We start from the raw sequence: 68,894 nt of genomic DNA on the forward strand, positions 1-68,894 counted from the left end.
TAGACAAAGTGCTAAGTGAGTCCTTGTCTTCAGAATAAAGGCAGGAAAAGCCAAGTGGGTTGGGTGACACCTCATGAGATATTGCTGCTGAGGGAAAGGGCAGACACTGTCTGGGGACACTGATGGAATTGTGAGATGGGATGGAGGAAAGGTCACTGCCAACTCCAACTGGTCTTGCAGGGGGAGAAAACAAGCAGTTTTCCCTCAAGTTTAAGAAATTAAGCTCATGCATTTTTACAAGAGTCAAAAATTTACAGTAGAGGGCTTCCCTGGTGGCGCAGTGGTTGAGAGTCCGCCTGCTGATGCAGGGGACGCGGGTTCGTGCCCCGGTCCGGGAAGATCCCACATGCCACAGAGCGGCTCGGCCCGTGGGCCATGGCCGCTGGGCCTGCGCGTCCGGAGCCTGTGCTCCGCAACGGGAGAGGAAGGCCACAACAGTCAGAGGCCTACGTACCACAAAAAAAAAAAAAAAAAATTACAGTAGCCAAAGATAACCTAAATTCCAACAGTAGGAGATTGATTGAATAAACATTGTAATGCCCATATAGTAGAATGCAGCCTTTAAAAATGATGCTTTATTTGACATGGAAAGATGCTCACAATGTAGTTTTGAGAGAGAAATGCAGAGTACAATCTTTGTCCAACAAATGTGCATACATGTATCTATATCTATGAAAATCTGGAAAGGTGTACACAGAATATTAATAGTTGGCATCAGTAGGGGTAGGACTACAGTTGAAGCTTATCTTCTGATTTCTTTGCAATAAACCTGCTAGGTAGTATGTAGGTGAACTAGAGCCAGCCTCTTGGGTTCAAGTCCCAGCTCTGCTACTGCTTGGCTCGGTGACATTGGGTAAGTCCCTTAACACCTTCATGCATCAATAAGTGGGGGTAATAGTTCTTAACTTATAGGGTGGTTATGAATTTTACATTACCTACTATTACGTGCAAACCTGTTAGCACCACACCTATAGTAAACACTCAAAAAATGTAGTTATTCTTCTTGTGTAATTAAAAAGTCCAAAAGAAAATATGACTATTAAGTATATTGGAAATAGGTGTTTTTCTTGGCCAAATAACTGTGGTAGTTATCAATAAACGAACTATTTTTAAGATAAGCTATTTCCCTCTAACACTGGGAAACATCTGAGAAAAGACCGAGAAGGTTCCTATTCTCCCGAAGTTTGCACACTAGCCGGAAAGACACATGATAAACAGGTGCTGTGTGGATAGGATGATCAGGAAGGCAGTGACATTTGAAGGCTGAAAGCCAAAGGAAGGGCTGAAGAGGAGGAAGCCAGGAGAACCGTGAGTGCAAGGCCTTTCGGTGGGGAGGAAGTCTCTAAACCAAAAGACGACCTATGTGGTTGGAGCGAGGGATAGTGGGTTGTTGGCAGAGATGAGAAGCGAGCCCTTAGCTCTCACGCCAAGGCGGAGTGAATACAGGCCTGGGGAGTCAGGAGGCCGTCCACTTGTAGTGTGATTTCGGGCAAGTCACTGCCCCTGTTTGAGTAGCCACTGTCTTCTCTGCAAAATCGGGATGATAAAACTTTGTAAGGTTGCAAGTATCAAAAGACATGTTAGTGGAAGCGCTTCGCAAACGACCGTTTATAGCATTATTACAAATTCCGCGGAACCAGTGGAGAGTTACCGACACCAGCCACCAACTAGCAAGCGGCGCTGGCGCGTGCGCGTTAGGCGGCCAGAACCCGGGCAGGGGATGAGTTCAGGCCCCGCCCGGAACCGCTCTGCCTCTTTTCGCCTCCCGGTCCCTCCCTTTTCCGCGGGCACCCAACCGTGCGTGTCCTGCGTGCTGACGTCAGGCGCGTGCCCCTGTCCGGCAGCTGAGGAGACCCCGCGCACTGCTGCCAACGCCCCGGCGGAGGAGCTGAGGTGAGTGCGGGGCCCGAGGCTCCCCGCGGGAGCGGCCTCCCCACAGTTCGGTCCCCGCCGCGCTGCCCCCGGCCTTTCCCCGTCCGGGGGGGGGACACCCCATCTCTGGGATCTCTGGAAGCCTGGGATCGTGGGGCGCGCGCGGTGGGGGTGGGGTGCCGGGCTCGCGCGGCGCCGTCCGGGCTCGCACGGGTCCGGGTTCTGTCGGGGGACGGAGCGGAGGGGTCGCGGAGGGCAAGGCTGGGGGGACACAGGTCAGGCAAGAGGTGTGCGGCCGGGACGCCGGGGCAGGGCCGAGGGCGCGGCCGGGGCCGGGCTGTCACCTGGCAGCGGCGGAAGGAAAGGGTCACACCCATCCCGACCACCCTGCTCCCCTCCCCCCGGCGCCGCGGACCCCTAGGGCGGGCGGCGGTCCGGGGGCGCCTTGGGCCGCGGAGCGGCTGGCGGGCGCCTGGGGTTCGCGGGGTGGCGGTGACCCGGACTCCCTGGCCGGGTCTGCCCCCCGCGCCCCGGCTTCGACTTCCTGCTTCGCCGGGCGCCGCCGCGGACATTTTGCGGCGAGCGGGGGGAGGGGAGCGGACTGCGAGCGCGGCGGGGAAGTGGCGGCCGGGCGGCGCGCGGCTCGCTGACGGCCCGGGGCTTTGCTTGCCGCGAGCCTCCCTCAGCGGTCCCGCAGCCCGACGCGTTGTCTCGCGGGGTGGGCCTGGTCACCGCTTCTCCGGTCTCCTTTATTCCTGCCTTAGGTTGAGTTCCTAATACCATTTACATTTCCTTCTCCAACTCGCCCTGCCTATTCAGCTGAAGCTTCCCTTTCAGGGAGTTACCTAACCACCTCCCGAAACTGTCGTTCTGCCGTTTGCCTAATTCCTCTCTTTAGGGGGAAATTTTCTTTGTTCGTTTTTTTTTTTTTTTTTTTTGTCCTCCCCTTTAAGTCCACGAGAAATGCAGTGGGGAAGATTACGTCATCGCAATATAAGGGGTGAGAGTTTTTAACTCCTACAAGTCAGGGACTCACTAAATTAAGACAGCATTTTGTTGGCTCGGTTGGGTCACCCAGTGTCAGATCCTGCCTGTTTCCCAACTCATCGTATTCAGAGATAATCTTTTGAAAGCCTGGCCATCTCATATGCATCTAAAAGCCAGGAAGGTTTAAAATCTCAAGATGAGCTTGTGCCAGGAAATAAAGCGTAAGACAACACTTGCGTAGGCAGTAACTTTAAAGATCCCTTTGAGTACTGGAATGAAGTTAATTTATTTGTGGAAGCATTTCTTTGGTCCAGATTGTTTAACTTCTCCCATATGACTTACTGATTCAGAGTATGTACCGAAGTCTACACTCGTGCAGTATTGTGGCAAGGGTATGGTGAAAAGAGAATCAGTTCATTTTACACCTAATCTTTGCTTGCTAGTCACTTTAATTTTGTAATTAAAAACGGGTTTTGGTTGTTTTAACCAGAAAAACTTAAGTGAGTAACATTTTCAGACTTTGGGGATCACAGTATTTGTTCTCCAGAATGTTAGGTACATCCAGGGTACTGTAGTACAGAAAAATGTTAGCATTGTAAAGCAAATGAGATCCAACTGTGTAATGCATTGTTATAAGGATAGTTCATGTTGAAACAAATATTTTCTTACTGTTTCTCCTTATTTGTATAGAAAGAACAGATTGCTCGTTAAGAAACACTTAAAAGAAGTGGTAGGTTTAAATCAGCTTTCTGTAGTGTGTAGGTGTTGGTAGACGAGACCCAGAAGGTGTCACAGCCTCTTAAAATTTTTGCACATAATAACTGACACCTGTACCCTGTTGAACTTAATTTTTTGGCAGTCTGAGGCAGGTGTTACAGCCTAGGGTAGTCAGGGGCTAAAATCAAATATTGGTGAGATTCTTTTAAAGTCCACCAAGCCCAAATCTTGACTTTTTTGTAACTTCAAGATTTGTTTTCTTTTATTTGGATACTTTTTCCACTTATAATTTTGTGGTATATTATAGAAGCATTTCCAGTTATTTTAAAAATGGTTACACTAATAAAATGTTTTGATCCAAGAAGTGTTGCATTTGGAAAACTTTGAAGTACAGTTTATTGTGCTGCCTGTCTGGGAGTAGTACTTATAGCCATTCTTGGAAGTAAAAGTCATATTGTACTTTATTTGTAGATATATTTTAAATGCATGTATCATTTTAGGGTCTTTTTTGAGAGGACAAAGAACGCTTGATGAGGAACACTTCAGGCTACAGAGCTTCCTCTGCTGGGGAAGGAGGGGTTAATATTTTGTTAACTTATGTCCCATAAATAGATCTGTATATTCTCCTATATTAAAGGGCTTCATTCTAGGCTTTCAATATTCAGTATTCTCTTCCAAGTCTATTAGTTTCTCCCACCAGAATGTAAGTCTGTGAAGGCAGGGCTTTTGACCTGGTATGGTCACCCCTGTATCCCTGGCACCTAGAATAGTGCCAGACTTATGATGGGTCTCAAGAAATGTTTGTCAAATGAATGAATGTGATGTCTGAGGGTTAGTATTTTCACTTTCTGCATGTTCTGTAGGCCTGTGTACTGTGTTTCCTGGGACCTCTTTTATGCTTGGTCAGCCATATTCATATTTGGGCTCATTGAAGTGATGATTACTCATCTACTTTTGTTTGACCATATCCATCTGTTTAGTCCTATATCTTCTGCAGCTGTACTGTCTGAACAGTTAACCATTGCTTAGAAAATCTTTTCTGATGACCAGTTCTTATTCTCCTAAAAATTATTCAGACTTTGATGTTTGTTTCCTTCCTGTATTTCTTTGTTTGAAATAGCAGTTTAATTTTTCCATTTCTTCCCCTCAACAGTATCAAATTCCTGGTCATGTTATGCTTTGTCCCTTACGTTTCTACTTTTAGTTACTCATCCCTTCAGTCCAAAATATTTTTGCTAAAGCAATTTTCATTACTTGTCATTTCAGCTATGTCTGCCACTGCTGCTATTATAAGTGCTGGGTGTCAGAACTCTTCGTTACTAGTCGCCCCTGGGACATTGGTCTCAAACTGCTTATTCCATGAAGTGAAACCCCATTTTTGCCACTGAAGTGGTCTCCCATTAAAAAAAAATTTTTAAAAAGTGTTTTTCAACTATTTAGCTATTATGCTGAAGTCCAGAACAATTTCTAATATAGCAAAATACTACATATTGTTAAGTCATGGTGTTCACCAAGCCTCAGTGGTCAGTCACCTGAAGAGAACCTCTGTTGCTCACTCTGTTCTTTAACACTTTACACTTTTAACACTTGCATCATTTTCTCTAGGAGTAAGCCATTTTGATTTGCTATTTTAATTCTGTTGTATGTTCTTGGGAGAGACACTATTAGTATAGGGATTAAAAGTGTACACTCTGGAGCTAGACTGCTTGGATTTAAATCCTGGCTGTGGCATTTATTAGTTACATGCAATCTGAGTAAAGTCTTTGTCACTCAGTTTACCTTCTGTAGAATAGGGCTGGCAATAGTTTCTACCTCACAGTGTTAGGAGAATCAGTTAACCTAAGTGAAGTACTTAAGACATTTCACTGGCACATAGTAAGTGCACTGTAGGTGTTTGCCCTTGTTATTATTACAACCTCTCAATGCCCCCACCTTTCAGAAGTTATCTGCGTTTCTCTCAAACATCAACAGTTTAATAACCATCCCCCCGCAGATTAATCTCATGAAACCATAAAAATTAAATGAGGTGAGGATTGGTGTCTGCTCTAAATTTTTTTTTTTTTTTTGGCGGTACGCGGGCCTCTCACTGTTAGGGCCTCTCCAGTTGCAGAGCACAGGCTCCGGACGCGCAGGCTCAGCGGCCATGGCTCATGGGCCCAGCCGATCCGCGGCATGTGGGATCTTCTGGGGCACGAACCCGCGTCCCCTGCATCGGCAGGCGGACTCTCAACCACCGCGCCACCAGGGAAGCCCCTGCTCTAAATTTTTATCCATTATCTTAACCAGTGTCATGGAAGTAGGGGTGTCAGGTATGCAGTATGTAGTCTGTGGACCAGGAGCGTAAGCATCAGCTTGGAGCTCCTTAGAAATATCAGGCTCCATCCCAGTCCTACTGAATCAGAATCTGAATTTTAACAAAATCCCCAAGTGATTTTTATGCACATTGATGTTTGAAGCACCCTCTTTAAGACTTCTGGATTTCACAAAAAGCGTTGAGTGCTTTGTTTTTGTTTTTCCCCCACTTAAGTATAACCTGGTCTCTTTCAGGCAGCGTATCAGAATTTATTGCAAGGATTGTAATCAGGAAGTGAATGTGAAACCTGTTTGGCTTTTAGAGGAATGAATTATAGTTTCTTGCCTGTTGTGTAGAATCGCCTCATGTCTGTGTTCATTATCAGGAACTAATGTGTTGTTTAGTTACTAAAGAGTCATTACCCACTTAATAATAACTAAATAATCCTAAATTCTAGTTTTAGAACTGCTTGAACTTGAGTTCAGTTACATGTTTGAATGCAGTGACTTTTTATGGAAAACTAATTGTTACGAAGAGCATACGATTAGGATCGTTCACATGATCGTTGGTTATGAAAACAGGTGAAATTCAAAGTTGGCATTTAGCTGATCAAATGTAAAAAATCTTTTCAGCTTTTTTTTTACTAAAATAAATCGTATCTCCAATCTCAAGGGAAAATGTTTTTTTAAAAAATTTTATTTATTTATTTACTTTTGGCTGCGTTGGGTCTTCGTTGCTGTGCGTGGGCTTTCTCTAGTTGCGGCAAGAGGGGGCTGCTCTTCGTTGCGGTGCACGGGCTTCTCACTGTGGTTGCTTGTTGTGGAGCATGGGCTCTAGGCCCGTGGGCTTCTGTAGTTGCAACACAAGGGCTCAGTAGTTGTGGCTTGTGGGCTCTAAAGCGCAGGCTCAGTAGTTGTGGTGCACGGGCTTAGTTGCTCCGTGGCATGTGGGGTCTTCCTGGACCAGGGCTCGAACCCATGTCACCCGCACTGGCAGGCGGATTCTTAACCGCTGTACCGCCCGGGAAGTCCCAAGGGAAAATGTTAATAACTAAAATCTAGTCTTAATATAGCTACCATCCTGAAAAAATTATTGCTACTTTTAAAGGACTTGATTGAATTTTTCTTTTTTCTTACAGTATTTGATGTAGCAGTGTATGCTCTAGAGCAGTGTTTCCTAACCCTTTTCAAATCAAGGGAGACAGAAAAATATTGTGTGCTACACTGGAGTAAATGGATAAGACTATTCTTGGCTTGCTAGAGGTGCTGCAGCCCCAGGAGAGCTGGGGGATCAATGTCTCAGAGCACACCTGTGTCCATTCTCTGTGTCCCAAATGGCAATATGAAGCTGTCTACTGTTGGATATTAAGCCACAGCCATTGTTTTCAGCTAAAAAGGTGATCACTTTTTGTTACTCCTTGTGTAAACAGAAGAGATTGAGAATAACAGATCAAATGAAACCAGAGGGAGAAATGGAGGTGGAGTGAAAGAATGCCATGTTAATTAGTGTTAAAGAGTATGAGATGATAAATTTTGTAGAAGAAATCATAAGCAAGATTTCAGCTCCGATCCATTTGCTTTGTTGGTGGGCAATTTAAGGATATTTGTAATTTTTTTTTTTGGTTTGCTTTTAAATCTGTTTAAAAGCAGATGAAGAGGAGTAGGAAGTGAAAGAATAAAGTTTCTTAACAAAGAATCATTGTTATGTGTGGTTTCAAGGATTTTCATTCCTAATACAACTTCACTATAGTTACTAGTATTTGTTTCACCAGCTGAATGGTATTTGAGAGGAGCTCAATTTTAGAATCTTCTGAAGTGGAATTAAACCATCTATATCACTTATTACTTTGCCAGAGAACTATATTTTTATTGTGAAGTTTAAGATTAACAGTAAGATTTAAAAGTAAACTTAGATTTTAAAATGTAAATTTTCATTTATCAGATAATTAGGAATGAATGGATAGTTCCTGTGAATATTAGAGTGCTGGGGTTTAAATCAATATCTAATACCCTCATTTGTTTCAGAAAGTGTACAAATAGTATACATACTACAAAATATAAGCTATGAAAATGTTTGAATTATTTTAGATCATATGATTTATTTGTTCATAAGGCCAAAGGGAATGTTAGTTCATCCTAAGAGTTCATAATAATCAATGGAGATGGGGATAAGGGATAATTTAAATTTTAAGAGTAATGTCGGTATTGTTTCTCTGGTGTGTTTCAGAATACCTGGAAGAGATTTCCATGGGGGTAGGTATCAAATAAATTGGAAACCCTACTTATTATGTACCCATCTTGGAAATTCATGATGTGTGTAAGTTTATTAAAGGTTCATCGACGTTAGATCGTCAGAGAATCTGTTTAATTCAGTGTTTTTGTGTTTTTTTTTTTTTTGGCTGCACCATGCGGCGTATGAGATCTTCAGTGACCAGGGATGGAATCTGCACCCCCTGCATTGGGAGTGCAGAGTCTTAACCCACTGGACGGCCAGGGAAGTCCTAATTCACTGTTTCTTAAACTTGTTTGATGACGGCCCTGCCTCCCCTACCCATGGAACATTGAGAAAGTGGACTGGGAGATGCTGGTGTCTCGTGGCTTGTTAATCTCTATTAGGTTCAGGGGCTGTTGGTGTGGCTTTGCTATGGGTAGAAAAATGGGAAAATTTTTCTCAAGTTACTGAGGCACGTGAAAGGTAAAGACTTCAGAGGCCATAGATTATCTATTCTTCCTGTGGCCTAAACCCCACTCAAGAGCTATTGTAAAGAAATTGCTAATATATAGTTCCTTGGGATGGAATTTAGCATTTTACATATAAAACCCATCTTTGGGGTGTCTGTGGGGGAGTAACTCCATCTCAACTTAAAAATGGGGAAGGGGGCTTCCCTGGTGGCGCAGTGGTTGAGAGTCCGCCTGCTGATGCAGGGGACACAGGTTCGTGCCCCGGTCTGGGAAGATCCCACGTGCCGCGGAGCGGCTGGGCCCATGAGCCATGGCCGCTGAGCCTGCGCGTCCGGAGCCTGTGCTCCGCAATGGGAGAGGCCACAACAGTGAGAGGCCCGCGTACAGCAAAAAAAAAAAAAAAAAAAAAAAATGGGGAAGGTATTGGAAGGGAAAAGCAGACCATTATTAGGGACTGGGGAAGTGATTGTCCAGTGGCTGCAAAGGAAATTTCTGAAATGGAGTCACTGTCTCCAGTTTCCTTTGTTCTTGGATCAGTGATCCTAGTTTAGGTATTTATTGTTTTCCAGTATTCTGAAAAGCTTGCAGTAATTTCAAAGCCATTTTTTTAAAGCTCTGAAAGTCATATAATTTTTAACTGTTTCATTTGCGATCCAAAGAATTTCTGTGTTTAAAAAAAATAATTGTTAATGTACACGAGAAGTTTTTTAGAGTTTGTGGTAGTAATCTGTAAGTTTTTTGTATTTTATAATTTGACATATTTCCTTTTCTTTTTCTTGTCATACATACTGCCCAATCCAGTTCTCCCTCACAAGAATAAAAACACACCCCAGATCCCATCTTTTACATAAATTTTTTTTTTCTGGTTGCATGTGTTACATGGAAATGAAGATGTATTTGCCTTAAAACTTGTCCTTGGTTCTAGTTAAATCAGAGCCAGGAACAGAAAAATCATTTTACTTATTATTGGATAGTTATCTGAGAGAGGTGGGGGCGTGGGGAAAAGACATCATTTTGTGTATCATGATTGGGGTTAAGGACTTAGGTTGGGCTGTCTTAGTTCTTTTTAAAAAATTATTGTTTTTTGGTAATTTAGTAATTTTTCTTCAGGAGCAAGATTATTCATGTCTTGGATGTGACACATATGTTGAAAATACAAAAGTTTGTTTTCTGTTGGCACGTTCTTTACCTCTGCTACTTTCAGTTGGAGAAATTGGTATCATTTCTGCTCTTATGAAAAAATCTGTCTCTTGCACTCTGCCTCTCTTTTTTTAAATATGAAGATGAGACGATTCTTTACAAATATTAAAACACACACTCTAAAAAAAGAAACCTAAGACATAGAAGCAGCTTTTAAAATAGAACTAGTCAATGGCGAAGATTTTTTGAAGATGCAGATTCTGGAGATAACTTTTTGGCAATTATGTGATTCCTTAAGTTCATTATACACTGTTTTGTTTTAACATCTTTATTGGGGTATAATTGCTTTACAATGGTGTGTTAGTTTCTGCTTTATAACAAAGTGAATCAGTTATACATATACATATGTTCCCATATCTCTTCCCTCTTGCGTCTCTCTCCTTCCCACCCTCCCTATCCCACCCCTCCAGGCAGTCACAAAGCACCGAGCTGACCTCCCTGTGCTATTATACACTATTTTAATTGATTTAAATCTGAGTGAATTGTTCCAAAATTAGAAGCATGTTTTAATTATAAAATGACAATGTAAGATTGGTTACATTAACTGTGTCACTCTGATATAGTTGCAAACACACTGTGATACACATACTTTGTGGGGATCCTCCTGCTTCTAGGAAAGTATCGTTTTTTTGCTAGTTTAAAAATTGGTAGAGGGACTTCCCTTGTGGCCAAGTGATTAAGACTCTGTGCTTCCACTGCAAGGGGTGAGGGTTCAATCCCTGGTCAGGGAAGTGAGATCCTGCATGCCATGAGGCCAAAAATAAAAGTCTGTAGAATTGTGCATTACTAGAACAGAATAGAGAATAGAGTTGCTAGAGATGATACAGGGTGTTTATTCCCAAAAATGATGCTGGGTGGCTATTAAACACTTGCTGTTAACTACTTCAGCTAATTCAGACTGTGGAAGTGACTTAAGCTTTAGGAATAGAATCCTTCTCTCTCAGAGGGTATTAAATTTTGTTTTGTCTTGTTTTGTTTTTATCCAGATAGTAATAGATGAGGGTTTAGGAGATTAGAGGACCCACTAACGGGTATATTCTGAGTCCAAAGAACAAGTGTTTTTGACTTGCTGCATCTCTAACCCATACTATTTTATTAATTTGTGAATTCAGCAACCCTTTGTGTGCAAAGTCACTGTTCTAGGTATTGGGGATATAGCAGTGAATACAGTAGACCAAAACAGATCTCTGTCCCCATGAAATTGACATACTAACGTGTGAGTTGGAGATAAGTGTTGGGCTAAAAATGAAGAAGGAGAGGCAGGGTACAGTGGAGTGCTTCTGGGTTTGTAGAACTTGGGTTGCAATTTGAAATAAGGTAGTCAGAGGAGTTCTCAACTGCAGAATGACATTTGAGCAAAGATCTGTAGGGGATGTGACTGAATGAGTCATCCAGGGAAGAGCATTATGGGTAGAGGGAATTACTGTAGTCACTCTTGATCAGTGACAGGTACTGTTTTGCTTAATTTTATATGAAGTCTTTAAAAATAGACATTAAACAAACATATTCCATGATACATCTGGAATATCATTATAGGAACTTAGCTTCTCGAAATACGGTGTATGTATATAATTTCCATAGAAACAATTGATAATCAAGGTAGAAGTTTGTGCTTTGATGGTGTTGTCTTTGGTTGCAAAGTGTGCTTTAAAAGACAGATTTGTTGCCAACACATATTGGTTGTTTTTCAGTCTTTGCAACTCTTTGTTGTTTTTGTTTCTCTTGATCTCTTTTAGTGAATAGAACTATATTGTTACTCACTGCTATGCAGCCTGCAGTCATGCCAGCTGTACTGCATTGACATAGAATTTAGTGCAAATGTTATAGCATCTCTTATTCTTTGTCAAATTATTTCTTCAAGCACACAGTTGAATGCTTCTGTAGAAGTTCACCCCGTTAACAGATTTTACATCAAAACTGGTAGACTGCTTTGATTCAGAATCTTGGTAATCTGGTTTAAAAATGGCTTGTAGTTTGTAAACTAGATTGTATGATGATCTGAATGTAGGTACCTCTGCCTCATTAGATACAACAAACTCTAAATGATCATGGTTAGTTTTGTAGTTGGCATCTCACCTGGTAACCTGTTCAAAGAAAGGTTCTCAGTTTGTCACTCATTTTACTGTGTGTGTGTTGTCTAGGTAATATAGTAACATTTTTTTTTCCCTGCAAATGTATGCTTGTATGTGGGATTTCTGATACAGACTGGCACGTGATTTCATCCTTGATAGACTTAGGACCAAATTATTGTGTTCTGATTCTGGGAAGGCTATTCTTTTGCATGTTTTCTCACAGGGGTGCTTTAAGAACATAACAGCTTGACTCTAAGATTTCTTTTTCCAACTTCTCCATTTATCTGTGGTACAAACCTATCCTGTAATTTCCTAAACTAAAAAAAACTTCCTTCTTAATTTACTACCTCCTTAAACAAACCCACCCTCCACCCCCAAACTGGTCAACTGTTTCTTCTCTACTGCCATGCAATTACTACCCTAGTGCAGGTCCTTCATGTAAATTTTGGATTATTAAAGTAGTTTCTTAGCTGAGTTCCTGTACTTTATCTGGTTACCTTTGACAGTTCATCGGAATATAGGGACAAGATTGATATTCCTAAAAAAAACTTGTTCATGGATCAGAAAGAAATGGTAGCCTCTTGTTCCCCACCCACGTTAAATGAAAGTTCCTCTGCTTAGCTAGCTTTCAGTCTGTATGACTTGAACTCATCCTGTGTGTGCGTGTGTGTGCGTGTGTGTGTGTTTCTTTCACTTTGCAGGCTAGCACTACTTGTGTCCTTTCTCCTGGTATTCTAACTAGAGATTTATTCTCGTTCTTTCAGACCACCCCCATATTTTATTTATTACTCTTTTGAAAATCTATGGAACTTGTAGTTTATAGTGTAATTTTGTAGCAGACTACTACAATTGTGTTAATCTCTTCTGCTTATAGCCAGTAAAATATACAAGGTGATGTATGTCAAGCTATCTAGCATAGTGTTTGGCACAGAGTAGGCATTCAGTAAATTACTAAAATGTTTTGAAGACAGGGTTTCTGCCTTATCCAATGTAGTGCTATAATAGGTACTTAAATATTTTGCTGACTATTATAGCACATAAGGTTGTTTCTTGGAAGAACAGAAGTCTGTTGTAACATGTTTTAGATTCTAACTTGTGTCCTGACGCAGTGAAGATTGAATAAGATGCGTTACGCACTTGTTTCTTTTTTTTTTTTTTTTTTTTTTTTTTTTTTTTTTTTTATGCGTTACGCGGGCCTCTCACTGTTGTGGCCTCTCCCGTTGCGGAGGACAGGCTCCGGACGCGCAGGCTCAGCGGCCATGGCTCACGGGCCCAGCCGCTCCGCGGCATGTGGGATCTTCCCAGACCGGGGCACGAACCCGTGTCCCCTGCATCGGCAGGCGGACTCTCAACCACTGCGCCACCAGGGAAGCCCCGCACTTGTTTCTTGTTCTTTAACTGATACACACACACTCCAGCACAGCTGTTAACTCTTCTTGGGTTCTTTTTTTTTTTTTTCTATTTTTCTTTTGCGGTACGTGGGCCTCTCACTGTTGTGGCCTCTCCCGTTGCGGAGCACAGGCTACGGATGCGCAGGCTCAGCGGCCATGGCTCACGGGCCCAGCCGCTCTGCGGCATGTGGGATCTTCCCGGACCGGGGCACGAACCCGTGTCCCCTGCATCGGCAGGTGGACTCTCAACCACTGCGCCACCAGGGAAGCCCTTGGGTTTGTTTTTTTACATTGTTTACTGTGTTGGTAGTCTTCACAACTATTTTTAATATGTATAGCATTTCATTCTCTGGTGTATTGTTACTTAATCATTTTTTTCTGTTGTAATGTTATGGCATTTCATTGTTTCTTGATAAAGTATTTTCTTCATTTTGGATTAATTATCTGAAGTGGAATTATTTTTTTCAAAAATGGGAATAAAAATGTTTTAATTGTTGAAATACATTGGTAAATTGAGTGATTTACATTGCAGTACTAAGTGGATGAAATGGAATTGTTGAGACAAATGATTGAATGTTTTTATGGCTCTTAGAATACAGTACAATGCAGGTCATTAAAAAAAAATGCTTACGCTCATGAAATAGATCAGAGATTTTGGTGAGTTTAGAACTTGATAACTTTTAGATCAGGTTTGCTTGTGGTGTTTTTCTTAATTGTTGAATGTGTTTTGGAGATCTTTTCATTTTAATTGATAGTTTTGTTTTTAAAGTTAAAGAAAATATTACATGCATATGGTGAGAACTTCAGTACAAAAGAGAATATGATGAAAAATAAGTCTTCCCATCCCATCCCAGACACACCCATATCCTCTTCCCAGAAGCAGTCACTTTTGTCTAGAAGATGTGTTTTTGTCTCTGCACCTGTAAGTGTCTTTGTACATAGCCTCTGCACCTGTAAGTATATGTGTATCTCCTCTCCATAAAAAAATTCACATACATAAATCGGGATGTTACACACAACTCTTCTGTACTTTGCTTTTTAAAAACTTAATATATCTTGAAGATCTTGCACATTGGCTCTGTATTGGCACTGTTTGCTAGGGCTACTCTACCATAGCCTGGGTGATTTAAACAACAGAAATTTATTTTCTTACAGTTCTAAAAGCTGGACATTTAAAATCAAGGTGTTGGCAGGGTTAGTTTCTTCTGGGGGCCTCTCTCCTTGGTTTATAGATGGTGGACTTTTAGTGTCTTCACTTGGTCTTCCCTCTTTGTCTGTGTCCTAATCTCCTAATAAGGACACCAAGTTATATTAGATTAGGGCCCACCAATATGATCTCATTTTACCTTAATTACTTCTTTAAAAGCACTATCTCTAACTTATATTCTGAGTTACTGGTGTTTATCACGTCAACATATCAATTTGTAGCAGTCATGGGGTGGGGGTGGGCGCAGTTTAGCCCATAACAGGCACTATAGCTTATTCTTTTTAAATAGTTGCATGATATTCCTTTGTATTATAATCTATTTTACCATTCCCCTGTTGGTGGACATGTCAGTAGTCTGTCTTTTGCTCCTACAAGCAAGGCTCTGGTAAATATCCTCGTGTCTACCTCTTTGCATACTTGGAGAAAGTCTTAGAAATGGAATTGCCAGATCAAAGAATGAATGTACATATTAAATTTTGGTAGGAACTGGCCTAGACATGGAAACCTTGTTTCTTATTGTTTCTGATAATTTTTGAAAGCAAAAATTTGCCTTGTATATTATGTCCTAATCTAAACCGCATTTTGTTTTCAGGGGTACGTGATTGACTTTCACTTTGTACTTGGACAGAGTATAAACACAACCCCCTACAGAAGATTGCTTAGATAATCAGATATTGAATTGACTGTTTATCTGGATCACTTCACAGTGATTAAAAGAGCTTATATTTGAGTGTTAAGTGCTGCACAGAGGAGTAACTCAGTTAATTCTTACAACCTGTGATGGTAATACTATTTCTGGTTTACAAATGGAGAAACAGAGTGTTGGGAAGAGGTTAAATAGCTTGCCCCAAGTCACACAAGAATGGGGATGTGAGCTTAGGGCTACTTGAATTGAAAGATTTTGTGCTTGACTCCTACTCTGTATTGTCTTCCTTTGGCATATTAGAGACTTGATAAATATTTGTTCTGTGATTGTTATTTTGTCTCTTCTTTAAGTGAAGGTGGGTTACAACCCTTTCTGTAACATTCCAAATCCTCTTGCTACAAATGTGACATTTAGTTTAAACTGTTCTTTGAGATCAGATCCAGGGGATTTTAGAAAGGATTGATCAAGTTAGCAAATAACCCTGTCAAGTAGAAGCAAGGATTTTTCTTAGTTTACTCTTATTTATAGTATTTAGATGCTTTCATTTAACAATAGTGGTTCCGATCTTTATCAAAGGGCCATTTTGGTTTTTGCAATTTTTTTTTTTTTTTTGAAGTACGCGGACCTCTCACTGTTGTGACCTCTCCCTTTGCGGAGCGCAGGCTCCGGACGCGCAGGCTCAGCGGCCATGGCTCACAGGCCCAGCCGCTCTGCGGCATGTGGGATCCTCCTGGACCAGGGCACGAACCCATGTCCCCTGCATCGGCAGGTGGACTCCCAACCACTGCGCCACCAGGGAAGCCCGGTTTTTGCAAATTTTAATTGGGGATAAGAGTAAGGTGCCATATTAGGTGTTTACTCTGTGCCAGGTGATAATTAATAGTTTTATATACATTGCTTAGTTTCTCTTTGTAGCAGTTTTGTGAGTTAGATGTTATTATAGAGAAAAGATATGGAAGTGAAGTAACTTGCTGGGATCACATACATTAAAAATTTTAATTTTTTCTTGCTCAGTACTATATTAAGTGCCTTGGGAAGGAGATGATAAAGTATAAGCCTAGTTTTTTCTCTGAGAGCTTAAAATCTTTTAGAATAAACACAAACTTATGTGAATAAAAACAACATGACTAAGTGCTCAGTTGTGTTTTACATTTGTTGAGAGAGTACCTATGGTGTCCAGTATTGATCTGTGTTCTGGGAATACATCAGAGTCCCTGCCTTCCCAGAGATTTCCTTATTTTTTATCTGTCTTCCTTTACTGCAGTATAACATAAACAAGATAATTACAGATTATGACCATACTGTAAAGGAAATAAACAGGGTAGTATGATGGAAGTAAGGGGGAAGGGGAGTGGATAGTAATCTGGATAGTGTGTTTAGGGGAGAATTTTCTGAGGAGATGATGATTTGAGCTGAGATCTGAAGGACGAGAAGTCAACAGCGTTAGGAGCAGGGGAAGGCATATTTGGCACGTATAAAGACCTGCAGGCAGGACAGGGCTCGGCATGTTTGAGGAATATAATGAGACTTGTGTGGCTAGAGCATGGTGAGTGTTAGGGATAGGAGTATGAAATATGAGATTTAAGATCTAAGAAGGGTCTTGCTATGGAAGTTCAGAGAAGTTGGGCAGTTTTTTAAAATTTTATTATTGTTTATTTGGCTGCACTGGGTCTTAGTTGCGGCACGTGGGAGCTTTTAGTTGCGGCATGTGGGATCTATTTCCCTGACCAGGGATTGAACGTGGGCCTCCTGCATTGGGAATGTGTAGTCTTATCCCTTGGACCACCAGGGAAGTCCCCATTTGGGCAGTTTTTGATAGGTGGAATAGTTAGGGAAGGTGTTTCAGTTAAGGTGGGATTTGGGGGTGGTAAGTTAGGATAGAAATAGGATGAGTTGTAAGGCTAGACATCCAAGGTTTGGAGAGATGATATGATGTGGATAAAGGCATAGACATTGCGATAAGCCCCAAACCATATTGGATAATTTAAATAGTGTCAGACAGTTGGCAGTTGATTAGGTGGGCCAAGTAAGATGCATACTTAGTTGCGCAGTTTCAGTCCTATTCCCCAGGTTGTCAAGACCTCAGAGCTGTGGCAGATTGAGACTTGAGATTTGGGATGTGTGAAATGCTCTATCTTTTGTTATCTGGTCTTTTGCAGGAAACTGAGGGGAGGTTTGAGTGTGTTTTAAAATCTCCTTGCCCTTTCTTAAGAGAACAGAATTATGTTGCCCTTAATTAAGAGACCAGAATGGGAAAATTGCATATAAGGGTGTCAGTATTAGTAATACTATTAAGGAAGAATATGGGGGGGGGTGATGCTTATTTGGTTATTGTCTGTATATGCCGCTTTGGATTGTTGCCCCAAAAGGACATGAGCTTTGTTCCAGGCAGAGGGGGATATGGCTATGTATAGGACAATGCTTGCCACTTATTAGGTGCCAATAAAGGTTTGTTGACTGAATGAATAAATCTACAAGTCTTGAATATTTTGAGGGAAAATCTTATTGTAATATCCATTCTTTTCTAATCAGATACTTAGTACTCTTATACATTATTGCATACTCTTCAGTTCTTCCAAATTGTTTTGAAATATTACATTCAAAAGTTATGTAGCTTATGCAGATATTTACTAATTGGACTAAAATTTTTTTAGGTCACAAAGACAATATAAAATGATTACTTTGGCTAGCATCCCTTAGTTTTTGCCAATTCGAAGAAGGAAAACTCAGCATGGTAGTAAAAATAAGGACTCACGTTCTTATTGGATCAGACATTTCGGAATGAAGTCATTTTCAGAAATGAAGCTGACACAGCAAACTTCTAGCCCTGCTGAAAACATCTTTTACCACATAGAATCATAATCTTTCATTTTATAAGTGCTACTGTCAGCACTTTTTTCCCTGACAGTTGCTTCATTTTTGTGGTCTCAAGGACCCATAGAACCTTAATTTGACACCCGCTTCTCTACTCTTTCATGTAGGTTATGGTTTCACAGTATTTATCAGTTTCTTTCACAAGTGGCAGAAAATGGAAGAATTGAATAATTGCTTTAATGAGTGCCTAATGTTTGCCTTTCATCACTTTGCATATGTTAATGCATTTAATTGGCAGCTGGAGATATTAGGAATTTTGCAACCATTTTGTGGGAGAGAGATACATGAAGACTTTGAGATGTTTTTGCCCAAAGATACTTTTGTTTTATGAAACATCTGGAAAGTACATTTAGGGGAGGGGAGAAAAACCCAGTATCTTTCCCAAAAAGCAAAGGCTGCAGTAGTGTTAGCACTTACATTCTGCCCAAGTTTACTTCCCTGATTTCTTTGACTGTATTTTGGTGAAATATCTACCAATTTTGCATATATTTGCCAGTCTCACGTTAAAAAATCAACAAAAAATCAACAACAGGGCTCTTGGACATGTACTATGGAGACTTTGCCCTTTAACTTTATATAATGACTTAATTCTAGAGGTGAGTAAGTGGAATTTTTGGGGTAAATAAGCTTACAGCTATTTAAGGATAGGAGAGAACAAAATAAGGTTTGGTTTTTGAAAAGTTAAAAATTTTATTAGCCTTATTTAAAGCAAAACGAGTGAATACTTAATTTCTTATTTTTATTTTACCACCTTTTTTAAAAAATTAATTTTTTTGGCTGTGTTGGGTCTTCGTTGCTGTGCAGGCTTTCTCTAGTTGTGGTGAGCGGGGGCTACTCTTTGTTGTAGTGTGCGGGCTTCTCACTGTGGTGGCTTCTCTTGTTGCGGATCACGGGCTCTAGGTGCTCAGGCTTCAGTAGTTGTGGCACATGGGCTCAGTAGCTGTGGCACACAGGCTTAGTTGCTCCTTGGCATGTGGGATCTTCCCGGACCAGGGATCAAACCCGTGTCTCCTTCACTGGCAGGAGGATCCACTGTGCCACCAGGGAAGTCCCTACCACCTTTCTTGATGATAGGATTCTGGCCTTCACTAATTTCTTCCTGTTAGAATAGACGCCTAGAAGATGGAACATAAACAGTTGAAACAGCCAATCAGCTCCAAGGGGACATGTGCTGACTTGAGTGAGGAGGACAAGGCGCAAAAAAATGTTAATTATTTCAGGAGGATTTTCTATAAAGAAAACTTCTGGGTAATGAATGAAATATTTGAGACCTGGTGTTCTTACCTAGCCTCTACTCTAATAATTCTAAGAAACCATCTAACTGCTCTATTATTTACTTATACAACTTAAATCCACAACAAAATCATTATGTCTCACAAAGCTCAGTCAATTAAGTAAACAGGTTTGGGGATTTTATTTTACTCTCCTTACAAGCTAATATGTTAGCCTGATATTGTTTTATGGCTGCTGGCAGAAGACATGAGACTCTAGGGTCAGAGACAAAGAATTTAATTAAGCCACAGCCAGCAGCAGGAGATCAGTGTGTTGTGTGCTGCTTCCTTTTATCCCTAAGACTTCCATGTGGGAGATGCAGTGGGTTTGTGTCATAGCTGAGGAACACCGAGCTTGGGGAACCTACTATTTAATAGCATGCAGAAGGCAACCTTGCTCTTTGTCCCAGAGGGAGACATTACTGTATCCTTCAAGGTTGTTTGCTGCAAACACAACCCTATGACATGGCCTGGGTAGAGTGGTCAGGGCCTTGCATTCTTAGCATACCTAGCAAGATGGGTAGGACCACAAGAGACCTATGGGGTCTCTTCCAACACAGGGTTGTCTACTTTTTAATAATTGAAAGTTATTTTATAGAATTCCAATTTTAACTTATTTTTCCAATTGGAATGCATACATTTATTATTCGAAACGGAGGCAAACTACTTGATCATATTAAGCTTCTTTTGGATTTTTATTAGGGCAAATACGTTTGAGCAGTAGTTGAATTGCTTTGACTTTTTTTTTTTTTTAAATAATTTATTTATTTATGGCTGCGTTTGGTCTTCATTGCTGCGTGCGGGCTTTCTCTAGTTATGGTGAGCGGGGGCTACTCTTTGTTGCGGTGTGCGGGCTTCTCATTGCGGTGGCTTCTCTTGTTGGGGAGCACGGGCTCTAGGTTTGCAGGCTTCAGTAGTTGTGGCGTGCGGGCTTCAGTAGTTGTGGCTTGAGGACTCTAGAGCACAGGTTTAGTAGTTGTGGTGCACGGGCTTTGTTGCTCCGCGGCATGTGGGATCTTCCCAGACCAGGGAGCAAACCCTTGTCCCCTGCACTGGCAGGCGGAATGAGTGCCAAAGTTTTCTAAGATTATTTCCTATTTACTGAGGACTCTGAAAACAAATTATGAAGTTCAAAAAGAACTGTCTTTATGTGACTTGTTCTGTATTTGCCTGAATTCTGAAGAGTTGGGAAAGAATGTCAGGATACATGAGTATTAACTGTCTGGCATAGGGGCAAGTCCTTTGCATTTAGACCAGAATATCTGCAAAATGATGGGATTTAGTTAGTTCATTAAGGGATATTCCAATTCGGAAAAAAAAATCTTATTCTTTATTTTGTTTTTTTAAAGTAATATTGGGTGAACTCTTAAATTTTGGTTCTCAAATTTTTTTGAAGCTAAATGTTTATTTCAAGGTTTAAAAACATTCTTCTTACAGTGTATTGCTTGTTTTGGGGGAGAAAGGTAACTATGGTGGAGGTGTAATGACAGCAAAAGGTTATATAAACCATATTCTCTAAAGTGACTGGATTTGATAGGAGACACAGGTGATGCCGATTTTATTTATTCTGTTTAATCGTTTAACCAGACCAGCTGTTTCACTGGATAGGTAAGGAAGGCTTTTTATTCAGGGTTGTTACTCTCTTGATTCTCCATATCTCTTTCCTGTATCCTAAGTATGAAAATGGATTACTTCGGGGGAAATGTGTTTCAAATGAAAAGAGCATTACTTTGAGTGTATTTTGTGTTAGTGTGAATGTAGTGTCTTTTTCCGACATCACTTCTGTCAATTCCATTGTAACACTAACTCTCAGAGTTAGTGTAGACCCCACAGCTTAAGGGCTCAGCCCCACAAAACTGCCTCCACTTTAGGCACCAGCTGCAGATGGGGTACCCAGGCTATCCACCCTTCTGCATGGCTGATGGCAAATTTGGGGTATGGGGTACGTGTCCTCCCCAGGCAGGCACTCTCCAGCACGACGTGTTGACTAACTTGGAAGCTCTCTAAATCTTGTTCGCCAGTTTTCACAGAGCTCAATCTCCAGTGCTCCCCTCCCCGTCCCCTCTTCCTGAGGTTGGCAGGTAGGGCTGAAAGTTCTAACGCTCTCATTCATCACTTGGTCTTTATGGTGAGCAGTCCCATCCCAAGGCTATCCAGAGGCCCCATCCTAAGTCATTATTAGGAAGGGGCTCATTATGAATGACAAAAGGTACTGCTACCATTTAGGGGAATTGCAAGGGTTTTAGGAGCTCTGTGACAGGAATCTTGGACAAAGACCAAACACTTATTTTCACCACAGTGAATACCAAAAATTGGATGCGGCTTTTATTCACACTGTTTACTGTTAATATTTGACATCTTTTTATAAGGGATATAATAGTCTGATTGAGAATATACATTTTTTGCAAAACAAGCTTATTAGCAAATACCTAACCCCCAAATCTTTTCATATGCTCTTTTTTTTTTTTTTTTTAGTTTTATTAATTTATTTATAGACCAATAATCAGAAAACAAATCTCAAGGACTCTATTACATAAATTCAGTTTACAGAGTTTGTCTTTTTAAAAATAATTTTGCTTTCTAAAAATCATTTCCAGACTCTTTAATGTTTATTAAGCATATTCCAGAAAGATGAGGTTATTCTATTTTTATGTTATATCCTGTGTGAAAAATGGTATAGTTTCACAAATGTATGTACTACATTAAAACAACCTGCTCTGAAATTTCTTTTAAAAACGCAAATATTACTACTTAATAGTTTATTTCATTAATTTATTTTTATAAAAGGTAAATACTCTTTCTCAGTTGATTCTAAAAGATAACATTTTTTTTTTATGTCTGAAAGCAAAATGTGTCCCACGACTGATAGCTTACAGCCAGTATTACAGTAAAGTACCAGCAAGTCAAAAACAAACACAAAAAAACAAAAACCAAATGGCTGGGAGACAATGCATGGGGGCTGCAAGCAGCAACACAGAGGTGTATGTATTAGGAAGAGACTGGGCGCTCCTCCAGGACCTAAATATGGATGTGAGAGAAAAGTCACAATCTTAAGAGTTCTTTAAGCTCTCTGTGCCTATGTCTGTCTACTCAAACATAGGTACTGCACTGATCAAAGCAATGTCCTGAAGTCATTAACTGCACACCATCATCTAGGAAAGAGTAAACAAACCATGTTTAAGACAGTTGTTCCACCCTAAGATTTTGTAACTGTTTGCAAACGTAGGATGACGAGCAAAGCACACGCCTGAAATTTAAAAACCAAAGTAATCACAAAATATTTTTTCAAAGTTTGTTATTTTTCATGTTTTTGGCATGTTTCCTCTATAATTTAGACTACTCTGCTATTTAGATTTGAATGCTTTTATTTTTTAATAAATTTATTCATTTTTTGGCTGCATTGCGTCTTTGTTGCTGTGCACGGGCTTTCTCTAGTTGCAGCGAGCAGGGGCTACTTTTCGTTGCGTGCGCGGGCTTCTCACTGCGGTGGATTCTCTTGTTGCGGAGCACGGGCTCTAGGCACGCGGGCTTCAGTAGTTGTGGCACGTGGGCTCGGTAGTTGTGGCTCGTGGGTTCTAGAGCTCAGGCTCAGTAGTTGTGGCGCATGGGCTTAGTTGCTCCGTGGCATGTGGGATCTTCCTGGACCAGGGCTCGAACCTGTGTCCCTGGCGTTGGCAGGCGGATTCTTAACCATTGCACCACCAGGGAAGCCCAAGATTTGAATGCTTTTAGAAGCAATCAATTTTTTAGATCATTCGCCAATGCCTAGTAAGCTAATAGTCCACAAAAACATTACCAAGCATGTGAGTAAGACATTATTCTGTTAAATAATGCCAATTTTTACTTTTAAACTGTACTAGGTATAAATAAATATTACAATTACCACTGCAAGTTGTGTCCTTGAAGCAACAGTGTGAAAAACTGCAGGCATCATAAGGGACTCTTCAACTTTTATTTCCATGTCATTTTCTGTTGAAAAGGTAGTTTTAGGAATAGCAGGTAGACGTTCAGATAAGATCATTTCCTTGTTAAAAAGAAAAATTGGATTTGTGTCCGTCCCGGCACTGTAGGTGCACACTCTCCGGTCTGCAGCCATGCACTCTCCCCCGTTGACCACCAACACCTGGTGCTGAATAGCGATCTTGTACTTGCTGTGGATGGCATGCTTCAGGTCAGCCACAGTTTGCACTGTAAGTTCAGTGTCAAATGTCAGGGTGGTTCCAGTGTTCACCAGAAATACATACAACTTCATGATGATTTCTCTGGATTCTGTGAGCTTATACCTCACTCTGATACGATTACGTCAGGCACTGTGAAAAGGATTACCACTTTCTTAAAAAGCAGATTAAAAGTGGCTTATGTTTGCTTTGCTTGATATTGGCAACTGAATGGCATTACTGGTTAAACTCAGTGAACGGGAAGCGCCTCCTCCTCCGCCGGCGGCAGCAGCAGGGCCCGCGGCTCCCGGCACCATCTTCCGCCGCCGCCTTGTCTTCGGCGGCTGCTACCAACCATCCATCGGCGCCGCCAACCGATACAACCGCCGCGGCCGGGGCCGCCGCCTCTGGGCGGCGGGGACGGGCAGGCCCCTCGGCTCTGGGTCGGGGGCCGGGGGAGGGCGGGCCGCGGCCGGTCCGAGCCGAGGGGCCGGGCGACGGGGAGCCGAGGCAGCGCCGGGCTCAGCAGGGCCGCGGACACGGCCGCCGCGGGTTCTTTTCATATGCTCTTTGTGCCTTGTGCCTAGAATGAACTGTGGGGCATGGGAAGATAGGGCATCTGTAGCTGGGAGCGTTTTCCCTTCCCCACATACAAATCCTTTTCCTCAGGGATTGCATTGTTTGGTGGAGTTTAGTTGGTATCCAGCCAATAATAATAATGATACTAAGAGTTCCATAGCCTCTTTAAATCCAGAGCTCAAGAACCCCAGAAAACTAAAGGGGCTTTAGTTTTGAGATTCTCAAAGGGTAATTTGGACCTCCAAAGCATTTAAGAATGTAGGAAATAACGGTTTTGGTGTGGCTGTCAGGAGGAGTGATAGGTATTGGGAAGGAGTGTGGAAGATCCACCTTATTTCACAATTTTATCTTCCTTATGATTGGCAGAATCATTTTTTATGCCTGAAGTTGCTCAGTACCGACCAATTCCAAGTTCTGGTACAAATGAACTTCATTATTAAAAGAAATAGTGCTTAGTTATTGGTGCAGAATAACTTTTCTAGCCACTCTGGATAGCAGAATGGTACATTGGTACTACATAGCCTCTTTGCTGTTATAGTGATTTGACGTTGTTTAGGAAGTTAACATAAGGAATTACAAATATGTCTGGCTTAGTTTTCTCCATGTTGTTGAAGCTGGCATTGTATATATTACAAGAACAAAGTCTCTCCCCTGGCTCCCTACTCCCTCCCCATTTGTGGGTCATCTGGTGACCTTTCAGTACGTGAAATTATTAATAATACATATCAAATGCTTTGCAGAATAATCCTAATTAAATTGGAACTTGACTCTGAAATGACCACCTTTGTAGTGATAGCTCTAAATTTGACTACATTTGTAGTAAAGACAATGAGTACTATAAAAGTGCCTTTACTCATTTAAGAGTAGGTGCAAACATTTACTAAGCATTTACCAGAGGCCAGGCACTGTTTTGAATTCCTTACATATATTATCTTATTCAATCAACTTACCCTATGAGAAAAGTATTACTATTTTCATTTTTGAGATAAGGGAGAACTGAGCAGTTATACAGCTTGCCTAAGGTCACATAGCTAGAGTGGTAGAGCCAGTCTGACTCCTGAACCAGTGCTCTTAACTGGGGATCCACAACGAGTTTCTGATAGATTGCTGAACTGTCGGTTGAGGAAGCATAAGAAACGGAAGATTTGTGGATATATAGATAGAAAGGGGAAGAGTGAACTCTATCTTAAAAATTCTCTCTTCTCGCTTCCCTTCTCCCCAATAAGATTGAGTGGTTGTCTGCAGGGTGAAGAAATAGGAAATGAACTTAACCCCTGTTTCTTGCTTCTTCTTCTGCCTTCCTCTTCCCAGTCTGGCAACTGTCATAGGTATATACTTGCCACTCCATTTTTAGTGAACATATTTGTTTTGATTAATATCACTTCTTAGGAGAAAGTAGTATAGTATAGAATTTTGGAGCAGAGCCTTGACAGACTGTTTGGGTTTAAATTCCAGTTCTGCCATTTACGGGCTCAGTAATCTTGGTCTAGTTGCTTAACTTCGCTGAGCCCTACTTTTCTTACCTGTGAAATGGGGACAGTATAGTACATATCTCAGAGTTGAGAGGACTAAATGTATGAATATGTGTAATATGTTTAGAACAGTATGTGGCATATAGTAAGTGCTATGTAAGTATTGCCACTGGCACTATTATTTGAGAACACTTGGGTTGAACCAGTTTTTTTTTTTTTTTTTTTTTTTTTTTTGCGGTGCGCGGGCCTCTCACTGTTGTGGCCTCTCCTGTTGCGGAGCACAGGCTCTGGATGCGCAGGCTCAGCGGCCATGGCTCACGGGCCTAGCCGCTCCGCGGAATGTGGGATCTTCCCGGACCGGGGCACGAACCCGTGTCCCCTGCATCGGCAGGTGGACTCTCAACCACTGTGCCACCAGGGAAGCCCTGAACCAGTTTTAAAGCACCTCTGAAGTATCTTGGTTCGTGATCTCTCAGTATACAACATGAGTTTTTCATTACTAAATATGTAAAGTGCCTGGTTGATACAGATAATTCACAGTGATAATTTGGATTCTGCTTTTAAGAAACTCACTTCTAGGTGATCTAAATGTCAGTAGTGTTTATTTTAGTTTAGATTCTTTTGTTACTGGTATTTTTTGTCTTGTTATCATATAGGGCAGTGGTTCTCAAACTTCACTGTGCATTAGAATTTCATAGGAAGTGTTGCGCTCTGATCTATTAGATTTGGGGTGAGGGCCCAGGAATCTGAATTGTTAACAAACTCATTTCAGGTAATTCTGACTCTGGTTGTCCGAAGTGATAGTTTTGGAATTGCTGATCTAGAGGCTGAATTCAAGCCTAACAGGAAAAAGAGATTATAAAAAATATTATCAATAACAATGTGAACATTAATAAACAGAAACCTCATTTAAGATGGAGTCAGGTGACCAGAAGGGGGAGCTCTCATGCCCTACCACTAGACTTTAGTTGTAGACCTGAGAAGTACCTTTGTATCTCCAATAGGGAGAAGGTAAAATAACTGGCTGTTTTATTGTTTTAGGTTAACAACTGTCACATTTTCAGTAGTTTGCATGTAGGCAGTGATAATTAATAAACTAAAAAAGCATTTAATTTGGTGTTTAAAGATAGTGATAGGGTCTATTCCAATACCTAAATTATATTGTTAACACCTGTTAAGTAGCTTGGTTTTAGGGACTGCTCTGTAAATACAGGGAAATGCAGGAAATACAGGAAAAAATCATACGGGAGTCTTCAAGTGAAGAAAAAATATTTGGGTGGATTTCTTGTTTTTTGTGTCATTAGCTAAATAGCAGCAAATATATTCAGTTCATTTTAGCCTATGTTTTTGGTGCACCTGCTTTGTGCAAAGTGTGAGAAGTTTTGATTAGGTAATAGTCCACCAAAGAGAGAAGAAAGTGCAGTGCAAGTTTTGATCCTCTGGACGAAAATAGGTATGGTGGGATTGACTTAACTGGCACAGTTGGTAGAGGAATTCATGTATATTGAGTATGTGCTAGGAGTCAGGTCCTTTTATATTACTTAGTCTTTATAACTTTGCAAGGTGTTGGTGTAAATTATAATTAGTTCTGTTTTACAAATGAGAAAATTGAGGCAAAAAGAGATTAAGAAACTTGCGTAGGTCACTAGTAAGTGCTGAGCAGAGGTTAAAACCCAGGGTTTTCCTGACTTCAGAGTTAGGAAAATTACTATTGTTATGTATTTAGTTTCTGTATTTCGGAAATTCTTCCCAGCTTTACTAAGCAGGACATGCAAGAAGGGCCTGATTGGCTTGAGGGCTGTTTCTCCTGCTCAGAAAAGATCCAGACTTCTAAAAGTTCTCAAAGTAGTAATGTTAGTGATCTCGCCAAACTGTTTGCGGACCACATTTCTCTCACAAGAGTTCTAGTCACCCATTATCTTCCATTGGAAAAGCTTAAAGATCTTCCTCAGAAAGTTTGGCATTTAGTCGTAGTGATTTTGCTCTTAAGAATGCAGAGAGATTTTGGGGCTTCCTTGGCGGTCCAGTGGTTAAGACTTTGCCTTCCAATGCGAGGGGTGCAGGTTCGATCCCTGGTCAGGGAGCTAAAATCCCACATGCCTCATGATCAAAAAACAAAACATAAAACAGAACAATATTGTGACATTCAATACAGCTTGTGATAGTTGTGACTTAACCATGTGGCAGTCATATTCATGTCTTTAATTATGGAAACTTTTTGTTTTCAATTTCTTCTTCCTTATTTCCTAGAGAATTTTAATAAAACTTTCAGGAAATGGTAGCTCTTCCTTCACTAGAAGTTTCAAGTTTATAAATGGCCTGATGATTTTGTATTTGCTAGGTAGTATGGGTTACAAGTCTTAAAAGTGAATACCATAGGTAGACTGAAGATAAGGATCTTCATATTTAGGGATGACAGTTGATTTTAACCACAGTTAAAATTTAATAATAGCATTTATTTTAGGTGTTTTTAAGACAAAGTCTCAAAAGTGGTCAAGTTTACTGTAAAGTTACTTGATAAATCCAAATATTATTATAATTTTATTGATTCTAAGACTTTTTCTCTTACATTTAACACCTCTAAATTTAGGATGTATTTTAAAAATTGTTGCCTTCTTAGCATCTGTGAAATATAGTAATTAGGATTCAGTTCTGCTGCTGTAACAGAGAAGTCCAAAATAATAGGGGCTTAATGAAAGAGAAGTTTCTTTCTCATGTAAAAGTCTTGGAAGGCAATACAGGGCTGGCCCTTCCTATTGTGTTACTCATCCTTAGCATGTAATTTCTGTCTTCTGGTTCAGTGTGACTGCTTCAGCTTCCATTATCATGTCTGCATTCCAGTCTAAAGGCCGGGATAGGAGAAACTATTCCCCTTGTTTTTAAGGCTAGTCTTGAAAATTGCATCCATCGCTTCCATTCCCATTTGCCAGAACTTGGTCACATCTAGCTGCAAAAGAATTTAGGAAATGTAGTCTTTACTAAGAGCCATATGCTTCAGTAAAATTCTGTTACTAAAGAAGAGAGGAAGAATTGGAAGACCGCTAGCAGTGTCTGCCACAGTGATCAAACCTTACTTTCTGTCCAGTGCTTATGATTAACCTCTTTGTAAAAAAAATTGCCCCATAATAATGGTCATGAGAAATAGAAGATACAGGAACTGAACTTGAAACTGATTTTTAGGCACCTGGAAAATATTCTGTAGGATGATCAGAACTCTCTCTGCTTACCTTTCTTTTCTTTACTCTGAATTGGAAAGAAATTTTACAGAAGACCTTGTTTTTTAGCAGAATGTTATCCTGTTTTTCAGAGGTGGACTGAGGAACCATGAGAAGACAGCTATTCCTGTTTTCTCTTCTTTTATTATTAAGTAAAAGACATTCTTCTAGAATAATTCTCTAGAATTAATTTAGTGCTTGGTTTAGTGTGATTATTTTGATAGGTAATTTGATTTAGTTTAGGGATTAAGATCCTTAACCTAGTATGAGTACTTCTCTAGTGCATTACAGGGAAAATGTAGTCAAGATGGTTTTGATGAGGAACAGGAGAATGTATATTTCCTGTAGGTTACTTGTATATATACTTGTATATACAGAGATTTTTTTTTCTTTTTTTGAAATTAATTAATTAATTAATTTTTGGCTGCGTTGGGTCTTTGTTGCTGCATGTGGGCTTTCTCTAGTTGTGGTGAGCGGGGGCTACTCTTCGTTGCGGTGCGCAGGCTTCTCATTGTGGTGGCTTCTCTTGTTGCGGAGCACGGGCTCTAGGCGCGTGGGGCTTCAGTAGTTGTGGCACATGGGCTCAGTAGTTGTGGCTTGTGGGCTCTAGAGTGCAGGCTCAGTAGTTGTGGTGCATGGCCTTAGTTGCTCCGCTGCATGTAGGATCTTCCCGGACCAGGGATTGAACCCGTGTCCTCTGCATTGACAGGCGGATTCTTAACCACTGTTCCACCAAGGAAGCCCTGATACAGAGATGTTAACAGACTTGTAAGTCATGATTAAGAGTTGTGCAGGTTACTATACGAGCATATAGGCCTGGCATCCAATCCACAGTTAGATGGTTCTGTGACATTTTTATGTTTAATAAGGTGGCAGCTTTAGCTAACAAGAAATTGTAATCCCTTCAGAATTATAATTGAAAAAGGATTTTATCTTAAAATATAGGTATAGAGGGTGTGGTGTTTCTTCTTTATTCTTCCAGAAAAACTGTTATAATTTTTCATTGACTCTTAAGATGTCATATATCCCAGTTTCGTAGATGTCAAAATGTGGGGGAAAATGGCTGGTAACAAGGGTTAGGAACCTTCGGTAAAGATATGTTCTGATTTTAGAAATGTTTAAGTGTAAAAACAAGCATTCAGAATTGAAATGTAATAAATCCTTGGCGCATTTGTAATCAATAGCTTCTTAGAATGGAGGACTACAGTAAGAGAAGCTAAAGTAATTGTATCTGTTTGTAAGTTAGAATGCTTTAGAGTGATCTGACTTTTTCATTATAAAAATCTAGGATTTGACCTCTTCATGCCATGAATATTGAAGTAGTAGCTAGGCAACTTGGCGCTAAAAGAGCTACTGAGACCAGGGATCACCCTGATCTTTGTCCCGTCCCTCATGTTGCTCATCTGTTACAGACGGGAGGTGGTGGTGCTCTGCTGCTTATTGGTTATAGCCTGAGTAACTGTAGCTCTAAGATTGGGTAAATGGACCATTCTTTGAAGCAGTGGCCTTTGTATTGCAGTCTAGTACACATACATGTGTGGGCATGTACAACTGAAGGAAAAGTTGCACAATTTAACTTGACATACTACGTGGGATTCATTTTCAAATAGCCTCTTCTCTTGCATTATAAAAAGACATGCTGCTCTTTATGCTACTTTTGATTTTTTAAAAAACTCTTATGTCGAAAACAACCGGGCTTCCCTGGTGGCGCAGTGGTTGAGAATCTGCCTGCCAATGCAGGGGACACGGGTTCGAGCCCTGGTCTGGGAAGATCCCACATGCCGTGGAACATCTAGGCCCGTGAGCCACAACTACTGAGCCTGTGCGTCTGGAGCCTGTGCTCCGCAACAAGAGAAGCCGTGATAGTGAGAGGCCCGCACACCGTGATGAAGAGTGGCCCCCACTTGCCCCAACTGGAGAAAGCCCTCACACAGAAACGAAGACCCAACACAGCCAAAAATAAATAAATAAATAAATAAATTAAAAAAAGAAAAAAGAAAACAGCCAAGGATCAGAAACTTAGAAAATTGACTCTTATTTGCAAGTCACTGTTTCTCTTTTTAGGTTCTTTTAGCCCTAGTAGTTGGGTTGATGTTTCTGTTATTGCTCTGAATGAGAGAGCCTGTTGCTAATTGAAGGAAAAAAACACATGTATAAGTACAAATAATTAACAGAAATATCTTTAATCCTTTTGTAGGTCATCATCAAATTTGAAATATTTAAAGTGGATACAAAACTGTTTCAGCAATGCAGACAATTAAGTGCGTTGTTGTGGGCGATGGTGCCGTTGGTAAAACATGTCTCCTGATATCCTACACAACAAACAAATTTCCTTCTGAGTATGTACCGACTGTAAGTATAAAGCTTCCATCTATTAGTGAAATATATTATAATTTGATATCCTTTTGAAAACTTTATGTACTGAAATTTTTCTGTTGTCTGCCTTTGTTTCCTGTTTTTAAAGATCTTGACTTCTCATGGGTAAATTATATACACTTTAAAATTAAACAGCTGAAAAATCAGTGGAAAGTCAGAAGGGGTGATACAAGGGTTTGCAAGAAGTGCTGGGAGGCAAAACTCCAATAGACAAGATTCTAAAGAGTGGTTATCTCAGTTTGGAGAAGTATGCCCTACATTTTGGAAAGAGGTGATTTTTTTTGATATCTTGGCCAATGATTAATCAGTGCTTGGAGGTCTTCTGGGATGATTTTGGGGGTCTTGTAACTTCAGGGAAAGTAGTATGTGTCTCCACTTATTCTCCTTAGGGAATAGAAGGAAAGCTTATGGAGCTGTTGTCCTAGCAGTAATGGAGCTCCAGACTGGTTTTTAGAGGCACAGAAGACCTGTTTTTCTTATGAGTACATCAACAGAAGAAGCCTTTGGGGATTCTCTCCCACAAATGCTTTTTATCGGCTCCTTGGAAGAGTAGAGGGAAAATGGGAATAACAAAGATACTGAAGTGAGAGAGAGAGAGACAGTTATTTAGAGTAACACTCATTGTGAATGTGTTTGGGGATCCAGTGTTTGTCCCAGGTTGGTTGACCAATCCAGTGGTGTAATTATATTAAACATAGATGTCTATTCTGTGGTGAGAGAGGAGCTAGAGTTGGCCTGGCCTGGCAATAACCACCTCTGTGAAGTGAGCTCTTTTAGGGGTGGGTTATGAAGCACCTATGTATGATTAATATGGAACTAGTATTGTTTGGAAGTAAAAAGGAAGAAAATGTATCATTACTTTAGGTTAATCTTCAGAGATGAGAGCATTTTTGAGAGGGTGACAGGTTAAAGGCTTGGTAATTATGTTTAATTGTAATTGAAAGTCTATAATGTCCCAGGGCATATAAAATGATTGAGGTAGGCCCAGGCTATTGGAAGAAAAATTAGGTTTCTTTGAGGGGGAGAAATCATATTTTTAAATACGAAATCGTATTTTTGAGTTGGCCCATTTGGGGACGTTCGTAAGTGAAAGAAGTTCTGAGGTTGAAAGGGACTTTTAGGGGACTTTTAGAGCTACATCGATTTTGTGGATCTTGAGTGAGGGCAACTGTCAGATTATTAGTGTTTCAGTCTCCATTTAAAGTTGTTTTCTTGTAAACATGGTTTCTGAGTCTAGGCTTTCTATTTAAGGAGGGCTTATGGGTGTTTTATGTATGTGTTTGTATGTGGATCTCTGGAAAAGGGTTAGGTATGACTTAAGAAAATAACCTGAATGGTTTGAGAGCTTAACCACATTCTTTACACTTCCTTGTTCTTGTTATCAGGAACTGACTTTCCCTTAACTACCACCTCCCCCAAAGCCCTTGCTTCCAATCCACTCTTGCTTACATTTAAACAGACTCCCAACAACCCACTAAAACATGAACCAGAAAATTAGTGTTAAACAGAGCTGATCTTAAAATGTAACATCCTTCTCCTGGTTGCAAAGCCTTGCTTTTCAATTGTAAATTAATTCAGAGGAGTCCGTGAATTAGTGTTGGGTCTTTTTTCATTTAGCACTGTTAGCTCCCATTTTCACAAATAACTTAGTACAACCAATATTAGTATATACTAAATTTGTTAATGGGTTTTACAGTCTGTTTACAAATAGTATACCCTATTCACTATCCTTAAGTGTACATAAACATACCCCCCCCCCCACCTATATACTATCCTTAAGTATACCCAATTCAAAGAAGATATCTTAGGTCATGTGATTTGTACCCAATAACATGAGTTTTATTCATGAAGTCCCAACAAATAATCTGCCAGCCGTTTCTTAGACACTTTCCTTGAGTACCTTGAGGGAACCTACATTTCTCTCTAATAGGAATGTTTGCAACAAGGCTGCTCCTGTCTTCAACCCTGAAAGGAAAAAGATTATCATGGATCTAGGAGATTTTAATACTAGATTAAAAGGAAATGGTCTATGAAGAAATAATTTCTTAGAAATCAGGTTGAAAATTGAGGTAAACTTTAAACTACTGTCTCAGAAGTTTCAGACTTGAATAGGATCATCTTGTATAGTCAGGGGACTCCGCTCCTGTGACACCTCTAAGCCTTCTGTGGGTTTTTATCCAAGCTGCTGGGGTAGAGCAGACATCCCTGAATACATCTCCTGCCACTTTTTTCAAGAACTATTAGGTCATGCAAGGGCTTAGTTGGCAAGGTTGGTCATATAAGAAAGATGGACTAAGAGATGGTTGAGTCTTGGGAAAGAAACATTGTCTTAGCTTAAGAGTTGTCCTGTCCTGTTTTGACCATCCCCTTGCACACTAACAATGTCATATTTTTATGTTTTAGGTTTTTGACAACTATGCAGTCACAGTTATGATTGGTGGAGAGCCTTATACTCTTGGACTTTTTGATACTGCAGGTGAAAACTTGATGTCTTTTACAATGTTTTGGTCTGTAACTATAACACTTGGTGGTTGTCTTATTTTGGACATTTGGGAAACTAGAATATTAGCAAACCATTTGCCTTTTGTTAATAGCAGGATTGAATATTATGATGGTCGATGCTTGACCGAGAAGCAGTCCCAGACCTGGAATAGCAAATAGGCATTTGGGGTACCCTGGATGGATGGTGTGGAAGGAGATAAAATAGGATGAGAGCAGAGTACCTTAGACAGGCTGTACTATCACTCTGATATTTGAAGACTTACTTAATATATGTGTCTGCATATTATATGTACAGATAGCTTCTTATACTATAGCTTGTTATTTTATACTACATTTGAAAATACTTTGAGGGCAAACCAATAATCTAGCTCACAGTATTGACATTTGTGGTCAACTTTTCAGATTTAAGGAACAGATTTCTTTCTTCCTTAAGTATTCCCAATTTCTCAGTGTTTTTTCCTTGTTTTAACAGTAGCTGCACATCTTCATTTCTGACTTTACTCTGTTGTTTCTGTTGTCATCAGCTCAGTTAGGCAAAGGAAAAATTCAGAAAGGTATCCTTTTGGTATGTAGGAATCCTAACTTTTTCACTTTTTATGAGTTACCCTCTCACTGTCTGTCAGCTGGCATATTGGTCTTATGGAGTGTATCATACTGCCCACTTTAAGGAACTGTCTAGATTCAGTTGGGAGGGTGAAATGGAGAGACAATAGTAAACAGTTAAGTTTAGAGACCAGTGGCTTTCTTTATTTTTTTTGATAAAGTTATTTATTTTTATTTTGGGCTGCGTTGGATCTTCGTTGCTGCACGTGGGCTTTCTCTAGTTGTGGCGAGCAAAGGCTACTCATTGCGGTGGCTTCTCTTGTTGTGGAGCATGGGCTCTAGGCATGCGGGCTCAGTAGTTGCGGCGCACGGGCTTAGTTGCTCCGTGGCATGTGGGATCTTCCCGGGCCAGGGCTCGAACCTGTGTCCCCTGCATTGGCAGGCGGATTCTTAACCACTGTGCCACCAGGGAAGCCCCAGAGATCAGTGGCTTTCTAATGGTGTTTTAGGCCTTTAAAGTTTTTATGAATTAAAAATTAGGGGTAACGGTATATTAGAGGAAACTTGGAAGATAGACAAAATGAGATAATGACCTACATTTCATGGTAGGTGAGGGATTTTTTTGTGTTTCTGTGTGCCCTTGGAGGCAATCTGTATACAGAGAGAAGACAATTTATGGCTACTTGGGGTTGAAAATTAATTTAAAATTTTATTTTCAAATTTCAAAGCTTATTTTTATAAACCTTTATGGTTTAATCAGTGTTTAATTTTTTAGCTTTATTGAAGTATAATACAATAGAATTCACTCATTCTAAGTGTTCAGTTTGGTTATTTTTGCTGACCATATAGTTGTGTAACCTCCACCATAATCAATATACATCATCCTAAAGAGTTTCCTTTTGCCCTTTATAGTCAGTCCCTTCCCTTGACCTGGCCCTAGGCAGCCACATATCTGCTTTCTGTCACTATGATTTTGCTTTTCTAGAATTTCATATCAGTGGAACCATAGAGTCTGTAGCCTTTTGTGTTTTACTTCTTTCACTTAGCATAATTTGTTTGAGATTCGTCTGTGTTATGTGTATCAGTAGTTTGTTTCTTTTTATTGTTGAGTTGTATTCCAGTCTATGAATATAGCACAGTTTGTTTTATCCATTTACGAGTTGCTGGTTGTTTGGGTTCTAATTTTAAGCTATGACGGATAATGGTGCTATGAACATTTGTATGCAGGTCTTTGTATAGTCTTAGTTTGGGAGTGGGTAAGCCTTTAAGTTTAGTTGCACACTTATTAAATCTTTTATTAAAACAGTCAGTTTTGACAGATTGTTCTCAAGGTGGCCTAGGGTCCTTTGATTAATATTGGTTTATTTAACTTGGATTGGTCAGACTTTAATCCCAGTCAGCCTCATTTACAACTGTTAAATTTCTTCTAGCACTTTAGATTGCATTTATAAACTTAATGTATTTACTTTTCTGTTTTGAGCAATTCAGTTTGCTTGACCTGACAAGTGAAACATTTCCAAGTTTTTACATATGTAACTTTAATAAACCTGATAATTTACGATTTTCTGTATTTGTTTTAATTTATCTTAAACAGTATTATTTATAACTTTCATAAAATTCTTAACATTTTCAACAAAAAAACCTCAAGATCAGTTACTCAATTACACAGTTTAAATTGGAACCAGAAAACTAATCTATCATGTTCTTTAACATGGTGATAGTTTTTTAAAAAATAAATTTATTTATTTATTTATTTTTGGCTGCGTTGGGTCTTTGTTGCTGCGTGCAGGCTCTCTCTAGTTGCGGCGAGTGGGGGCTACTCTTCGTTGCTGTGCACGGGCTTCTCATTGCAGTGGCTTCTCTTATTGTGGAGTATGGGCTCTAGGCAAGCAGGCTTCAGTAGTTGTGGCACGCAGGCTCAGTAGTTGTGCCTCATGGGCTCTAGAGCACAGGCTCAGTAGTTGTGGCGCATGGCCTTAGTTGCTCTGCGACATGTGGAATCTTCCTGGACCAGGGCTCAAACCCATGTCCCTTGCATTGACAGGCGGATTCTTAACCATTGTGCCACCAGCAAAGTCCCATGGTGATTGTTTTAAATATTATAGACACTGAGTGTTAAATAAGAATAGGTTATTCTTAAATGTAACTGAAAATTAACAATAATAATGTTGATTTATTTCATCTCTATATTAGATTCTGAATCTTTCTAGGGGTTAAAGGCCATTCACTAAGGAAATTATTTTACTATACCAGGCAAACTGGGGAGTTTTCACCTCAACTGGTTAAGGTCACTATAAGCCAGAGATCTTTTTTGACAGGCACTGGAGACCTGGGACTGTAGGCATCCAGATTGAGTCTCCTATCTTTGACATACCTACAAGGAGACTCTGTGTCTTTCTCCAAAGGCCTTAATCTCAGAGTCCTGGTTCAAGTCATGCCATTAACTCAATTTTCTTTCTGCTAAAGCTTTCATCCCTACTGAGATAGCCTCTGACTTCCTTTAACTCTTTGGTTACTTTTAACCTGTTGATTGTGTTATTTTATTTTGAATTCTTTAATATATTCTTTTTTAAAACCTTTTTAAAATTGAAGTATAATTAATTTACAATGTTGTGTTAATATCAGGTATACTGCAAAGTGATTCAGTTTTTTATATATATATATATATATATATATATATATATATATATATGTTTTTCTTTTTCAGATTCTTTTCCATTATAGGTTATTACAAGATATTGAGTATAGTCATTTTGAATTCTTTTTATACTATTCCTGTCTTTGGCTGAAACTCTTATAGATATATTAAAATAATATCGCTTAAGACCAGAGATAGGACTCTCCCTCTGTTTCATAGCTTTATTTCTGCCCCTGTGGTCACAACACCAAATTCTGTTTTGTTTTTTTTTAATATTTTTAAATTTATTTGGCTGCGCTGGGTCTTAGTTGTGACTCGCGGGGTCTTTTTAGTTGAGGCATGCGAACTCTTAGTTGCAGCACGTGGGATCTAGTTCCCTGACCAGGGATCAAACCCGGGCCCCCTGCATTGGGAGCACAGAGTCTTAGCCTCTGGACCACCAGGGAAGTCCCCCAAATTCTTGTTTAATGAGTTTCCACAGTTATTTATTTATTTTTTTCATATGTTTTACTATTGTGTATATAGTTCTATACTTAAATTTTTTCACAATATGTTTATCATAGGCTCTTTTTTATATTGAATAATTCCAATTCCACCACCAATTCCTTTCTATGTCAAAATTAAAAATATTATTCTTTATTATAGAGATTACAGGTTTTGCTTATTACAGGAAAATCAAAATATAGATAAGCTAAAGGAGAAAATGAAAAAGCATCTATATCCAGAGACAATCACATCTTAGCGTATGTCCTAAACAGAGCTCTTCCTATACATTCATTGTATTTATACATAGGAAAAAAAAGGATATTCTTCTCTCTGTACCTGACTTTATCTCTTAAAAGAAAAGCATGGTGATACCTCTCAGTGTTGTACTTGTATGTCATAGTCTTCATGGTTCCACAGTAGTCCGTTGTGTGGCAGTTCACACCACAATTTAACTTCTTTTGTTAATATAGGGGTCTGTTTGCAGTTTTCTTTCATATTATGATCTTTACTACAGAAACATTTTAGTATTTGGACACACATTCTTTTTTGTCACTTTTTGTCTTGATTTAACTTCAGGCTTACAGAAAAGTTGCTAATACAAAGAGCTCCTTACCAGATTCACCAATTCTTAACCTTTTTGACATTCTCCAGCTCTATATGCATATTGCTTTTATTTCTACGCCATTTGAGAGTTAGGTTGCATACATCATGCCCTTTTGTTCCTTAATGCTTCACTGTATATTTCTTAAGAGCAAGGATATTCTCTTACAGTGCACTTACCAAAATTAGGAAATTTGACATTATATATAACATTTTAAACTTTAACCTGTAGTCAACTCTCTAATTTTGTCAATTGTCCTAATATTGTCCCTTAGAGCAATTTTTCTTGTATAGGTTCTGACCTAGGATCACACATTGCATGTAGTTGTCATTCTCTTTGGTTAGTATCCTTTAGTATGGAACCTCAGCCTTTTATGGTATTGGCATTTTTTTAAGGAAACAGGCCACTTATTTTACAGAATGTTTCTCAATGTGAGGTTGTCCATTTCCTCATGAGTAGATTCAGGATATTGCATATTTGGTTAGAATACCAGATCAGTAATGTTACGTCCATCTCAGGGTATCACCTTTTGGTAAAAGTAATTTTGATCACTTGATTAAGGTGTTGTCCAGTTTTCCTACTATATGTTTAGAATTAAGAATTTTTCCTTTTATAATTAATAATTAATTTGTGAGGAGATATATTAAAATGGTGTAAATATTCTGTTGTCATTAAATAGCACCCCCTCTAGATTTAATAACCATTGACAATTCTTGCCTGAATCAATTTTTCCTACAGTTGTTGCAAAATGGGAATCTAGGTGCTAGATATGCTCATTGCTGTAGAGGTCTGGACAGAGATAAGACAGCAAAACAGCTGTAACATGCTAGCGACTTGTTCTGCACCACAGTGACTTGTCCTGAATATCATTCATTCAACTAGGGAAGAAAATATTAACACGTTTATTCTGGATAATGAGTTTTTGTTGATACCTCCAATTTAGTCCAACTCAGGCAGTCTTTGCCTTCATCAATTCCATAGTTTCATCTCCATTTCTTCTATAGTTAGAAGCTAGGTTCCCCAAAAGATGTACCTGTTTTCAGTCCTGCAATACACACAAAATAGTTTCAGAATTGCTATACCATACCACTGTGAAAAACAAATATGTAAGAAGAGTTCAAGATTTGTTTGCAGTAATTTTTTTCTTTGGTCTAGTAGCATACACAGTTCCTTGTTCAAAAATTACTTGGATTTGTTATCCCCACCCGCCCCCCCAAAGTGTGGCTATGTTATTTGTAATACAGTTGGGTTCATTTATGTTTACATTAAATTTGTTTTTCCCCATTCTCATTTATTTATATATAGTCTTAATTGTTTTCTTAGGTTCAATTTTCAAAAGCTAGCTTCATTTTAAAATTTTAATCATTGTAATCACAGGCAATCATTCCGGGCTTACCATGGTAATAAACAAGAGAAAGGTTGGACTTTGATGCTAGATAGAGCAGTTAGCTAGATAGTTGACAAGTTGCTTAACTGTGTGGGGCTTAATTACCCTGATATGTAAAATGTTTAAAATATTTTCCTTTCAGAGGTGTTGTGAAGATTCAGTGATAGTTTAATAAAGTGTATACATACGTAAAAACTCAGGAGCTGTGTATTTATGATTCACACACTTTACTATTAAAAAAAACCCAGCACAGGGACTGGAATGTGTTTGGTGTACAGCTAATATTATTCTCTTCCTTAGCAGAAGAAGAATATTCAGAACAAGTCATAGTGGTGCACTTTGACCTGGTTTAGCTGATTCTGTTTTTTGTTTGTTGTGTTTTTTAAAAATAAACTCCTTTCATTGAGGTGTTTTCTAGTATCTGGCAACCTTCTGTAGTTACTGATCAATTACATTATCAGGAATGACAACGCTCTCCATAGAGATATTTATAGCTGCTTTGGTCTCTAGTTTAGTGCTACTGTAGAACCTTCCAAAGGCGTTACGACTAAGATTTGAATCTTCAGTAAATTCTGCATTAACATGCAATAGTATAGATTTTTACAGATGTTATACGTAACATGGTAGGAATCAGGTTCCAGAGTGTCCTCATTTATTTTTGGATTTTTTTTCTTTTTCTTTTATGATATAAAAGGAACGGAATTATTTAGGAGTAAGCTCCATAGCACAGAGGAAGCAGGGATCACTAAGTGCCATTAAGTTTTGAGTACTTGGTTGTAGAAAAAATGTTTAGGTTTTAATTTGTAGCGGTAAATTTTGTGAAATGTTTAATTTGTCTTCTTGGGTTTATAATGTCCTACTGGAATTCTCTGAAAGTGTTGTTTTTTAGCAGTATTCTTATTTTTCATACCATGAGATCACTTCAGATTTTTCATATGGACCAGAGCCCTCAGTTCAAACTGACTTAGTTCCTCTTGAATTCAAATTCTGAATATGAGATTGTGAGGAAGAAAAAAACCAGCAACTCATGAGATGTATCCTTGCTTTTTGTCAAGTATTAGAAGTTAAGTGATGAGCTGGTGTACTGTTAGAGTAGATATAATTTAAGACTTGTAGTCAAAACCTGTCTTACGCAGTAGAGTGAAATTTTCTTGATCATGTTGTGTACCTTAAGGTATGTTAACTGATAGTGCTGCCTCATACTTAGAGGGTAGATTTTACCTGGATAAATTATGCTTGGATATTGAAGAATCTTGCTCATCTAAGGGATCGTGCTCATTCTGTTTCCTTAAATGTAGCAATTGTAGCAAATGTAGATGTAAGGTAGCCTACTTTTTGTTTATCGAACAATTTTAATTCTTTTCTCCTTGGGAAAGGAAAAGATTTATAGCTTTGAGGGCTTGTTCATTGCAAGTAAATGGACAGACCAGTACAGCTTTGGATCTAGTGTTAAGAAAGAATGGCTTGGGCTTCCCTGGTGGCGCAGTGGTTGAGAGTCCGCCTGCCGATGCAGGGGACGCGGGTTTGTGCCCCGGTCCGGGAAGATCCCACATGCCACGGAGCGGCTGGGCCCGTGAGCCATGGCCGCTGAGCCTGCGCGTCCGGAGCCTGTGCTCCGCAATGGGAGAGGCCACAACAGTGAGAGGCCCCCGTACTGCAAAAAAAAAAAAAAAAAAAAAAAATGACTGTATTTGTTTTCTGTCACCAGTCCATCTGAATTGAAGGTTGGTTGCATGTAAAACATTGGGCATTTATTTAGATGCCCCTAGTGGTGCTCAGGAATACAGACTTGGATCTGCTTTTGTTGCAGGGGCTGAATGACTAAAGATGAAGCCTTTTCTAGTATGCCAGACTTAATTTTTGTGAAATATATTCCATTTGAATAGGGTCTAGGGCTAAGAAAAGGTGTGTGAACGTCTGTACTTTTTACACAGCTTTGGTTAACTGTTTTGTTGTCTTATTTTCTACATTTACTTTTTGTTTTGTTGTTTTATTGGAACTTTGGTTGTGATGCCTCAAAGCTCCCGCTAGCGTTAGAGCTCAGGCAGTTTGAGACAATTGTTAGAGTTTGGCTGATTTTGTTTTCCCCATTCTTTCCTTTCCAAATCCCTTCTATGTCTACAGTTGTACATTATATTAATAATTTAAGAAGTGAGAATTACACATCTTAGTGCATACCTTTGAATTCCTTTGATTCTAACCCTAGCATATTGCTATAGTAAGTATTCAGTAAATGCTAGAGGTACTGATGGTGGTTTTATTGTTTTGTAATATCTGCTGTTTGGACTTCTCCTTCAACCTTTATTCACTTTCCATAGAGTATTATCCTGACAGTCCCTTTATTGTCTACTTATGTATTATTTAAGTGGTAATAAGAATGACATCTTTAATTATCATGTTTTGATAGCTACCCTAAATTCTTGTATTCTCTCTCAATGCTGGCAAAAACAAAACAAAACAAAATCACTGGCATACAAAATATTTAACTTTCCTTTTTTCCCCTTAAAGTTTTTTTTTTTTATTGTGGTAAAATAATATAACATAAAATTTACCATTTTAACCATTTTTAGCATACGGTTCAGTGTCATTAATTACTTACCTATTCTTTTATTTGTTTGTTTTTTGGTTATTTTTTGGCTTTGCGACATGTGGGATCCTAGTTCCCTTACCAGGGATTGCACCTGTGCCATCTGCAGTGAAAGTGCAGAGTCCCAACCACTGGACCACCAGGGAATTCCCTTTTTGTTTTTTTTCTGTTTGTTTGTTTGTTTTTTAGAGCTATTCTTTTAATACATAGGATTGTTGTAGCTCAGTTTTGAAATTGGACTGTTAAATCCTTCCTCTGTGACTCTTACCTTCCCTTCACAGTTTTGGAAATGTGTATGGATATTTTAAAACACTTTTTATCTGGAAATAATTTCAGACCTACAGAACGGTTGCAAAAATAGTATCAGGAGCCCACATACATCCTTTAACCAAATTTACCAGTTGTTAATGTTTTACCCTATTTGCTGTATTTTTCTCTTCCAACATATTTATACATAATTTTTCCCCCTGAACTATTTGAGAGTAAGTTGCCATTTAGCCTTGAATAAATATGTATTTCCTAAGAGCAGAGACATTTTTGTATAATGGTAATCAACTTAAGGTAATTTAGCATTGATACCATACTCTAATCTAACATCTAAATTCCAGTTTTATCAGTTGATCCATGTCCAGTTTTTTCTGCTTTTAGCATAGGACCATGTATTGCATTTAATTGTCATGTCTCTTTAGTTTCTTATAATTTGGATCAGTTCTTCAGCCCTCCTGCCCCCCCCCCCCATTTTTTTGGTCTTTCATGATGTTTTTATTGAATACAGGCCCAGGAATCCTCTCTCCCTCCTCCCCTTATAAAAATGTTCTTCATTTTGGGTTTGGTCTGTTTCCTCATGATTAGATACAAGTTATGCTATTTTGGTTGGAATACTACCTTAGTGATGTCTTTCTCAGGATATAAATGTAGAGGCATATGATACTCATCTGCCACTCATTGGTGATGGCAATCTAGATCACTCAGTCAAGGTGATGTTGTTTCTTCACAATGTAGTTATGTTCTTCCCCTTGTGGTTTATTAATAATCTTTAAGACCATACAAATATTCTCCTTTTCACCAGAGTTTCCTCCATATTGATTTGGCATCCATTGATTCTTGTTGAATTTTTTTCTGTGTGTTTTCACTTTCAGGTAGTGGTCTTACATGTACACATTAACTAAACATGTGAACTTGCTTTGGTAGTCATGGGCAGTGGATTTTGTCAGCTGGGTTTCACTGAGATTTTTCTTCCCTTAGATAGTTTCACTGTGATTGTTTCTTAATCAGATCTGAGTAGATTTGATTTTTAATTATTTCTGTAGCAACAGTTTATTTTTGTTACATTATTGTTTGGTTGCTAGTAGACACAAAGATTGAAAACTACAAATCAGTAACAAAGCAAATAATTAATACATAACAAATTCATTGCTGTTCTAAGGACCTGAAATTTTTTTTTGGTTTTTGGTTTTGCTTTTCTTTACTGATGTGTAGTTGACTTACAATATTATATTAGTTTCAGCTGTATAACAGTTATTTGATATTTTTATATATTACACATCATACAAAGTTATTATAATATTATTGACTGTATTCCCTGTGCTATACATTACATCCCTGTGACTTATAATTATAACTGATAGTTTGTACCTTTTAACTAGAATTAGCTGAGTGAGAATATTGCTCAAATATTCTATTACAAAGCCATATATTTTGTTAAATAAGTTGCCTTCTTATTAATGATAAGTGTGCTGTTAGCTGCATGCTTAATCTGTTGACTGATTTGTGATTTTAATGCTATGAGGGCACCAAGATTCAGTTGCTGATTTCTCCAGTTTTTTTTCCCCTTAGGGCAAGAGGATTATGACAGATTACGACCGCTGAGTTATCCACAAACAGATGTATTTCTAGTCTGTTTTTCAGTGGTCTCTCCATCCTCATTCGAAAATGTGAAAGAAAAGGTGAGTTAGTCAGATATTCTTGCCCTGAAAAAAAGGTTGTCATAGAACTTCTGTTGATTGTAAATAGCTTTGGAGGCTTGTGGATTAATGCAGGTGTATTTTTTAAAATATCTTTTCTCTAGTGGGTGCCTGAGATAACTCACCACTGTCCAAAGACTCCTTTCTTGCTTGTTGGGACCCAGATTGATCTCAGAGATGACCCCTCTACTATTGAGAAACTTGCCAAGAATAAACAGAAGCCTATCACCCCAGAGACTGCTGAAAAGCTGGCCCGTGACCTGAAGGCTGTCAAGTATGTGGAGTGTTCTGCACTTACACAGGTGAGGACTGTGGAACCCCACGTTTATTTACAGTGGAGTGGTTTTGAGCAGCAGTAGGATTCAGGGCTTATTTCTGACAGTGGTCTGCAGTGCTCAAGAAAGCTGCCCAGGGAGACTGTGACCAGCTTCACAGTATATATTCTTTTGTTAGAGGTCTCTGTTTTTATGGAGAAAATTATTAGTCTCTAAATAAAGCTCTTGTGTTGGTGAGTTCCCACATTTTACTGAATCATTTGTAGTGGTCAGGGATTGTGTTAAAAACAAAAATTAACGGAAAGGTCCAGATTAGCACAAATTTACAAGAGTCTGTGAATGATTCCCCTCCCTCCCCCCAACTTAAAATCTCATCTAAATAAATCTGATTTTTTATCAGTACTGACAATTGATGGTATACTGTTTCTGGGGTAATTCAACTGGGATAGGGAATTGGTTGTAATCATTGAGACTTTCATGTCAGAGAAAGCTACCTAGGCCATTTCTCAAGCATGCCTTTATATAGTGTCACTATTCTTATGTTTTTGGAGGCATTCCTTCTTTATGCAGTTCTCTTTTCTTTCTGAACGATTTAATTGGAACTCTTCTCATAGTTTGATGGGAAACTTCAGATTCTGAGGACGGGGAGCAGTGTTAGGGTATTTAGAGTGAGAGTTATAAGTGACCTGTGTGATTTCATTTTCTCTACCTTCATGGTATCACCAACCAGTTCTCCCCTCTGAGTACTGTTCTGGGGACCAAAGGAAAATATTATGTAAATAATTAGCACAGAACTCTTTTATTCTACTTTGACATTTGAACAATGAGCAAACACGTCTAATTAAAATAAGGCAAGACTGAAGGGTGGAGATTTCTTATAATTACATGATTCACATATTTCTCATGCTACTTTTTCAGGTAATTTTTCTTTTTTATGAAGTTTGAAAAAAAACATGTACTAGGTATTTAGTATGTAGCATGTAGACATAATTTAATAATCTCCAGTTTAGCCCTGGGTTGGATGTGCAAAGATAAAATTTTTGTTCTTAGCTGGATATTTCACAGGATGACTTAAAGGGCTAATTTCTTCTCCCAAACCCAGTTTTCCTTGGCAGTTTAGTTCTGTTGTATTGCTATTGCAGATATGTAAAAGTTGAGAAGATTTTACATCTTCTCACATGTAGCACTAACTGAGATTTTTTTAAATGCCTGATGCTTTTGTGTTTTGATACCATCCCCAGAAAAGTGTGTGTGTGTGTGTGTGTGTGTGTGTGTGTGTGTGTGTAACATTTGAGTCAGATAGCTGTTACATATCCCCATTCTCTAAATACAGGTTGCTTTGGGGGGAAATGGAGGCAAGTAGGCCATGTGGACCCAATTTTAGGTCACTAGTGAAGCTTAGAGAATTGGATGCTTCCATATAAAGTTTTTTACAGTATGAAAAGGTTTATATAGTAAGTCACTTTCCAGAGAACAGAAATTTGAAAAGGTCTTAGCAACTACATTTTTCTTACCAGATTTTGAAGTTTGGAGAAATCAAAAGAGAAGATAGAAAATGGGGTCCCTGGGTACTGTTTGGGAGCTGTAATTTTTTAGGATTCCAGATTCTGTTTGTTGGTTCCTTTAAAACTGAGCTTTTAATATAATCAGATAGTGTGATTAAAGCAGGGGTTAGTTTTGTCTTGTAGGGGATTAATTGATCTTTGTCAATAAGCAAGAAAGTATTTGCTTCTTATTAAGGGATGCCCTGGTTTCTGATTGTCGTCCTCCTCTATTTTCCCTTATAAAATTTATTTTTCTTTCTTCTTCCCTCCTTCCTTTTATGTTTGACAACCAGAGTTTGCTCCTAGATGTGTAGAAAGAACTTCAGAGGAACTTTAACTTTCGTCATTTCTACTTTGTAAAAGACACAGAAGGAAGGAAACTGTTTAACCTCTTTGCCTCTTTCCAAGTGCTTACTGTTATTTCTCATTTATTTTGTCCCTAGTGGAATGTGTGAGTGCCAGTTCTGAGGCTTCTGTGGTGGGGGGAGGGCAAGGTGGGGGCGGCTGGGGTAATCTGGGCCTGGCGCTCCTTATCGGAGCCGTGCTCTGGGGCTTTGGGGAAAGGTTTTACTTGGGATCCAACTGACCTAAAGAACATGTGGAACTTCTTTGGGAGGTATATCTGTGGCTTCAGATTTAGGTGAGTTTAGGTGAGTCTGTAGACCTGGTACCAGTACTACTGAGTCGCACTGTCACGCTGGAGTTCTGGCTGAGGTGTAAGTGTATTTCTGCATCTTAATCCCTGTAGATCTGAGAATATTCTTTGTTTTTCACTCCATGCTTTATGCTCTGATAACCATGCGGACATCTAAAAGCATTGGACTGCTTGCTAAAACTCATTCTAGGACCCTGTTCTTTGTTTTCCTGTTGGGTGGTGGTTACTTGCTCTAATAACATTACTGAATAACTGAGGTGTATGCTGTTTCTAGAGTCTGTTGTTTAAACTTCTCCCAGTTGGTACTGCTGAACAATTAACACTTTTTCTAAGTGTCTGAACCTTTTGTTCTGGGAAACTGGTTTACTCTGAAATCCTGATTAATCCCATCCAGATATGTCATTGGATCTAGAAACATGTAGCATGCCTGTTAGCTTGCTATTTGTGTCCTTCAGTTATTCAGGGGATGAATTCACAGAAGCCTGAAATTGTAGTAGGTGTAGTTCCAAAATGTGTGTGCCATTCTTATCATTAGAAGTACTAGGGAATTCTGCAAGGCCTAATTATTCACTGCATGTATCTCGTGCTTACATGTCCATTCCTCTCCTCTGGCATTATTTTCATTAAAATGTTGTAAGTTAGATTTCAAAGTGTGATTGTTATAGAAGTCAACATATGGCATTTTCACAGAAATTGCTTTCTTGCTCAGTTAACCTTTTTTGAGGTAAGAAATTTGTTCTGTTATTTACTGTCTTGCTAATGGGCTTAAGATCTAGCTTTCTGGCAGTTATTTTTCTTAAGGCACACTGCTTCTGTGAATTCAGCCCAGTTAATCCAGACTGCTGTTGTATCTGCTGGTCTTTCTAATCCTCTAACCTGGCTGCTATTCTCTCTCCTCCCCTCTGTCTTGTAGAGAGGTCTGAAGAATGTGTTTGATGAGGCTATCCTAGCTGCCCTCGAGCCTCCGGAAACTCAACCCAAAAGGAAGTGCTGTATATTCTAAACTGTTTTCTCCTTCCCCTCTTTGCTGCTGCTTCCTGTCCCACTACTGTAGAAAGATCGTTTAAAAACAAAGGAATAAAACCATCCTGTTTGAAAGCCTCTGCGTCTTTTTACTCACCACCTTAGAGCAACCTCTGTATTAGTTTTTGATCAAGAATGCAATATCTTATAGAATATTTTTTGTGATCAGTAGTCAAGTTGGACTTGTTTAACTTTCTGCTGCTTGAGTTGCCTGATGCTCAGAGCTGTTTGGTTTGGATTACTATTGCAAAAGGGAACTTGGTCTGGCATTAAGAATGTCCTCTTGGGGAAAATAAGAAGAGTTTAACACTTCTAGATCTTAGTTCTAGATGGAGAAAATAACACAAACATCATTTTACTCTTACGATCAATTGTTAATTGTAATTGCATGACAAAATTTATGGAAAAAGGGTGACCTGCTAGTACAGTGTAATGGGGAAGGGAGGATTCTTTTCTGATTTTCCTTTGTGTAGTGAAACTTTGTGTTGCTATTGCTTTGGCTGTCTGTGCTGTAGTGGAGTATTTGTCAGTCTGGGTGGGAAAGATAATTGATGTACCTGCTACCTGCTACTATGAGATCATTTGTTACATTATCTTTAAAGAGTAGCATCCATTTTAACAGTTGACTTAAGGTTTGTTAATGTTGAGATGTAAAGCTGCCATCTTTATATTTTCCTGCTTCTGATTTTACTGTTGTGAGGGAAACATACAATTATGGTTACCTTCAAATTTTGAAATTAAAAATATACAATTGTTTGTATAAATGCCTGATGAAACTTTATTCCTGTTGCACTGACTGGCTCTAGTTTTACATATGTATCAGGTACCCACATTTTTGCTTCCTTGAATCCCCTTGGCTCTAATTGGTGGGATAAAGGGAGTTTAGAGTGACTATTTTTGATGCAGCTACTGTAATCGCTCTCTCCATCTTTGCCTGCGCCTTCCATATGATAAGGATGCCACTGCCCGGTGCCCAGCCTCTCAGTCCTGTTCCATATCCAGCTGTTTCATTTGAATGCAGAGCTGCTTACTTGTTTTTATGTAAAATGTTCCAGCAGCATATTAGAAAACTCATATTGAATGAGCAAATGACATGTGCTTGTTTGCTTCTTGTGACATACATTGGTCTGCAAAAAGCTTTCTCAAAGGACCACTGTCTCACTCATGAATATCTGCTCCTCTGCTCCTGAATTGCTGGATCCTTCCAGTGCCCTGCCTGGACAAAACTTGGTGAAGTGAGATGATTGTGTTGAGATTCAGGGTTGTTTGTAAGGTTTTGTTATTTGCCAACTCCTGGGGGTTTGAATGTTTTAAATTTGATCTTCAACTGTATTATACTGAATATCAGACTGCCCATTTTTTTCTTTCTACCCCTTTTCAGAAAGGCCTGAAGAATGTATTTGATGAAGCAATATTGGCTGCCCTGGAGCCTCCAGAACCGAAGAAGAGCCGCAGGTGTGTGCTGCTATGAACGTCTCTCCAGAGCCCTTTCTGCACAGCTGGTGTCGGCATCATACTAAAAGCAATGTTTAAATCAAACTAAAGATTAAAAATTAAAATTCGTTTTTGCAATAATGACAAATGCCCTGCACCTACCCACATGCACTCGTGTGAGACAAGGCCCATAGGTATGGCCCCCTTCCCCCTCTCAGTACTAGTTAATTTTGAGTAATTGTGTATTGTCAGAAAAGTGATCAGTACTAGTTTTTGTTTTGTTGTTTCAAAAAAATTATTATTATTTTTTTTTGTTTAAAAGCAAGGCATGCTTGTGATGACTCTGTAACAGACTAATTTGGTTGTTGAAGCTGTTTCCGGGTTCCACTCTGGCGAGTAATCTGGGATATCTAGTTTTCCTTTTTCTTTTCTTTTTTTTTGGGGGGCGGGGGAGTGTGTGTGGGATTTGTTTTTATTTAGTCATGTTTTTTTAATTCATTAACCATTGGACAGCCCTTAAGGGGAGGAGGATAGATTGATTCCACATTCCACTTCCTAGATCTAGTTTAGAAAACGTGTTCCCCACCTGGTGCTCTTAGGAAGGAGTATAGTAAACGCCTCATTTAATAATATACTCCTTTTTGAAAGTTGCCTTTTCTCTCCACCCTTGAGTAGGTCCAGTATTTGATGAAACTCGTGAAAGTGGGTGGAACCTGTCTTGCCCCTCCTCTTTTCTAGGATGCACTATATATGTGACTGTGACTCTCAAGGAAATTTGTTTGCCATTTGCTGATATTTTTTGAAGTTAATTTCTAACTTCTTTCACTGATAAATGAAAAGTATTGCACCTTTTGAAATACACCACATGGATTGAGTACGTAATTAAACACTTTTTTCCCTGTCAGTCATTGTCTTAATACGCTTAGCATAGATGTGCAGCTCCAGCGTTCCTAGAACGCAGCTGAAGACCCGGTATATAGAGGAGATCCGAGGGGTGGTGCTGGAAGACAGATGTCTATGGGATGATTCACATCCTCTTCCAAGTTATGAGGATGGAGACCTGCTTCATTAAGAAGCTGGGGGTGGGGTGGGGAGAACATTTAACAACATGGAGACCAGTCAGGGAAATCCCCTTATTTCTGTTTTGCATATGAGGAACGCTAGAGCAGCCAGGTGAGGCTCTCTAGTTTAATAAAATCCTGGGGAGAGTCTTATGAAGACTCTTCATAAGTGTTAATAGGGATTTTATCAGCTTATTTTGGTTGCAGTTTCCAAGTCTTAAAAATGTTAGGTAATCTTCCCCACCTTCCCCAAATCCTACTTCTTGTAGATTTCATTAGTGTTGAACCAGTGCTTTCTCATGTCTGAATTCTTTGTATATGCATTCTTTTCAGATGTATTAAACAAACAAACAAAAAAACCCATTACAAGTCAGCCTGGGGGTTGTTCTTTTCCCTCCGCCTCTTAATTTTTAGATATTTAGGAATGGGAACTTGACTCTTATTGATATCAATTTCTAACAGATTTCAAGATAAAGATTTAGAGCACAAAGATTTAATGTACTTTGTTTTGTGGAATTCAGTTTGAGATTTTTTTTCCCCTCACATTCAGGTTTGTGCCTTCTCCCCTAAGTTTGGCAGGTAGCCTACAGACTCCTCTTTAATACCAAGTGGGTTCGTAACAGTTCTTAGTGAAGAAATGTTCTGGAAGCTCACTGCTCATGTTTTTGGAAGGAAATGGCAGCATACTTCCAAATCCATCCATCAGTTGGAAAGCAGCCATTTTTCTCCAAGTTTTCTGTATCAGTGGTTTTCAAACTTTGCTGCTTTAGTAGAGTGGAGCTTGAGCAGTGGGTTATTTAAAAGCTTTCCAGGTATTTACATTATGCAGCCAAGTTTGAGAACCACTGCTCCTAGGTTGTTAACCTCAAACTGCTTCTATAAGATTCCAGATTCTGTGCTTTGAATCTGAATATGGGACACATTTTCTGTAGGTGACAAGAATGATTCATTTCCCTTAAGGGCATTATACTGATCTGTATGAGAGTCTTAGAAACTAAGGACTGTTAATCCAGTTAATAAGGTTGATACAATGTATAGCCTCATTCTGATAGTTTTCTATATGGAGTCATGTTTGACTTGATTCCATTCTGTGCTAGAACTAAGCTGGGCTGATTGGGAATGGGTTAAGAAGAGGCAAATCTAAGCTTTGCTGTTTTAATGAATGTATCTTATTCCTTGTTGACCATACCAGGGAGAGACACCTGGATCATGTTATGAGACTGAGGGGAGCAGAAACTGTGTGTGTGTATCCCTAGTTCTTAGTACAGTGGCATATAGGTCCATCCTGATTATTGCTGTAGCCCTGGCCTAGAGCAGTGTTTGACACATAAGAAATGGCTCTAAAAATAGTCATTGGATGGGTACATGTTTTCAAGAATGAATAAATGAAATAAAGCAGGTTACATGGTTGTGTTGATGAATTATCCACACGTCAGAAGAGCAATGGTGACAAGAGGATTGATTGAAGCTAACATTGTTTTCTAATTAAATATTTTCAATTTGATTTACGCATATCAGATGAACATGGGTGGCATATGGATGAAGCTAACATTGTTTTCTGTTTAAATATTGTTTTCTATTTGACTTAACAGACTTGTCTGTTATCTTTGGCTTAGTGAGTGATACTGCCCAGGGAGTGTGATCTAGGGATTGGAAAAGCGCTATTTTGAAACAGGCCTTAGCAGACTTAGCTTATGGCAAAATTTACAGTATCTAGGCTAATACAACACCAGTACATCACTGTTTTTCTAAAATACCAGTGTTTTACTGAAGGTCTTAGAAATAGGCATCCTTTGAGCTGGATTTTTTTTTTTCTTTTTCTTTTTGGCTGTGCCATGTGGATTGTGGCATCTTAGTTCCCCGACCAGGGATTAAACCCAGGCCCCCAACAGTGAAAGAGCCGGGTTCTAACCACTGGACTGCCAGGGAATTCCCTTTCAGTTGGATTTTATGCCAGTAGAGGGAATATATTCTAAGGGGAAGAGAGGATTGATTGTGGAATCTAAGAAATGATTGCAATATTTCCTTTATTCTGAGGTGTATTTTTCCTTTTTTGGGGGGCTCATTTTCATAGTATGATCAGAATACCTCTTAAAATTTGTGTATACATTTAATGTAGTGGTGCTTTTTTTTTTTGGTTCCGAAAAACTGTTGTTAAATCATTGGTGTCTTATTGGTATCTTCATAATACCTTCATAGAATGGATAAAATAATACTTTTTCTTCATTATTAGGTTTGGACTATTTCCTTTTTTTCCTTCTCCCATTTTGATGTTGTTAGTGGTTATTGGGGTGCTGAGTGCTAAGAAACTGGTATACGAGGACCCTGCTTCTTGAGGTTTGGAACTTAGCCTCCGCTGGGTACAGCTAACATACACTACAAATTTGGTATATAACAGTCTGGGGAAGGGACGGTATTTCACCAAGAAGTAGCAACTCCATTATCTTTCAGAAAGGGCTGAGCTCTTCATGGTTAGTGTATCTGAATAATATGTGAGGGGAGTATCTTTAAATCACATTCCTAATTTAGCTCTCATTGTTTTCTGTAAGACTTACCGAGGTTCCCCGAACTTCAGAGCATGGTGATTTAACTACATAGCTCAACAGAAGACCTCATCTTAATATTTTCTTTCCAGGGCTGTTACAATACTTTATGTATTACTTTGAGTTTTTTCTGAAGAGCCCCTCCTCTTTTTTAAAAACATTTTATTAGCTATTGCTACAGTAATGTTGCATTACAAACCACCCTAACACTCAAGCGGCTTACTCCAACAAGCATTTATTTTTCTCGCTGAGGGGTCAGTTGGGCTTTGCCTCCAGGCTTCAGATTAGGCTCAGGTTGGCTTCATGTTTCTCATTCTGGAGCCTGGCTCCAGAGAGCAGTGCCTTCCTGAGAGGACTTAATGTGGTGAGCCAAAGGGGGTACAAGGTCAAGCACATTTGAAATTTCTCACGTTCCATTGCCCAGAGGATTACACATAGCCAAGCCCAAAGTCTGCCACTCATATATTCATTCCCTCATATTTAGTAAATTCAAAAATAGGTTTGAGTTCATTTTAAAAAAGGAAAATAGGGCTTCCCTGGTGGCGCAGTGGTTGAGAGTCCGCCTGCCGATGCAGGGGACGCGGGTTCGTGCCCCGGTCCGGGAAGATCCTACATGCTGCGGAGCGGCTGGGCCCGTGAGCCGTGGCCGCTGAGCCTGCGAGTCCGGAGCCTGTGCTCCGCAACGGGAGAGGCCACAACAGTGAGAGGCCAGCGTACCGTTAAAAAAAAAAAAAAAAAAAAAAAAAGGAAAATAATGGAGATAGGGTCTGGGCATCACAATTTTTTTCAAATTATATTTTGTAGGAGCATCACTTCTTTTTTGTGTGTGTGTGTATGTGTTACCCGGGCCTCTCACTGTTGTGGCCTCTCCCATTGCGGAGCACAGGCTCAGCGGCCATGGCCTATGGGCCCAGCCGCTCCGCAGCGTGTGGGATCTTCCCGGACCGGGGCACGAACCCGCGTCTCCTGCATCGGCAGGCGGACTCCCAACCACTGCACCACCAGGAAAGCCCAGAGCATCACTTCTTTAAAGCTCATCAGATATTTTAATATACCCCCAGGTTTGAAAACTGTGGCACTACGTGATCTCTTAAGGTTTCATTTATGTCTGACATGAATTTTAGAGTAATTTTGGACTACAAATCTTTACAGCATTTTTCCTTTGAGGAGGAGGTTTTCCAAAGCAGCATTCAGTTCTTACCCTTAATCAGAAAGAGGGTTTACAAAATTCATAGTCATATGGTTTTATTGGGCTGGCACTGAGATAGTTTGGGCAGTCACCTAAGTAATTAAATTACTTAGGCAGCAATTTGAGAAGGGGGCAGGTATTTGAGTTGTAGAGTTCAGCTAAGGTTTTCTAAGTCAAAGCTAGAATGTAGAGGAAGGCTGTATTTCCCTGATAACTTCAAGACAAATGTACTATACAGATTTCACTGGAGATGGATATCCTTTTCACTCGTCCCAGGAATATTCTAATTCATCTGCAGAGAGTACACAGGTCCAAATTCCAAAGTGTAAGTTAGTGCTAGAAATGAGTATGAAATTGAAGTTATTCCAACAGACTAAATTGGACTTCTAGGAGATGAAATCTCTTGCTAAGTTAAAAACAAGGTCACTTTGTTTCTCTGCTGCAGATCCCTAACACCACACACACCCTGGTTATTTTTCAGACCTTTGGGCAGGGTGTGAGCCAGTGTCACGTGGCTTTATTTCCTCCTCTTTCTCGTCAGTGAGTATAGTTCCAGGTGGACTGATTTTTTTTTTTTGAAGTCTGACTAAACAGATAGTTGCTTCGTTGTATTAGCCTCATACTGATGCATTAATATTTGATTGGATAGGGTCTTAGTTTCTGTGTCTTGGTTTGTGGTTTAGCTGTAGTTGATGCAGTCATGTGATCAGTCTTCTCAGAGGCAGGAACTGGAGCAGAGGACCTGTGTGGTTTTGCAAATGTTCAGTGCTTTTGAGCCATAAGCTCTGAACTGGAAATTCTTAACTCCGTGATAATGGGCTATTGGGTATTGGGGCATACCCTCACAAAAGTGGGGAAACTTGTGCCTGTATCGAGCAATCTCTTTCTTCTTTTAAACAATTTATTGAGCTACTTTTTAAAAAAAATAGATTTCTATATTTTATAATTTATTTTTGGCTGTGTTGCGTCTTCGTTGCTGTGCACGGGCTTTCTCAAGTTGTGGCGAGCAGGGGCTACTCTTCGTTGCTGTGCATGGGCTTCTCATTGCAGTGGCTTCTCTTGTTGCAGAGCACGGGCTCTAGGCGCACTGGGTTCAGTAGTTGTGGCATGCGGGCTCAGCAGTGGTGGTCGTGGGCTCTAGAGCTCAGGATTGAGCTAGTTTGAAATCCGGCCCCACTGTTCTCTCTTTCCCAATGAGCTAGCCCATGAACTTCTTGGACTGTTGAGATTACCTCCACCTAGTGGTGAATCTAAGTTAGAACTGCCAGTTGACTCCGGGGTGCTCTTTATCTAATATCTGAACACCACTCTTTATGTGGGTGTTTTGTTTGTATGTTTTTGTTTTATTTATTTATTTGTTGTGGTTTTTTTTTGGCCACACTGTGCGGCACGGGGGATCTTAGTTCCCTCACCGGGGATCAAACCCGTGCCCCCTGCAGTGGAAGCGTGGAGCCCTAACCACTGGACTGCCAGGGGATTCCCTATGTGGGGTCTTGATGGCAGAGGGTAGGGAGAAGGTGGTGAGGCAGAAAGGAATATTGGCTGAGCGAATTCACTTGTGGACTAGGGGGATTTCTGAATTATCTAGGAGAGGTTAAGAGTCAGAGAATTTGTAGTCAGTCAAAATATAAAAATCCAATGTGCTGTAGGGAAATAATTGCCCCAAGTTATAACTCTGGCCTTATTAGCTGTGTGATCTTGGATAAGTCAGTGAATCTCCCTAAGCTACACTTGCTTCATCTGTAAATAGGAATAATGCTAATTTCTACGTCTTGGGGGTGAGTGTGAGGATTAAATGGTATCATATATGTGAACATGTTTTGTAAACAAAGAATTGCAATGCAAATATTAACAGCTACCAGATTTGCTTTGCAATGGGAAGAATTTAGGTTTGTGTGAGGAAGTACTTACTAATATCATTGTGACATGCTACTGGGTGTATTTGGAGATTTTGTGTTTTAGTAATTATAGGAGTACAGATTCACCATTTATAGAGCTAGGATGGTAGACCTCAAGGTAGTTCAGAGCTTTCTTTAAGAAGAACCTAAGACCCAGAGATGGGGTTTCTCCCAAGCTTTTTAATTTCATAGAAGTACTTCATGTGCATAGTACGTTGTATCCAAAGAGCTTTAGATGCCTCATCTCTGAAATTGCTTTCTTTCTAGAACCCCTGGGAGGCAGGGAAACAAAAAAACCCTCTGAAGATCAGGTCAGCTGTGCAGTTTCCCCTGTGTCCCAGAATTACCAGGACTGTTGTCTCAGGTTGGCCAAATCCCTGAAGCTAGCATGAGGATCTTGCTGGTCCGAGCCAGTTTGTGAACATCAAGGGATAAGAACTGTTCAGAAAACATTATTATGTTAAGAACCACAAACCTCTCCACTGCTTTTGTTTTGTGCAATGTCAATTTTACATGTTTATTTAGTACTAAGAGGCCCTCTGTTAGATAGCAAGGTGGATGAGAATGGTTCTAATAAGACTGAAAGTAAGGGAGGGTAACAGAACATACCAGGAAGAAAAGTCCCATTTAGCTGTGTGTGTATGTTGTTGGTGAGAGGAAGGGAGGGTGGTGAAAGTAAATCGGGAAAGGCTTCTTGAAAAAGGTGAAAGGTGGGTCTGATTTAGAGATGCAGAGATATATAGGGGTGGAGGTGGGGTCAGGTGGATGAGTATGGATTTCTGGGTGGCTGGAAAGTGAACAAAGATGAGAGATACCTGGTGTGTTCGGGGAGTAGTCAGGAGCCCTGTTGAGGGATAGGTGTAGTATGAAGAAAGATAGCTCTTAGGGAACCCCATAAACAAATGAGTGAGTTAAAGAGGGAACGTTAACCACACTCAGGGAGGGCTCAGCTCTAATTATTGAGGTTCATGGAAGAAAGGAGCATATTTTTTGGTAAAAGAATGGCTATGTTTATTGAGTACTTTCTGTGTGCTTTGCACTGTGTTGAACCCACAGTATTATCACATTTAGTACTCAAAACAGCCCTGTGGGATTTATGCTACAAGTAACTTTGTTTTATAGATAAGGACTCTGAGACTTCATGATTGCTTAATATCTCCAACCAGAATTAGAACTCAGGTCTGATTCTGGAACCTGTGTGCTTATCCATATGTATCTTGTGAAAATAAAATGTATGTGACGAATTACAAAGCTGAAAAGTATAGTTTAAGCATGGTATAATGCTGAGGGCAAGCATAGCTGTATAAAAGCCTTCCTCTACACTGGCAGCTTAATTGGGTAGGACCTTTTTGGGGAAGGTGACCTTAGGAACAGTTGTAGCATGAGAGAATGATACCCTTTTCCTTTGCGTAGATTTAGAGGATCTTGAGGTGCCTTTGAATCTGGATAGTCTGCCTGTAGTCTCTGCTCAACTGTAGAGACTTTTTTTCATCATAGCATCCCTGTGGGTTGGCACAGCAGGGTTTGTTGATGAGAAAGCTGGACCTTAGTGAGTATCCAAGGCCAGTGGGGAGATGATGGGAGTGCCAATTCTGCAACCTGGTACCCTTCCTCTTTTCTCTTGACCAACTCACAGAAGGGCCTTTAGAATAGCACCATTGAAAGCCAGGGGGATAATCAGTGAGGTGGGGCCGTCATGTAGGAATTCTCAGAGGGTACAGTGTTTGAGCCAAGGCTTACAGGAGAGGGTGTTCCTGATGTCTTGTACAGTGTACATGGCTTATGGAATGATATCCTCAAGTGATATACATGCTACTTCCATAACAGTAGTGGGAGCTAATATTCAGAACCATCTGACAGAAAATTTAGGCTCAGAGTAGCTAAGTAAGTTGCCCAAGTTGAAGCTTCAAAATAGTGAAACCATGATTCAGCTTCAGAGCTATCTGATCCAAAGCCAGTGTGTTTCCTACAAAACATGCTTGCCTCGTCCAAGTGTGAATGAACATTCTCAGAAAGGTTGAGCTCAAAATGGAGCCACACCTTTGGACGACCTCTGTAAAAAGAGAAAGGACCAGAGCTTGAGGTGGGCCGCATCTGCCCTGTTTTTCTTTCCTAGAGTCAGTGAGTGTGTAGATGTCTATGGTTTGGGTTCCTTAAGGTAGGAAGAGAAGTCATCCACCTTTTGGAGGCAGAGGCTGCTCAGGGCTTGGGAGGAGGGCATGAAGCAAAGTTATTGTGGTGGCCTTTGATGGGACTGGTGGTAATACTAGGTTACATCTGTTCAGGCCAAGTAATCAGTGCTGGACTGACAGTGATAGATGATTCTGTCCCCTAAATGACAACCGGAAAGGCCTTTAGAGGTTATTGAGACCAGCCTTCTTACTCTGGGGAGGTGGTGGTGGTGCAACAATTGAGATGTAATTCACATACTGTACAGTTCACTTATTTAAGGGGTGCGGTTCAGTGTTTCTTTCCTCTTCCAGTTGTGAGATGTAACTGACATCCAGCACTAGAAATGTAAGGTGTGCGGTGTAATGATGTGACTTCCCTGCAGCATGAAATGATTGTCACAGTAAGTTTAGTGAACATCGTCTCATGTAGATACAAAATTAAATAGAAAAAAATGTCTCCCTTGTGATGTACTCTCAGCAACTCTCATATACACCATGCAGCAGCGCTAATTATATTTACCATGTTGTCATTACATCCCTAGTACTTATTCATCTTATAACTGGAAGTTTCATTGGTTTTTATGTATTCACTCAGTTGTGCAACTATGACCATGATACATTTTAGAACATTTTCTTTTTTGTTTTTCCGGCTGCGCTGCGTGGCATCCCTGACCAGGGATCGAATCCACGCAGCCTGCAGTGGAAGTATGGAGCTTTAACCACTGGACTGCTGGGGAAGTCCCTAAAACATTTTCTTTACCTCAGAAAGAAACCCCGTACCCCTTAGCTATCACCTCCTAAACCCTCCTCCCCCCACCCCCAGTTCCTCCATCCCTAAGCAACCACTGATACTACTTTCTGTTCCTATAGATTTGCCTATTCTGGGCATTTCATATACATGGAATCATACGATGTTGTGGTCTTTCATGATTGGTTTCTTCCACTGAACATAATGTTTTCAAGGTTCCTCCATATTTTAGCATGTATCAGAAATGCATTCCCTTTTGCGGCTAATATTCCATTGTATGGATAACATTTTGTCTAAATTCATCCATCACTTGATGGACTCCTGAGTTGTTTCTGCCTTTTGGCTATTATGTGTCACGATCCTGTGAGCATTTGTGTAGATGTTTTTGTGTGGCCTCTCAGTTCGCAGACAGAGAGATTAAGTGGGGTGATTTGCTCAATTCCCAGTGCTGTGCCCCGTGTATCCTGGGGCTGGAGGAGGCTGTGGTACCATCTACTTGACCAGGATGGTAACTAACTCTGAGGAACTTGGAGCATGTAGGGATTTATGGAAGAACTGAGATTATTTTTAGTTCTGGGGCCTTCTGTTCCTCCAGGTGGGCTGGAGGCATGAGGATGGCCATCATATTTTCCACTGACTCTCAGTGTAACCCTGGACAAGTGACTTGACTTCGGTAAGCCTGGGTTTTCCTGTTTGAAAAGTGGAATCAATACCCACCTTGCAGTGTTATGAAGACCAGGAGTGATGTAGATACAGCATCAGCATAATGCCTGGCTGTCTAAGTGGTACCATTATTTAGGAAGATATTGGAGGGGCTGAGGAAAATGGCCACAAGGTGGACCTGTAGTGCTCCAGAGGAGCCACTAGATGGCAGAGGAACAGCAAGAAGAGTCTGGCTGGTTGTGCACCTGAGACTTAGCAAGGCTTCTTGAGTTTCTGCCTTTCTCATTGCCCCTGGGAAGAGAGTACAAATTCTCAAACTGCTGGGAAAAGAGCCCACTGCCCACAGTGTCTTGTCATCCATACCTGCAGCCTGTACTTCAATTCTGAGACCCATTACTACCCTCCAGAGCCAATGATCTTGCTTCTCATTTCTCAAATAACTGAATATCCTTCAGTTAACCTTCAGCCAAGCATCAGTCTTCATTCCCCCTAAGTTTTTTTCTTTAAATTGGATCATGAACCAAGCCTTCGTGCAGGCTGTCTTTGGGGACCTTGCAGACATGTATAGACAGACATGTTCTGTATAGACAGATATGTTCTGTCCCTACAAGCAGGAGCATCGAATTTGGGCTGCCAGAGGAGAGTGAAACATCTGTGTGTGGCATGGGAGTTGGAGGGAATTGGTTTATTTCAGGGCCGTTGGGCTTGGTTGGAATGTGTGGAAGCAGAGAACTCCTGAAGGGTGTACACTGGGACCGTCAGATGAGATGACCTCCGTGTCGTCTTAAGAGTTCTGAGGCTAGATGGCCAAAATGGGTGGGTAAGGGGGATTTTCAGCTTTTCCCTGGGGGCATTCTGAAAGATTTCCTACTGCTTGGTTTTGCCTAGTGCCCTTTTGCTCCCAAGGAGGGAAGTTTATATCTAGTAGAGTTGAGGCTCTTTAATTTGGTAAGGCCCACGAATAGAGGATGGAAAAATCAAGGACTTTAGTGGCAGATTGGTGGGGCCCTGGGGCTGGAAGTATCCTTGAAAGATCATGTCTGTATCCTTGCCTATGGGCAGATGAATGTCTGAATTAGGGGAAAGCTAAACTTTTAGTCCTAGGGCCCCACAGCCAGGCTGAGAGGAACTTGGGCAGGCCTGAGGCTTAACGAGACCCTGGCCATTCCTCAGCGGGCCTGGCTCTTCAGTTTGTTGGGAGCCAGTTGGCTGTGGTCTCACACTGTCTGGTCTTATGTCTCTGTCATCTTCTCTTACCCTGTGTGTGAGCCTCTCCTCGTACCCTTGGATCCAGCATGGTGTTAAGCACATAGTCAGTTCAGATGTTTGATCGGAAGAAAGGCAGCAAGAAGAGTGGGGAGCCAGGAATGCAAAAGAAACCAACAGGGGAAGAAACCACGCATGGGTCATAATACCATCTATTTGTAAAGCTGTTGATAAAATGCTTTTGTGTTCATCTTCAGAAAAGCCTGTGAGGCAAGTAGAACAGGTGTTTATTTTACAAATGGGAAAACTGGCTTAGAGTTGAGCGTCTGTAAGATTCACAGATCGAATCAGAGTCTTTTGGTTCTGCGTCCAGTGCTCCCTCTCCGTGAGCCCACCGTTCCGTGTGGATGTTGCCCCCTTTCCACTCAGTGGGTCCTGTGGTTAGGAAAGCTAGGACTGGCGTTCCACTGATTCACAAAATGGCTGGGGCTCATCCTCGGCACCTCTCACGTCTATTTTCCCTTGTGAAGCCACCCTCCCTTGGGATAGGAGGTGGTCGTCACTTGGTCAGATTGAGGTAGAAATGACTTGGGGAAACCAGGCTGGCAACTGCCGTTTTGGCTTCTAGATTCGGAGTCTGGGTTTTGCTTCCTTCATGAATTTTTCCCTTCAGATGTTAAAGGGTAAACCTTCTTGCTTTGGAATTGAGCAGTTGGACATTAGGGAAGAAGGAGCATTAAAAAGGAGTCTGGGGTTGTGGAGGAGTTTTAGAGTTAACACGGAGGTTGCAGGCTTTGGAGTAAAGCAGATCTAGGTTTGAAACCATCTGCTTTTGAATACCTGTGACTTTGGACAAGTGCATTAACCCCTCTCAGCTTCAGTTTCTTCATCCCTAAAGTTCAAGAGTTCCTCTGTTGTAGGGCTGGTGAAGATTGAGATGTATGCACAGAGAATGGCCTATTCCCCAAATGAGTGCTCTACGTTCCACTTAGTTGTGTGCTGCCACGGGATGGACCCTGAATTGTCTTCTGCTCTGGTGAGCTGAGAGCAGGAATCCCAGGCCTGGTTCTTGGGAAGCTCACCCCAGGGGCTATAGAATCTGATGCATTTGTACTTTCCCAGGAGAAGGGGGTGGATGTCTTTAAACTTCTTGCTGGCTGCTGGGCCCTGGGACAAAGGGGAGACAAGCCCCAGGGCTGAGACAATCATGTCTTTATTATCTCAGATGTCTCAGGCCTGTCCCCCGCCTGGAGATATATGGTCGGGAAGGCTAGCTCCATGGCCTCGGCGCGATTCCAGGTCCTAGGAATGTCTGGCTGTTTTATAGCAAACAGGATCACGCACAACAGCCCAGCATCCAGGCATCTCCGCCCCAGCAAGTTCTTTCTCTCTGCCAGCTTGTAAAACAGTGGGACCTACAGCAGTGTGACACAGACCCTATGCCTCTTGGGGTCCCAGCAGCCTGGCACAGGGCAGCAGTCCTGGGCAGTGGTGAACCCATCCAAGGATCTGGGCACAAGGCCACCAGCGCAGGCCTGGCCATACCAAGGGGCCTTCTTTCAGAGCAGGCCCCGCCCGGTTCAGTTCTCACTTGTAAGCCTTGGGCCGCCCTGATTCTAGCCTGCTTCTCTCCCTTTTGACTCCTGGGGAGCAGCTGCAGGGAGCCACTGAGAAGGCTTGTTTACGGATGTGTTTGGCTCGAGATGGGGAGACCAGCAGCGATGAGTCCTTGAGTTCCAACTTCCAGCTGCTCCCAGGTGCTGGGGAGCCTTCCACTCTGGGCCCTGAAGAAAAGAGTCCTCACTGTTGTCTTTGGCTGAGGCATCAGGAACTTGGAGATGGGGAGACCAGGAGACAGTGGGTCAGATGGCTGTCAGGGCATCATTTATAACAAAGCCATGTGAGCTGGCTCTCCGGGGGGCCTTGTGCAGGGACCAGGGCTTGTGGGCTCAGGCCGGGCTTTTCTCCGGGGCCTTGAAAGGGCGGTGGGGTCCTGTAATCCAGGGGTAGTAGTGGATGGAGATAGTTTACTCTCCTGACTCCGTTGTTCTAGAGAAGGAATCTAGAGTAGCAGCCATAGAGCTGTAGTGTTTTAGAGCTTTCAAGGATTCGAGCCCACTCCTCTGCTGCCCTTTATCAGTCCAATAGCTCACCTTGTGCCATCTAGTGCTTGGCAGGTGGCTGCATTGCATTTTTTCCTAGAGTGCATGCCTCGGGTCATTTGACATTTATTCAATGCTTCCTGACACTCCCCTGCCCCCTGCCATGTAAAATAGAAGATGCAGATCCCACCCTGAAGGAGCTCACAGTCTGAGGAGGAGGGTGTGAACATTAGAAGCAGCAGTGTGTGTGCCACAGTGTGACAGGTACTTCAGGGGAGCACGGGTCTGTAAAAGGGGCACCCACCCATTTTTCTGTGCAGTGTATCCTCTGCCAGCTGAAGTCTGGGGAGCGCACCCTGACGCATCTGGCTCAGCAACGGGAGCCTCCTCTGCTGTTAACAGCAGTAGTGATGGCTAATGGCTGAGCACCAGCTGTGCACTGGCAACGTGCTAAGTGCGTTATGTGCTTTATCTTCACGGTAGCTCAATTTATAACTGAGGAAACAGGTTAAATGACTTACCCAAGGTACACAGCTAGGACATGGTAGAGCTGGGATTATTTGACTCCAGAGCTTTTGACCACTACACTTCCCTTGAGGGGAAGTAGTATCACCAGAATAGCCAGGGGACAAATGGTGTATGTGATTTGAAGTGCTTGTTTTAGTCACAAGATTTATTTTGAAATGTCACATAGAACTAACAAAGCAAGGGTTTTGTTGCTCAAAGGCAGGGGGGCATAGGTTAAAGGTTGAGAACCCCTTTCTTGCTAATGAGCTGAAGCCTCTGCTGGGTGAACTGGACGGAGCTCTTACCCTTGAGGGCAAGTTGGAGGGGAATAACCTGCCTTTCTCCTCACCGAGCTGGGGGCCTCCTATCTAACTGAAGCCTTGCGGGGCTTGCAGACGGGGAACCCGAGCAGCACGGGGCCTAGGAATCATATGACACGTTGAGCTTCCCCTGGTGCTGAGAGGAGAGGGCTGGGGTATGCGTGGCTGGTGGCTTTGGTACCTGGCTAGGTGGGAAGGGAGAAGGGGGGAACACGTGTCCCAGGTCAAAGTGGAGGGACTGGGACAGAGAACTTTTTACTGGACAGCCACCTACATTATGGTCCATTTCCCACAGTAGCCTCTGAGATGGCATAGATGGGGAAGCTGAGACTCACAGGGGTTAACGTATCCGAGGTCACCCTGCTAGCGAGAGGCCTAGAAGAGGTTCAGTCCCGGATCTGTGCAACTGCAGCTCAGGCTTCTTCCGGCGCCCCGCGTGCCTGTTCTTTTGAAGAATGATTGCAGAGTCCCCTTTGCTTATCCACTTACGATTTGAATGAGCCCTCTGCCTCTCTCTCTGTGGACTGAAGCAGTCTGAATTCGTAGCAGCAGCCCTGCATCCTCTTGGTCACTTCTCTGGATCCACTCCAGCTCTGTGATGAATCCGAGGGGCAGCAGCTCGCCCTGTCCTGGCTGTGATAACCGTCAGCTATTTCTGAAGTTTCCCAGGTGGCTCCAGCCGCAGGTCCAAGAAGGGGGTGAGCAGGACGCGCAGGCTGCCGGAGGTGCTGAAAGGAGGGAGGAGGAGCGGTGGGAAGACTCCCAGGAGAAGAGAGACCCCGCAGATTCTCGTGTCATCTAAACCTCATGGGACGGGAACCTACGATGCCATCCCCACACCCCCATAGAACGCTTTCCCTCATTCTTAAAGAGCCAGGGTGCTGGCTTATGACAGCCGTCAATGTCCTTTACAGCCCTTCCCAGTCCACAAGGCACTTCCCCATTCAGTGTTTTGTGTGGTCCTCTGAAAGCCATAGTGGTGGGGGCAGGGTGGGGAGGCTGTACAGAATAGAAGCTTTGGAGTCAGACGCGAGCTCAGTCCTGGCTCTGTCGTTATCTTCATCTCTCTTTTACCGATGAGATTTAGAGTTTACTAACTTGCTTCAGATTCCACAGGCTGCCAGCAGTGGAGCTAGAATGACACCCCACCCCGACCCCGTGTCCCGGTGTCTAGAAGGAGGCTTCATGAGGAGAGAAGGGAGAAATGGCGTCCACAGGGCTCTGGTTAGGTGCTGGTTAAAGTCCTGCTTAGGAATCTGCTTGTTTCTGTGTACTTATAATCTACTTGTTTTCCTTCAATTTCCTAGTAAAAGATCTTTTTGAAAAATACCTCCCCTTTTGGCTGAACTGAAAGGGAAAAGGAGTCATCTATTCATCTATACCTTGGTCCAAGGCTAGATGCTCTAGAGCCAGGTATGGGAACAGCCCAAAGGGAGTTCACATCATGGATTGTCAGCCCCTTCCTGTGGTGGGCAGGATCCTGACAGCCTGTCTGGCAGGCTTGGAACCGGACCTAGTCTTCTGCCACATCAGCCAGGGCAGGGGGTAGGAGGCAGGGCTGCTGTTTCCAGATGTGGCTTTGTCCACCTTAGCAGAGTGACTCCAGCCTTCCTCACCCTCTGCCCTAGAGAAAGCTGTCTACATAGCCATGTGTAGGTTCCCAGCAGAGTGACAGAGTTGAGCATAGCCCAGCCAGAGACAGATAATGCTATTTTTGTGGGGAGGGGTAGGCTCAAGACTCTTGAGGCTTTTTGACCCGGAAGGGTCTAGGCCAGGGTGGGGTGAAGAAAAATGAAGAGGCTTGTGGGTGGAGCCTGGTGACACACTACATCCTGACCAGGAGCCTGGAGGTCTGGGCGCTGGCCGTACGCAAGTCTTCCCTTCTGTGGGCCTCAGTGTCCTTATTTGTAACGTGGGGGTAAATCGTGCCGCTGCCTCCCAGCTGATTTATCCGACAGGAAGTGTTCCTGTTCCATTATTCGCTTGTGACCATGACATGGGATAGTGCCGGTAGGCAGTGTTGGTGTGGGTCTGGCCCCACAGCCAGTAGATGCTCAGTAAACGGTGATGGTGTTGGCTATTGATGATCAGCAGTGTCGCAAGGGGCCTGGCCAGGCAGGAGGCCATGTCGCTTTCCCAAGTAGACCCTTCAAAGGGGCTGTGGCTCCTGATGTTGCTGCGAAGTCCATGCATACCTGTGGGGGTGAGGAACCAAACTGAGGATAGAGGGTTTGGCTCGGAACAGAGATGCTCCCAGGCCACGGGCTGATGAAGGTGAAATTGGGCTGGAATTGAGAAGCGGGGATGCAGAGCAGGGCCTTGTCTCTGGGCTCGCCCAGTGGTTGCTGGCTTGAACCGGGACCAGTCTGTGCCAAAGTTGGTTCTGGATCCCTCCTGTCTCCCCATTTATCAATTTCTGGGCCTCAGTTTGTTTCTTCTGGGTCCACCTTTGCCTTGTCAGTTGTGGGAGTTCTGCCATGGCGTTTCCAAGTTGGGGAAGTGGCCAGTGCGGCTAGAGACTGGCCCTGCTGCAGGGTCCTACGCAGTCTGTTCTCTCGCTAGACTGTGAGCCCCTGAGGGCAGGGTCCAGGTCTGAATTGCCTCTGGGTTCCCGTGTCCAGCGTGGAGCATGTAATCCTCGAGTCCTGCCTAGAGGGCCCGGCCCCTGCCGGCCTCAGTTGTGGGGCTGGCTGAGGCAGCACAAGCCCGGGCTGGCCCTTCTCGCTCACAGGTGGCAGGGCTGGGGGTGGGGGTGGGCACTGAATCAGAGTATATGGCTCCTTGTGTCCAGCTTCCTCTTCCTGGCTGGCCAAAGGCTTGGGAACAGTGGCTGCCTTTCTGGGGCAGCCAGGGCACCTGGCCAGAGTATGCTCTGTCAGGCACTGTCAGCTCTTCAGCGAGCCCCGGTCCTCCTCTTAACCTCGAGAAGGCCCCAGGTTATTGGTGTTGTTCTTGGCAGACCACCGGGCCCCTCAGCAAACAGGGAGGCGAGTGTGTACCCGGCCTGGGCCTGTTTGTGTTGGCCTCGCCAGGCGGGGGATTAGCTCAGCTGGGCTGCTAATTGCCTCCAAAGTGCCGGCCGGGATGCTGACAAGGGCTGGGCCTCTAGGCCCCTCCTCCCCAGCAGGCACTATGCCAGGCTTGGGGACCTGGCCCAGAAGGGCCCCTTCTCTCCCCTGTCAGCGCCTGCTTGGCCTAGACCCTTGAGATGCGGGCAGGGGGTCAGCAGGGCTGGCGGCTCAGGAAGGAATGGGGGGAGATGCCTATGAAGTCATCGCCTGGGCCAGGCCAGGCCAGGCCACACTCCGCCCCCTCCCCCCATCCCTTAGACCTTCTCGAGTCAGATGCCTTCTCCTGAAGCTCAGCGTTTTCTCCTCTTGCTAGGAAGCTGCTGGGCTCCTCTGCCCAGATGCCTTCTGGTCCCTCAGCACCTTCCTCTCCTTCTTCTGGTATCTTTCTATTTCTGTGTCTGCCCTCCTACCCGCTGCCTTTTCCTCACTCAGCCTTTCTTAGCCCCTGTCAGTTGCCCAGAACCTTCCCTATACTTCCTTCTACCCTTCACTTTCCTGTGTTCTCTGGCCCTTTCTTGGCCCAAGATCCACTTTAAACTCTGCCTCTGGTCTCCCCAAGACTTCCTTGGAGTAGTGGCTATCACAAAGGAGCTGAGAAGGAGGTCCACTTTATTATCACACGGTTTCACAACCTTCTCAGAAACCTTCAGGCCTGAGTCTGAGGGCATTGTCAAGGATGGATCTGGACACAGCCTCTCTGCGAGCAGACCTGGCCTGGGAGCCCTGGAAACCTTCCACCCTCACAGGCGGAGCCCCTGGGCCCCACTGCATAAGCTTCCCACAGCTCCGACACACCCACCTCTACTTCTGACTATGGCCTCCTTCACCCCCACTCCCTGTCCTAGTCCTGCCTCTCACCCACATTGGAGCCTGGATTCAGCCTCTCCTGTTGGTGCCTAGGGGCAGCTTTGCCATTGCTTTGCTCCCTGGGTACCCCGATCCCTTGGATTTTCGGTTTCCTGCCTGGAGATCTCTGCCCTGAGACACCTGCCTGCTTCTGATCTCTGGGATGGGGCCAAAGTAGGACCACAGTCTTGGGGCACACCTGCCTTCAGCCCCTAACCTATCCTACTCCTCGTCTCATCCTCCCTCGGATCCCCTCCATCTTAGAGCTCCCTTAACTGCCCACTGCATTCCTGAAAAGGGAATAATAATATTTATAGTAATAGCTGCCATTTGTTGAGCTTCACACGTTTTATTTAACATCCCCAAGAAATAGATTCTATTATTATTTAACCCCAAATGATGAATGGAGTTGGGGCAGGGGGAGCAGCCCCATATTACAAATGAAGAAAAGGAGTTCCAGAGAGGGACAAAGAGTTGTTCAAGGTTCCATATAGTGAAGAAGTGACAGTGCTGGGATTCCAACCCAGGTCGGTGTGATTGCAAAGCCTAGGTCCTTTTCCCAGTTCTGGAAGGTGGTTGGGCACGGACATCCCCACCTCTTTGCTCTACCATCTTGGACCCTCTACATCACCAGTCTCTTTCTCTCTGCGTTTGACCCTGATTTGCGGATGTTTCCTTTTCTATCCTCCCATACTCTAGACCCCATCCCCTCCCCAATGCTTCACAAATTTGTGTGTACCACTGCTATCCTGAAAGCACTTTGCTTTGGCCCTTTTATACCCCATTAAATTTTTGGAAAGCCAAGCACATAGTAGCCTAACTGTTCCCAGGCTGGTGTGGGTTTACTGCAGTAGGGGCGGAGTGTGGGTGTGGGACCATGGCCCCCTTGGTAAGGCTGAGGACTTCATTCCACTAGGCTGAGGTTTCTGAGAAGCCACTTTGGGTCTCCCCAGCAGCTGTGACTTGAGTTATATGGAGTATTCCATCCAAACTCCTCATTCTGACTGGGCTCTAGTCTTGGAGTTTACTTTTAGTCACAGGCCTTGAATCCTTGTGTCCTTGGGCAAGAACTAAACTCTTTTCTATTTGTCCCCCACTTCCTCAATCGACATCCACTTTACCACACCCTCCTCTGTCATCGTATCTGTCCCTCCTTTCCAAATCAATGCCCAAGAAGCGTTCTGAGACCTTGGATTAGGCCAAGGTTTGAACAGCTGATCATGCATGGCTCAGTGAAATGTGGACAGCCTCTGGGTGTTAAAGGTGAATTCAAACTAGATATTCAGAAGGAGAGGGGTCAAAGGGTGTCCCCATTTCTAGAATTTGATAATGTTTATCTGCTTTTCCCATGTCCTTCCCCAAGTTGCTCTTCTCCCTCTTCTACGAAAAAGTCACTGCCACAATTGCAAGATAAAGAAATAATCATTTTATCGTGCACCAGACTATTTCATGGGGATGTCACAAAGGCAAGGAGCCTAGTATAAAAATCGGGACGAGGTGGGGGCAGCAGAGGGGGTAGCAGCATCCAGAGCTGGGGCTTGTCCAGCCCTAGGCCTCCGAGGGCACCTTTGCCTTGCGGTAAGACCAGTGGAGAGGGTTTCGGGCAGGGCTTGAACCCTCTGGCCAGCTTCCAGGATGCGTGGCTATGTCAGTCCTGTGCTGGTTCCTCTTTAAACTGTTCTGCTGGACAGTTTAGAGCTGGGTGTGTCCAAGGAAGCTCCGTTTTCCTGCAGCTGTGGATCCCTTTGGCCTTTGGGGTGCTGGTGGCAGTGGTGGTAGGGCTGGGCAGAGGTTCCTAGAATCTAGTCTGCTTCACCGAGGCTACACCCTTCAGAATGCCGGGAGGATCAACTTTGAGGAGCCCCCTGGTAGGTGGAAAGGTGAGGCCTATGAATAAGCGCAGATCCGTTCTCTTCTTCC

At 41.7% G+C, this 68,894-nt stretch overlaps 1 protein-coding gene across 2 annotated transcripts; it reads left to right on the top strand.

Moving 5' to 3' along the window:
- The first annotated feature begins 1,790 nt into the window (after positions 1-1,790).
- On the top strand, positions 1,791-50,072 carry CDC42 (cell division cycle 42). Of its 2 annotated transcripts, XM_065890069.1 has the most exons (6): positions 1,791-1,893; positions 30,832-30,986; positions 33,414-33,486; positions 43,591-43,700; positions 43,823-44,020; positions 48,597-50,072. In XM_065890069.1, the coding sequence occupies exons 2-6, from the start codon at positions 30,882-30,884 to the stop codon at positions 48,684-48,686; spliced, it is 576 nt and encodes a 191-aa protein (XP_065746141.1). In that variant the 5' UTR covers positions 1,791-1,893; positions 30,832-30,881; the 3' UTR covers positions 48,687-50,072. The 2 variants fall into 2 exon arrangements, with proteins under 2 accessions (XP_065746141.1, XP_065746149.1); XM_065890077.1 differs by lacking the exons at positions 1,791-1,893; positions 48,597-50,072 and adding an exon at positions 47,106-47,195 and having other exon boundaries at positions 30,882-30,986.
- The last annotated feature ends 18,822 nt before the right edge of the window (positions 50,073-68,894 follow it).

The sequence above is a fragment of the Phocoena phocoena genome, chromosome 1 (assembly GCF_963924675.1).
Source record: "Phocoena phocoena chromosome 1, mPhoPho1.1, whole genome shotgun sequence".
In the NCBI taxonomy this organism is placed as follows: domain Eukaryota; kingdom Metazoa; phylum Chordata; class Mammalia; order Artiodactyla; family Phocoenidae; genus Phocoena; species Phocoena phocoena.

Excerpts from the sequence above, each read along its gene's own strand:
- CDC42 (XM_065890069.1), top strand. The coding sequence starts at position 30,882 with ATGCAGACAATTAAGTGCGTTGTTGTGGGCGATGGTGCCGTTGGTAAA. Across the intron at positions 43,701-43,822 it reads TCGAAAATGTGAAAGAAAAG|TGGGTGCCTGAGATAACTCA; the intron begins GTGAGTTAGTCA and ends TCTTTTCTCTAG. Across the intron at positions 44,021-48,596 it reads AGTGTTCTGCACTTACACAG|AAAGGCCTGAAGAATGTATT; the intron begins GTGAGGACTGTG and ends ACCCCTTTTCAG.